A 72,089-nucleotide genomic window follows, 5' to 3' on the forward strand; every position below is an offset into this window, starting at 1 on the left:
ATTATCTGAAAGTAAGATTGTTGGGATGTATCATAGGCATACGTCTAACTTTATTAAAAACTGCCAAACTATTCTCCAAGGATGCTGTAACATTTTGCATTTCTACCAGCAATGTGTGAGATTTCCAGTTGCTCTATATCCTTCTAAGCAACATGATGTTGCTAATTTTTAAATTTTCTTTTTAGCTATTTAAAAAATGCCTGGCAGCAGCCCTATGTGGCCCCTGCCCTGGGAGCAGCCCAGTGGAGAGGGGGCGGCTGTGTGCTGAGGAGCCGATCAGGTCTGCCACGGGTGAGGGGCCTGGCCAGAGCTATGGCAGTGGAGCTGTGGGTCATTCATAATGCGAGATTTTGGGGCACTCTGTCTCCTCTGTGTAGTTGGTAGTTTGGGTGGTGCAGAGATGCCTGACAGTTTTAAAACCTTTCTCCAGGACCTTGGCAGGGGAATCAAAGATTCCATCTGGGGGTATTTTTACAGTCTCCAAGCTGCATGCTTGAATCCAGCAAAAGGGAGAGGAGCAGCATTGAAGAAAGGCAAGTAGTGTCCTGGCACAGAGGAGCCAAGAATATAGAGTAAGAGTGAGAGAGTGGGCCATGTATTGTTAGTAGAATTTTCAGTGTTGCACTTGGAATGGTGGAGTGTTCTGGTCCAGTCTCCCCTGTTTTACTGAGTGTTTATTCTTCTGCTTTGGTCAGTGATACCCTGAATTATTGGTGATCTATCACGACATGGAGATGCTCAGTCATGGCTAGATTTCTTCCTTATGTCAATCTCCAGTGCTCATTGTGTGCTCCCCTTGTTTGTGCCTAGCAAAGTTGTGAATGCCATTTGGTTTCAAGATATAGCTGACCTGGCATTTGAGAAACCAGTGAGGAAGCCTCACCCATTCCCTGGTGTCTGCAAAATAATTGCTGACATGCTCTCCAACCTTTTGCTGCAGGCTCTTTTCCTCAATCAAGGAGTGTTTGTGAGTCTCTTTCCCATCCATCTTGTTCAGCTGGTTAGTCTCCTGCATATGTCTCTTCTCTACTCACTGTGCTGCTTCAAATATTGTTGGTTCAATAAAGAAATGAAGTGTACCAGCAGTTGTCTAACATAGAAAGGAATTGGTCGTACTACTTTGGGTTTGGTTTGCCCTTGGCTTTTCTCATGGCAATGCAGTCTTCATTACCAGTGCAGCCATATTATCAGTGGCTGCCTCTTCTCTATCCTTGTTCCTTTATTCCTCTATCCTTGTTCTTTATCAGCGCCGACGAAGCAAAGACCCCTGGCACAGCATACCTCTTCCAGTTGTGCCTCTTGCCCTTGGTGGTCTTCCTAAGCACTAGACTCTTACAGGACGGTCTACCTGCAGTCTGCCCTGAGCAGCTTAACCTCTTTAGGGAAGTTCCCTTCACTGCATCCATCTCCTGCCAAACTGAAGGCTACTGCCATGCAAAGGGCATGGGTGAGGTAGGAGGGAGGCTGTGTTCACTTCCCCCTGCCAGGGAAGGCAGAACCCACTCTGTCAAGTTTCTTCTGTGTATTCCCTTCTTTCTGAGGAATCAGAATTTTTTTCTCTGGTGCACATAAGGCAGAATCTTCCTGACGTCAGTGTGTGGATTTTTAACACCATCACGAGTCTGAAAGGAACACAGGTTTTTCTGCAGCTATTTTCTAGCATTTGCCAGTCCCTGTGCCTGGACTGATTTGAATACTTTGTTTTTTTCACTGTGCCATTTACTCCCCACCCCCCACCTTTCCTTCATGCCATCTACCACCCTTGGATGAATGAATTTTATAATTCTAGCTGTTGTACTTTGTAGATTTGTTTTGTGTGTGTGTGTGTGTGTGTGTGTGTGTGTGTGTCTGTGTTTCTGTGAAGCACATACATTTGATGTGGGAGGTAAAGGAGTGTTCCAGTTGCTCCTGGTCACTCCCTTTATGGCCATCACCATCTTGTTTTTTGTAACTCAGGTTAGCTATCGGTCTCTCTTGCTCTACTGCAAAAAACAATAAAAATAAAAAATAAAAAAGCCTGAAGAGATGGGACAGAAGGAAAGACCTCACAGACAGATCTGCTGGGCTTTGAAGTGATTTTCTTTCTTTCCCTTGAAGAGGAAAATGTTATTTTCACTGGTACATTTGGAGTCCCCCAAGTATGGGAAGGTACCACTTTTGGACAAGTGCCACTGCAACATAACACTCAGAGAACCTGAACTTTTCAACTCTGTTGGTGTTGGGGGCAGAAATTCACTGTTGGCCACTGCCAGGTCTGTTTCATATTTCAAAGGAATATTGGGTGCTGTAAATAGGAACTGAGGGTTAAACTCATTAAACCCATCAATCCTGAGATTGGTGGGTATTTTGCCGTCATTTTAAGACACTAAACGTGGGAGGCAGATGTCAAAATACTTGTACAATTTTAAAATGTCACAAGTTTAAAATGATACAATTAAAGCTGGTTTCTAACAAAATAAATTTAAAAAATGTCTGGTTGTGTCTAATTGTAGTTTTAATTTGCATTAATGACATTAAGCATCTTTTTATATGCTTATTTGCCATCTGTATATCTCCTTTGGTGAAGGTTCAACTCTTTACTCATTTTTATCAGGTTTGTTGCTTTCTTATTGTTGAGTTTTGAGAGTTTTTAAACATCCTTTTAAAGAAATGTGATTTCTATTGATTTATCTTCAGGTTACCAATTTTATTCTCAGCTGTGTCATGTGTACAAAATCTTCATTTTAATTACTGTTTCATTTCCAGCATTTCTACTACCCCTCCCTCCCTCCCTTCCTTCTTTCCTTCCTTATTTCCATTTTTTTTTTTTTTTTGAGACAGATTCTAGCTCTGCATCCTAGGCTGGAGTGCAGTGGCATGATCTTGGCTTATTGCAACCTCCACCTCCTGGGTTCAAGTGATTCTCCTGCCTCAGCCTCCCGAGTAGCTGGGATTACAGGTGCCTGCCACCATGCCCAGCTAATTTTTTTTCTTTTTTGTATTTTTAGTAGAGATGGGGGTTCACTGTGTTGGCCAGGCTGGTCTCGAACTCCTGACCTCGTGATCTGCCCGCCTCAGCCTCCCAAAGTGCTGGGATTGCAAGCATGAGCCACTGCCCCAGCCCCTTCTATTTCATTCTCTGGGATTTCCCATCTGATCTTGAATTCAAAAAAACATTTTGTAGCCATGAACAAATTAGTCATAATTATTTAAAATTTCTGTCAGATAACTTCAACATCCATGTCATATCTGAGTGTGGTTCTGTTGATTGCTTTGTCTTTGGCAATGTGTTGTTCCATATTGCCTTTTTATGGGCCTCATTTTTTTTGTGGTTGGAAGCTGGACATTTTATGTAAGACATAGAACTGAGCTAAATAAGTTTTAAGGCTAGTAATAGAAATTACTTTCTTTCTACTCTTCATAGATTCAAAACTGTGAATTTGCAGTGGGAGCCATGTTCTTGCCAGTTCACATCCTGATCAGAAGTCCAGAAGTACCCTTGGAAAGTTTAAGCAGGGACATTATATGTTCTGATTGATTTGTACTCTAAATGTTATGCTGAGTCCTGGGTGTTAACTGGATGGCAGGAAAGCAAAAGAAAAAATAGGAATACCAGTTAAATTAAGAGACTATTGCAGTAGTTAAGTAGTTAAATTATCTTAGTTTGGGTTCAGCAATATATTGTTTGCAAAAATGTTGGCCTACTTAACAGATTGGGTTAAAATACTGTACAAGGTGATTACATACAAGCCAGTTGAATGTTGAAGGACATCTGCCAAAAAGCTGTTGACTCCATTTTTACAAAAGTTGATCCGTAGCCCCTATATATGGCAATGATCATGCATAGGAACATGCATAGGATCATAATAGACCCACATAGGAATGAGGGGTCTATTCAAGCCACTTCTAATTAATAAAAATAAAGTCACCTGCCCCAAACCAGATTATATTAGTCCTTCCTCTGTATTTCCGCATGGGCTACCCATTGCAGTTCTCTGAGTACCCAACACTTTTCTGGGATTTTAGTCCCTGTCTACCTCTCTTCACTCACCTTCCTTCACTCACCTTCCTTCACTCTTTGTTTATTCACTAAGCTCCAGTATTCTTTCTAGGTCTTCAATACCACAGGCTGACTATAGCTTTAGGATTCTTGCTGCATCTGACCTATTTGCCTAGGCCATTCACACCTGTGACTAAAGATGCCGTGAATTGCAATTTATTATGAAGAAAATGGATATAAAATTTCAATGAAGCATTTTATTAGCTAATCTACAATCTGGAAGCAGCTATGTACTGCCCTTTAGGCAACATTCTTTATCCATAGATGACCATGAACACTCATTGACGAAAGTGAACAATCTGGCAAAAATCCTAGGTCCTTCAGTGACAGTAGTTCCTGGACCATTCTGGATCTTCTCCAAATGTTTTATTTAGTTGGGCCTTTTGAAAATATAAAGTGTACAATACAAGGACCTGTTACTGGGGCTTTCTCAGGATGTATGCTGTAGACTAGTTTCACGCAGTTGACCTGGGCTTGAATACTTGAGAAAATGTTAGTTCCTGTTATCTACCATGATCTCAGTTTTCATCGTTTCATTCTTTATTCTTATCTTAATTTTGTTTCAGAATGTTTTCATTTCTGGCCCTCATGGATCAAATCAGGATTTCATAAAATACGTATTATGACAATAAAAAGTTGAACATACTTTTGTTTGGTAAAAGCCAAGGTTGCTTCTTCCAATGAGTGTTAAATCTACCCACCACCTTCATCCCATGCATACTGGGACATAACTATTTAATATGAATGGTGAATGTTTGGAGTAGGTATGAGGTCCTAAATGGCACAAGCGTGATTGTCAGATAAACTGCACAACACCCATCCTGATTTGAATTTCAGACAATGAATGCTTTTGTAGTAAAATTATGTGCCAGATATTGAATGGGAAATATTTATGGTAAAAAAGCATTCATTGTTCAACCAACATTCAAATTTATCTGGGAGTTCTGTGTTTTTATTAGTTAAATCTGGCAACCCTAGCCACACACACTGTCTTATTGAACTTGGAGAAACCTACCAAGCAAGAACCTTTAAGTTTAGCTATTATTTCATTAAAAAATTTATCATTGCACAATGTATAACGAAGACACACAGTCTTCGGGCTGAGCCGAGGTGGACGTTTTGAGCGCAGTTGCCCTACAGCCAGTGAGCCCTGCATCACCTTCGTGGAAGCCTGGGTCCACTGAGCAGCTTTCTTCCTTTGTCTCATAACCATGTTCACCAACAAGAATGCTAATTCACCAGCTGCCCAACTGAACAGATTCATTCAAGAACAAGGGTAAAGACAGTACAGAAATGAAGCATTGCAGTTGACCCACTATTGGCTCTTCTTGCAGTTCCTGATACGTCATCTTTAGCATGTGGTTACTTACGTAATCTCACCCAGACACTTACAAACCTTTGTTGCAACAAGAATCCTGCAGCCCCATAGGTGCTGTTGAGAAAATTCTTCCTACTTTAGTTTGGCTCCTTCATCACAATAATCCAGAAGTATTAGTAGATACACGCTGGGCTGTTTCCTACCTTACTGATGGTCTGAATGAATGGATTGACATGGTCGTGAAAACAGAAGTGGTGACCCAACTCGTGAAGCTTCTAGGAGTTTCTGAATTGCCAACTGTGACTCCTGCACTAAGAGCCGTAGGGAATATTGTCACTGGTACAGATGGACAGACTCAGTTTGTTATTGATGCAGGAGCACTCACCATCTTTCCCAGCCTGAAACTAACAATCAGAAGGAAGCTACATAGACTATGTCAACCATCATAGCTGGCCTTCAGGACCAGATACAGCAAGCCGTGAATCATAGATTCGTCAGTGTTCTCTCTAAGGCAGATTTTAAGATACAAAAGGAAGCCGTATTGGCTGTGATCAACTCAACAAGTGGTGGAATAATTGAACAGATTGTATACCTTGTTCATTGTGGCATAATAGAACCATTGATGAACCCCTTAACTGTGAAAGATACCAAGATTATTCTGGTTACTCTGGATGCCATTTCAAATATCTTTCAGGCTGTTGAGAAACTAGGTGAAACTGAGAAACTTAGTATAATGATTGAAGAATGTGGAGGCTTAGACAAAATTGAAGCTCTACAAAACCATGCAAATCAGTTTGTATATAAGGCTTCATTAAGCTGAATTGGGAAGTATTTCTCTGTAGAGGAAGAGGAAGATCAAAATGTGCCAGACACTACCTCTGAAAGCTATACCTCCCATGTTCAGAATGAGACTCTTGGGACCTTTAACATTTAGATCATGTAAGCTGAGGTATACAGTTGTTGTGTCCTATGTTTGGTATAAGTTTGTGTTGCTGTTTCTCTGCTAAGAACTATTTTTAAATGTGGTTTGTTATTGTAGCATTTTTTACACTGAAACTATACTTGAGCAGTTCCAACCTGCATATACTGTATAAAGCTTGTCCTCTGAATGGGTTTCGTATTTCTATGTGGAATTTCATATCTCTTGGCATCCTGTAAATAAAGATTAAAGTCCATCCTTTTCTTTACTTTGAAAAAAACAAAATAACCAAGAATGTAAACCCATGCGTCAATTAAAAGAATTAACTTATGGTTATGCTTTTCTAATAAATGTTTAGATTCCCCATATTTTTATCTAGGTCTTATCTGTGGTCACACGTAATTTCAATATAGACATAATCATACTGTATAACTTGTCGTATCTTTTTTTTCAGTTATATACATTTTTCACTTTGCTAAGTAATTTTTATACTTGTAACTTTAATAGCTTCATGTTTTATGATTTTTATTAAGGAAAAATCTATTGTTAGTCTGGCTCTTTGTATTATACACTACTGCATATAATAGTATACAATACTATTACTGCATATTATCCACATATTGTAGTATCATTAAATGTTTCTGTGCATGTGGCTTGTTTTTACTTTTGGATGGTATATTTAGGATATCAATAAATGTAAATATTAGATGGCTATTGATTGAATGTTTGTTTCTCCCCAAAATTTATATGTTGAAACACTAATTCCTAGTGTGATGATATTTGGAGATAGGGCTTTTGGGAAGTGGTCATGAGGATAAAGCCCTCATGATGGAATTAGTGACCTTCTAAGAGACACAAGAGACTCTGCCTGCCTGCCCTCCCCTCCGCCCCTGCTCTCTCTCTGCTGTGTGAAAACATAACCAGGAAGAGGACCCTCACCAGAAACCACAATGGCTGTCACCTTGACTTTGGACTTTCCAGTCTCCAGAACTGTGAGAAATAAATTTCTGTTGTTTAAGCCACCCAGTTTATGTCATTTTTGTTATAGCAGTCCTAATTGACAAAGACATTGATGAGAAGTTGTAGCCATTTTCATAACATGTTGTAGATTACTTTCTAAATTTTTATGCCATTTTCACTCCTAACTTTGTTACGAGTTTTGTTTTAAATATATATTATAATTTTATTTTACTTAAATTGACAGATAAAATTATATGTACTTATGTGTTCAACATAATGCTATAACATATATATACATTGTGGAATGACTAAATCCAGCTAATTATCATATGTATTACCACTAATAGTTATTTTTGTGGTGAGGAAACTTAACTCTCCTATAATTTTTCTAGAATACAGTATATTATTAACTGTAGTTTGCATGTTGTACAGTAGAAAGACAAATACTGCATGATCTCACTCATATGTGAACTAAAAAAGCTGATGTCATAGAACTAGAGAGTACAAGGTGGTTGGTTACTTGGGTCCAGGGTGATTTGGCTGATGTTGATCAAAGTATAAAAAATTTCAGTTAGGTAGGAGAAATAAGTTCAAATATATATATTTTTATACATAGACTCACTGATGTTATGTTTTCTTTCAGTAATTACTGCTTTAAGATTTTTTTAATCAAATCAACTTTTGGGATTTAAATGTTTTTGCTTACATTTTAATTTAGTATGCACTAAATAGCTGTGTGATGTATTACCTAGAAAGAAATTTTCTCAATAAATAATTTTGTCTTTATGTCTAAGTGTTACACATTTTTATATTATTTCTTTCAATAATTTTTTTCAAAGCTAAGAAAGTTATTTTAAAAATTAGATAAATATTTATCTTCTAGCAATTTAGAATTCTTATTTTCTTTAATTTTTCTGGAATTTAGAGTAAACTCCTTTCTCAGTTCCATTTTCTAAGGCAAAAATACAATTCTGTAGCATTTAGAAAAATAATTTTGAAAGAGGGTTTTTTTTAATGACATGAATTAAAGGAGATATGGCTTGAATGATCAACAGAGAGAAGTAGGAAAATATTTACAAATGGCAATTTATTATAATTGGTGATAGATTTATTAAATGGGAATAAGTAAAAGCAAGAATATTCAAGGGGTTTTTGTTTGCAGTAAGATCATTAAAAACATCCATGTCTAAAAATTAGTCCCAGGAAAATCTTTACAGAAGCAAACCATTTTACACTAAGATTTTAACAGTTTCTTGATTAGATTAACATCATTCCCTAAATGTCAGCAAGAATTCACCTAAATGATAGTCATTGTTAGAAAAGTTAATTTTTAGAGCTATGTAAGGATAAAAAGAAATGAAGAAATTATGATGGAATTTAGAAAAGGTGCTTTTGTCGAGTATGAATTTTTTACTTACTTGTCAAACTAATACACCAATTTTCATATTAAACCTATGGAGTATTATTATCATTTTTATTTTATAGACAAAATTGAGGTTTAGTATTTAAGCAACTATGCTCACATTATATAAAGTGTCAGAGTCCCTATTTAAATTCTAGTTTGCTTGAATGCAAAGCCTATTTTAAAAATCACTTTGCTATACTATTTAAGAGCTTAAAACATGGACAAAGATGCTTTCATATGAACACTACTGTATATAATTTTGCCTCATCTACAAATACTTCAAATAAGGTTATAATTTGGACCTAAGTTTCTTAAACTTTGATAAAATGACAGTCCATCTGCACGTTGATGAACGTTTCATTCAAAAGAGATAAACAACATCGGGCCCTTATGTGGCACAGCTTGAGCATTATATAGTGAAAAGGTAATGATCTGGTATGGTACCTTCTCTCGGAATTTCCCTTCTATGTGGGTTAGTTAGGTAAATAAGTTCAAGATGATATTACAGATTGTAGTAAACAATTTTGGGGTGCTTAAGTTGTTGTCTGTGTTTCTGACAACTTTCCGTATCCAAAGGGTTTGGGCCCTCATGCTGTGTGTCTTCTCTATTAGCTACTACTGGTTCATCCTGTGGCCCACTAATTCTAGCGGGTTCAGCCATTCTCTATCAGTATGAGTTGAGCTCTGAATGCTAATGAATCCTTGCATATTGCTAGACCGTATAAGTAAACACAAGAGCTATGTGGCAGTCATAAGACAGTATGTGGCTGGAGAAAATAATAAAACTGGTTTGCAAAGATAGAAAATCAAACAGAAATGAATAAGGAGCCAAGATGAGAGACTGAGAAAGAAAATCCAATATATTTTTTCATATCCAGTCTTTTTTTCTGAGGGTGATTACATTCATTTTCTATTTCTATAATTACCCCTTAACATTTGGCAGAGTTGTTGCTACTGAAATAAAAGTCTCAAATAATACATACCATAATAAGAGAATGTCCTGGATACAGAAGGCAGCAAAAAGAATATTGTCAGTTTATTGTGGGTGAGGACTGGGGAACAGGAAGGACTTCATTGTTAGCTGAATTTTGAATGATTAGCTGTGTCTATCAGTTGAACAGACTAGTAAGTTGGGAAGAGAACTCTAAAGACAGTTTGATAAAAAAGCAAAGACCATAAGGCTTGATGTGGTGACATGGTGACTGTGAACTCTTCCATCTAATAATCCTTGATATCCTTAACCTGAATTGTTATGTTCCTGGCATGTGTAGACAGGGCATTGAAAGAAATGTTTTCAGAGAAAAAAGCTTGGTTCATTAATTACATGGAAGTGCCGGCTCTGAAACTGAATGTTGGGTTCTAGTCAAGCACAATATACAGAAATAGGTCAAATGACTCTAGTGAGTTGAAGGGTACATGCATTTTTATATCTACAGAGGTGAAAAAAAAAAAAAAAACCACACAGGTTTTCCATCATTCATGGTCTCTGCAGACTTAATCTTCAAGCTTTGAAATATCTTGTTCTCCTTCAGTATCTGTGTAAAAGCGCCCGTTTAAAAAATGAAATAGCTTTTCAATTTACTCCACTATTATCTTAATTGTTGGAACTTGGAGTTTTTCCTTGGAGGTCAGCTTTGGTGAACTTGGTCCTATGCTGTGTCCTGGCCTGACTTTGCATCTTTACCAGCTATTGAAGTGCTATTCCCAGATGGGAAGGAATCGTGGCAACTCCTCAGCAGTCCGCAGTAATCCAGCTCCCAGAGCAGCCAAGTCATTGCTCTACGAGCCGTGAGAATAGCATTCCAGGATCACCTTTATTCCCAGCTTTTCCAAGGCTGACACCTGGCTCAGTTACTAATAGGAAGAATCTAACTGAACATTCCAGGGCCCAGGTGAATTTTTTTTTTTTTAATTAAGAGCAGAAGAAGCTGAAATACATCAAAACAGCCAAATTACAGTAAGATCCTGGTCTCTAATATATTTTACTCCATTCCACAGAGTATGATGTAGCAAGATAAGCTTTAATTTCGCTTCTCCTTTCAGACCCTGTATTCATTCCTTCCTTATGCAAGGAGTACACCTTTGGAATAAGTATGCAAACTTTTTTTTTTTTTGAGACAGAGTCTCGATCTGTCACCCAGGCTGGAGTGCAGTGGCGCGATCTCGGCTTACTGCAAGCTCCGCCTCCTGGGTTCACGCCATTCTCCTGCCTCAGCCTCCCGAGTAGCTGGGACTACAGGCGCCCGCCACCACGCCCAGCTAATTTTATGTATTTTTAGTAGAGACGGGCTTTTACCGTGGTCTCGATCTTCTGACCTCGTGATCCGCTCGCCTCGGCCTCGCAAGGTGCTGGGATTACAGGCGTGAGCAAACTTTTTAATAGAATAATGCAGCTGACTTATGCTGTGAAAGGCAGCCAAGAGAAAGATTTTATATTTTACAACGGCTCTACTCTTAAGTATCTATCCTATCCCATCTAGTGATTCATTGAATTTCCATTGAACAGCAGCAGAGCCTCTTATGTAACTCCTTTAAGATAGAGCCTGGAGCCCTAGGGTCGAGGAGGAGCAGTAGAGGAGGCTCAAGGGGCATGAAAGAAAGCGAGGAGAGTATTCAGAGTGAAGTAGCTATTTTTTTAGGCATAAAGGGTGCATTTGTAAGGAGTGAAGGAAATATCTGTGCATTCTTGTTACTTTGTGTGCTTCAGTGACTATCTAGTACAAATGTATTTGTTCTGATAATGCACTGCACTACAGGTCCTCCCAGACATTTTGGAACTGAAAAAGGAATATACTGCTCTTCTTCCATTACACAATCTCATTCTTGTCTTTGTTTTCAATCTGTGTTTTGCCTCTGCTCTATAGGAATGTTTATGCTCTAAGCAGATTTATTGGTAGTTCTTAGATACATCAGGTTTCTAGTTAATTATTCTTTATGCAAAAGATTCTGTTTTGGAAATTTATAATGTATATTTACTTATTGGCAGGTACATGAATTTAACATTTTTATAAATATTGGTAAATTTCTCTCCAAATAGGTAGTACCTATTGAACATAAATGTAATTTAAATTGAATTTACCATTAAGAGTGCTGATGAGAATACTTCAGTCTTATTGCCATTTAAAAGCTATATGATATCAAACTAAAATGTTTGCTAATCTAGCGTTAATTTTTGTTAATCTGATTCGAGTTTTAATTTGCATTTCTTTAATGTCATGAGTTTTAGTGTTGTTTGAAATGTTTATAAGCTATTTCTGTTTTTCTTTGTGTTTGCCTTTTGTGGTTACATTTTTATGCTCTTTATAGGATTTCTGATTACATTTTTGTTTTTTCTTATTGGTTTGTAAGAGTTTTCTGTATGTTAAAGAAATATATCTTTTATCTGTCATATTGTTACAAATATTTTTTCTTTGGTTGTTTTATCTTTGACTTATTATGGATATATACCCTAGTAAAAATCTACTAAGATTAATAAGAGAAGATGATAAGCTAGCTGGATAAAGAATAACCTTACAAAACTCATATGTCTTATCTATACTGAAAACAATTTGTTTGAATTGAAAATGAAAAACAATAAAATGCTGACAAAACTATAAAATACTTTGGAATAAATTTTAAAAGACTGATCAGTATCTCCAAAGAGAAATCTATACATTGTATTAAGGGAAAAAGAGCTGAATAAAGTTTCAAGTCACACCATGTTTCAGGATGCAGAACATTTGTTTTCTATTTTCAAATAAATATAAACATTTAGCAAAGTGCTACTTCACTTTAAAAAAAAAAAAATAGAATATCACGTTTAAAACTAAAATGCGTAAATATTAGAAAATGGCTTCCCAAATTATGAAACAATCAAATAGTGATAGGGTTCTTGGCTTGTTTGATACTAAAGCTGACTACAAAGTCACTAGAATAAAAAAATGATAATAGCAAAGGAATAGGTAAACAGATTAGTAGAAGAGAACCAGAAATATATCTACTATATGCAGAAATGTGATATGTGACAACTGTTGCATTTCAGTTCATTTGTTGAAGCAGATGGTTTCTTTAATAAGCAGTGCTAGCAAAAATGGCTATTCAATTGAAAAAATACAAGTATATTGTCCCGCCTCACATTATGTAGAAATTGAAATGTAACATAGATAATAGTTTAAATATTAAAAAGTAAAAAGTTTGGAAGAAAACATAGAAAAACATTTTTAAATATCTTAAAGAATATTTAAGCAAGAAAACAAACCCACAAACCTTAAAAACTCCCTAAAGATTAAAAGGTATATAAGCCCAGAAAAAATATATCAGCAAAATTAAGCTAAAAGCAATAGTCTCAGGGAAATACAGTATTTCTGTCAGATAAAGGGTTAATATATAGAGTTTACCAAAAGCATTGATAAGAAAAAGAGAACAGTCAACAGATATGAGGAAAAGTATAAATATATAAACAGGAAACTCAGTTAAGAAGGAAACCCAAATGCCAGTAAATCAGTAGATGATATTAAGCCTCCATTGTAGCAGAAAAATGTGAATTAAAAAAAATGAGCTTCTACTTTTTGCTCATTACATTATCAAAAAATAAGCGATAAAGCTCAATGCTGTCAAAAAGGTAGGCAAAGGGCACGCGTATATTGGAAGCTGGAGATTGTCAGGTAATAATGAAAATTAGTAACTAAAAATACAGCCTTTTATCCAGCAATCCCATTTCTGGGAATCTTATATAAATCAAAACACTAATATATAAAGATTTTACTTTACAAAATTTAATGTATTATTTCTTGGTGAAAAAAAATCCTGGAAAAACCATTAACATCCATTCATGTAGGAATGGTTAGAAAACAGAGGCATTATTCTCTGCAGATCTGAGAATCAACTGAAATAAATCAGTTTTTTCTTTTTTAGAGTAGAAAATTAATTAAACAATGTCTAGTCCATAACCACCATTAAGTATTTTGAATGTCATTGGTAATTCAATGGGATTTTATGTGGCTATCATAAAATGAGTTTGATCTACATTTATTGACTTGAAGGGATGCCCATAACCTGTTTAAGGATGGGAGAAGTAAGTAACAGAGAAACGAGTATCATATGATCTTATTGTTAAAACAAAAAATAAAAAGAAAACTAAATGTAGTTGGAGATGGGGCCCAGGAAAAGACAGGTTAGGATTAAGAAAGGAAAAATACTTTTGCCAAATAGAAAGGTCCAATACTAAGGGAAAATTCTACCTTTCTCAATCTTATTTCACGATAGCACATAAAAAGATCAAGTAACATTTAACATCCTGATGAAGAGCATGCTGCTAAAAACACTGCTCTGGAAAGTGGTGACTCTTTGATGCTTCCCCATATGCCCAAATTCCAAGGAGAAATCTCCCACCTAAAAGGTACTCTTTAATGTTTCCTAACTCACAAACTCGTGTATACCTTTCAGCCTCAGAGTGGCTCCCAATCCTAAACAAGCCACATAACAGTTGTTTCCAGCAATGGCAATGTAGTCTTGGGGTTAAAAGCAAAACTTCATCTATCAACAGATGACTGGATAAAGAAAATGTGGTGGAGGCCGAGGTGGGCAGATCACGAGGTCAGGAGTTCAAGACCAGCCTAAGCCAACATGGTGAAACCCCGTCTTTACTAAAAATACAAAAATTAGCCAGGCGTGGTGGGTGCCTGTAATCCCAGCCACTCGGGAGGCTAAGGCAGGAGAATTGCTTGAATCTGAGAGACGGAGGTTGCAGTGAGCCGAGATCACGCCACTGTACTCTAGCCTGGGTGACAGAGAGAGACTCCATCTCAAAAAAAAAAAAAAGAAAATGTGATATATAGATATATCTATATTGATATATCTATATATCTATATCTATATCTATATATGAAACTCAGGTAAGAAGGAAACCCAAATGTCAGTAAATCAGTAGGTGATTTTAAACCTCCATTGTAGTGGAAAAATGTAAATTAAAAGAGCTTCTACTTTATATATATATACATCTCAAGTAATATATATATCTCACGTAATATCTATATATATTACTTGAACATAAAAAAGAATAAAATCATGTCTTTTGCAGCAACATGGATGAAACTGGAGGGCATTAAGTGAAATAACTCAGAAACAGGAATTCAAACCAGCTGTTCTCATATGCTGGAGCTAAACACAGGGTATACATGGACATGCAGAATGGAGTAATAGACATTGGAGACTCCAAAAGACGGGACAGTAGGAGAGAGGAAAAAAATTGCTTGTTGGGTACAATGTTCACTATTCAGGTGATGGATACACTAAAAGCCCAAGCTCTACCACTATGCAACATATGCATGTTAAGGAGTCTGTATTTGTACCTCCTAAATCTATAAAAATAAAAAAAAATTTAAAGCACAACTTTAGTTATTTAATCCCTCTAAATTTTAGTTTCTTTTTCTGTAAAATGGGGATGGTAATGTCTGGGTTTTATTGTATTTCATAAAGTAGCGTATACAATTTATGAGTCAATAGGAAGCTATCAGTAAATAATGGCAATTATTATTGGGACATATGTGTATTGTCTTCCTAGTTGTATTTTCAGCAATTTCTTGAAGAAGCATTCACGGAAAGTGATCACAAGTTGTCCCTTGGCTCCTGTCTCCAAGGCACAAGTTTTGATGGTCAAGCATTACATGAAAGAGAGAGACACTAAGCTGAATAGCTGGGCCGGGAGTCCCACTGGAATGAGATCATTAACACTTCTTTATAGATAACTACCAGAGGTGGAGACTATATTTGTTCCCCAATATGTGTCACCCCCTTTTCCACTATAAAACAATCCCAATGTTATGCTGGATGGTAATGTGCCGTCTAAATGACCACATTGTTTAACTCTACTTGTAGCACGGTTGCCTCGTAACTGTGCAGAATTGTTAAGAGGGACTTTTTTTTTTTTGATGGATTTTTATTTATTTATATATATATTTTTTATTATACTTTAAGTTCTAGAGTACATGTGCACAACGTGCAGGTTTGTTACATATGTATACATGTGCTGTGTTGGTGTGTTGCACCCATTAACTTGTCATTTACATTAGGTATATCTCCTAATGCTATCCCTCCCCTGTCCCCCCACCCCATGACAGGCCCCAGTGTGTGATGTTCCCCTTCCTGTGTCCAAGTGTTCTCATTGTTCAATTCCCACCTATGAGTGAGAACATGCGGTGTTTCTTTAGCATTACCTGAAGAGAATTGGCTCATCTGAGGGGAGCATTTCTTTTGTTTCCTCTTCCTTCTCTTTCCAGGTAACAGAAATGTTTATGCAATTGCTGGGATTTCATTAAAGATCGTATGCTATGAGGTAATCTTACAAATAAAAACCACCTGCTAAAATGATATAACAGAAAGGTTCAAGGACCCTAGACTCTTTATTACAGTGGGGAATCATAACAGTTCTGAGATTCATCTCTCTGGATGTCTTTTAAGAGAATCTGTATTATTTAGGCTGCTCTTATCTTGAGGTTCTCACTATATGCAACCGTACTTGATCTAACTAATATGTTAAGTCCTTAAGTCTTCCTTAAGGCCTACAGTTTAAAAGGTTATCAGGAACAGGAGAGATTTAAAGAAATGATATTTAAATTTGTTAGATTTTTCTGAAAAGTATAAAGTAAAATTTTAAAATTATAATATCAAAACCAATAACACATGGCGCAACGTTGATAAGATTGTCTGATATGCCAAGATTGTCAGCAGAGCAGAGCCTGGGTCCGTTGTCACAAAATTGCCTAGACATTCTTAATTTCAGGTCAAGGCTTTCAAACTAACTACAGAGATAAAGCAGTATAGATGAGCAATAGGGCCAATTCTCATAAACTTCAATGAGGACATTATAAAACAGTTTTTCATTTCCTTTTATGAGGTTTAATGCCAAAGTGTGTCAGTTATTTTTACCAGAGAGAGCTGTTCCTGCACCTAAGTCACTCATAAAACTTTTCATGATCCGAGAAGGACTAAAAATCTACTCAATTGCCCAAAAGTCTCAATTTATATTGAGTTGTATTTTACCTATTTTCATAAAATGTCTTTAGTAATCTATCGACACCTAAGTACTTTGATCTCCATGAAGAAAAGCTGTGAGTGAAACTTCTGTGATATTCCTGAGGGCCTGGAATGACCTTCATTATTCAATGTTAGCCAAAGTACGAAAATTCACTCTTTTCAAATGTAAATCATTCAGTTTACAAAATCAAATATTAAATTAAAGATATACTTGCACGTGACATTTTTAAAAATCATCATTGACCATTAAGCAGTCCTTAGGGCTTTATGGACTATAAGAAAACACAACGTATGGAGATGATAGTTCCTACAGAGTGAAATTGATATATGCAAAATTCATCTGTGTAATGCCCAAAATAATGGCAGCTAGTGGGAGGATGCAGAACTGTGAATTGATATAAATTCAAGAAACAAAACACATTATTGTAAAATATTCTTAGTTAGCAAACCAAACTAGAAATCACTAAAATGAGATCTATAACACATTTTTGTGACAGTATATATTTTTTCATAATACAATTAATATCTTCTTTTGTTTCTAGACATTTGAATGTCTATTTACTCCTACAGTTTTACAGAAACTTGCTTCTTGCATTTTAATCAAATATAGGTCTTTTCTTTGATTATGACTTGAATTATTACTTTTCACTCATAGTGCCAATTTCTTCTATCTATTTCATGCAATATTCTTCAAGTCAGAATCTTCAAAGAAATCTTTATATGAGTCATTAAAATGCATTTTCTAATTTGTTTGGCCAGATTAAAATATATAAAATGATTTACATATAAAATTAGATGAGATTTTCTTATGCAGTTTTAAGAGGGGCTGTATGGATATTTGAAAATTTTATTTGGCAACTATCAGAAGTCACTGAACATTTTAATTGCAATGAAGATTGGTTGAGTTAGTCTTGATCTACTTATTCTTCAATATTTGTAATTAAGAATTCTCATTGTACTGAAATAAATTATGAAATTATTAACAGTGATTATTTGTAAGTAATAGAATTACAGGTGCTTTTGATTATCTTATAGAATCTTCCTTGGATTTTTCAAAATTTCTGTAATAAGCATTCTCCAGACTCTGAGCTAGAGGTTTGTGTGTAAGAGGGTTATTGGGAACTGGTCTTGAGAAGAGCTGTAATACAGTGAAGGAATCAGGGCTGGGCAGAGCAAGAAGTTGAACTGTGATGTGGATGATATAGAGGCCTCTGCCAATTCCTTTTTTGCTCAGGACCTGGGATGGCCCTTCAAAGAAACCTAATAGGCTTTACTTCCCACCTTCTGGTAGAGCATGTGTCTCACCAGGACATCCAGGGTGATCGTAATCTCTTGCTCATTAATACCTGTTGATATGATGTTATCACATCCTTCTGTAGAATGTCCAGAGAAGGGGTCAACAAATTTCAGTCCATGGACCAAATGTGGCCCACCACCTGCTTTTGCAAGTGAAATTTCACTGGAAAACAACCATGCCTATTTGTTTAAGATTTGTCTGTGGCTTTTTTTGGTATTTTCATGTTTGCAAAGTACTGTATGGCTTGCAATGCCTAAAATGTTAGTATTTGCTATGTAGCCCTTTACAGAGAAAGCTTGCTGATCTGTGTGGTGCAGGCCATCTTCAGATTATATTGTGAAAGAAAACAATTGAGTCAGTAGAGCTCATTAATTTACTGCTATATCATGCAAAATCATAAAAATAAAATCTTAGATAAGCTCCTCTCTGGCTATTACTAATTACTAATTATCCTTCCAGTTCTCTAATTTTTTTACTTCTACTCAGCCTAATCTTTGATCTTAAATAAGAACGCCACTTCTTTGAAGTAGACACAGTGATTCTATCCATCTCGTTTTATGGTCTTTTCTATTTATAGGTGCCATAGTCTATTGGATTCCACAATTTCCATCACACTGTAACTAGTACTGTAAATGTTTTTAATTCCCATTCTTACAGCTATATCACCTCCCCTATTAAGCTATTATAGATCCATGCCAATCAAAATTTATAGCCTCCAATCTTAGCTGGACTTTCAATGAAAAAGTTTATATCAGTTTCTGGTCATCTCCTCCGAATTTACAAGTAAACTATTTTAAACGTTAATACTCTCTTCAAAAGTTTCCTAAGTAGTCTTCATAGTGGATGATCTTGTATCCTCCTACGTAGAGAAATAGCATAATCTCAGTGTCTCCTTAGTTGGGTGTTTGTACCTTATGCTTTGTCTCTTTTTAAAAGTTTTATCCTGAGATGGGAAAAGCGAAGCCTTTCTTTCCTGATTGCTCTGACCTCTTAATCTATCATTCTGTTCTCTCTTGGCTGTTAAGTCATTTTCCATGCCTCACATTCAGGGATTGGAAAGGCCTTATTTTTTTCATCTTGTGGAATAAAACTTACATTATATCATGGATTCTTTACTTAGCTATTATTTGGTCTATGGTTAATTCCCTCAGCTATGATTCTTTGTATATAAAAACCCAGAAATATTTTAAAATACATTATTTGCATGTAAAAACCCAGAAAAATCTTTTCTTTCCATAAAGTCTGGGGTTCTAGACTATTGTCTTTCTCTGAAATGAAAAGATTCTAGTTAAAACTTTGTGCTATGATTTAATGCATCTAGCACAAATGTCCTTCCCTTTTCTTTCCTACCCAAAATGTCCTTCCCTTTCCTCACATCATTCTCATATCTTAGTTTTAATAGTCAAGTAGACATGTGGGGTAGCAAAAAGTTCCGGTAATGGAGAAGAAAAAACTTATTCCATAATCCAAAACATTATTATTAAAACCTGTGTTAGCTGTATCCATTTATATGTTTTTGAATGAAAGCAATGTATTTTTTAATCCATTTGACTATTTAAAAATACCTCCTTAATAATGTGATTCATTTCCAAAATATGTATCATGGAAAAAGTCCAAGCTAATAAATATATATCAATTTTATTTATGGCATAGAATTCCATGATAAAGTGGATATATGATTATTTCATTTATCTCCTATTCACAGTTCTTGGGTTGCATTTTAACTTTTCATTATAATTTTTGTATTATAAACAATAATGGAATTATTTGTTTACTTTTTCTCCACTTGAAAGCTTTAGCACTGTGTTCTTGGTGTATTCACTTTTATGCTCTTAAAAGTTAAACTCTACCTGCTACCTATTAAGACATCAACTTATATATGTTTAATTAATAAATGAATCAGTTAATTCCTTACTTTCATGTATCTGATAAACTCTATCAATAATATTTGACTGCTTAGAGACAGCGAGTGGGAGAGAAACTCATTAATAAGAGAGATAGGGAAATATAGTGTATCATATGATATATGACATTGATTTGAATATGAAGAGTATATTAACCACAAAAATCTGGTTGTGGTATCATTAAGTATGACAATTTTAAAATTATATGTGTACATAAAACCTCAAGAAAGGGGAAGATTAGAAATTCTTGAGCAATTTAGTGAAAATATGTGATTTGGCTGTGTACATCTGTATTAAAAGTAGAAGTAAGAAATAAGGGACATTTTCTCTATTTGTTAACAATATGATCTTATATATAAAAAATTCCAAAAACTCTATTAAAAAAATGTTAGAACTGATAAATGAATTCAGTAAAGTTGCAGATACAAAAATCAATAGTGTTTCTATACACTGGTAATAAACTATCCAAAAAAATTAAGAAAAAATCCCATTTGCAATAGCAAAAAAGAAAAAAACTTAAGCATAAATTTAACCAAGGAGGTGAAAGACCTACGTATTAAAAACTATAAAACACTGATGAAAGAAATCGAAGAAAACACAAATAAATGGAAAGATATTCCATGTTCATGGATTGTAAGTATAAATATTGTTAAAATGTCTATGATAGAGAAACCTACAGATTCAATGAAATCTCATCAAAATTCCAATGTCATTTTTTAATAGAAATAGGAAAAAATTCTAAAATTTGTATGGGACCACAAAAGACCCTGAAGAGCCAAAATAATTTTGATCCCAAAGAACAAAGCTTGAGGCATCATACTACCTGACTTCAAAATATACTGCAAGCCATAGTTATCAAAACAGCATGGTATTGACATAAAGACAGACACCTAGATCAATGGAACAGAATAGAAAGCCAGAAATAAACTTGCACATTTATGATCAATTCATTTTTGACAATGATGTCAAGAACCCACAATGGGGAAAGGATAGTCTTCAATAAATGGTATGGTGAAAACTGGTTATCTACATGCAGAAGAACAAAATTAGATCCTTATCTCACACCATGTACAAAAATTAACTCAAAATTGATTATAGACTTAAATATAAGAACTGAAACTATAGGACTACTAGAAGAAAACATAGAGTATAAAAGCTCCACAATATTGGTCTGGTCTGGCAATGATTTTTTGCATATGACCCAGAAAACATAGGCAAAAAAATCAAAAATGGACAAGTGAGACAATGTCAAACTAAAAAGATTCTGCACAGCTCAGGAAACAACAGAATGAAAAAAACAATCTACAGAATGGAAGAAAATATTTGCAAATTATACATCTGATAAGGTATTAATATTTAAACTTTATAAGGAGCTCAATTCAACAGCAAAAAAAAAAAATCTGAATAAAAATGGAAAGGAACCCATAAATATTTCTCAAAATAATGCATACGAGTGCCCAAAAGCTTCATGAAAAAATGCTCAGCATCATTAATCTTTAGGTAAATGCCAATCAAAACCACAATGAATTATTACCTGTTAGAATAGCTACTGTCGAAAAGATGAAAGATAAATGCCAGGAAGGATGTGAAGAAAAGGAAACCCTCCCTTGTACACTGTTGGTGAAAATGTAAATAATACAGCCATTATGGAAAATGGTATGGAGTTTCCTTAAAAAAACTAAAAATAGAACTACTGTATGATCTAGCGGTCCCACTTCTGTATATACATCCAAAGAAACTGCAATCAGTATGTTGAGGGGATATCTGTACTCTCACATTCATGGCAGCAAATTATTCCCAATAGCCAAGATATGAAATCAACGTAAGTGTCCATCAACAGATGAATGAATAAGAAAATGTGGAATAATACATATAAATATGTATGTGTGTAAATATATATACAAATATGTATATATAATTCAGCCTTAAAAAAGAAGGAAACTTTGTTATTTCAGACAAATACTGCAACTTCAACTCATAGAAGTTGAGAGTAGAATTATGGTTACCAGAGGCTGGGGTGGGGTGGGGAAGAGAAGGAATGGAAAGTTGTTGATCAAGGTGTTCAAAGTTGCAAAGAAAAGGAATAAGTTTTGAGATCCATTGCAGAGCAGGGTGACTATAGTCCATAATAATGTTGTATACATTTCAAAATTAGAGTAAATTTCAAATTTTTCACCACAGAAACTTAGAGGTGCTGGATATGTTAATTAGCTTGATTTATTTATTCCACATTGTATACGTATATTAAAACATTACATTATACCCCATAAATGTATATGACTATGATTTGTCAATTAAAAGTATTAAGAAATGTAGAAGTAAGTAGGAGAGCACAGGTTAATCTCAAGAACAGAATTACTTTCTACAGCTTGCAAATGCCAAATCAAGGATGGTTTTCATTGCCACAGTTGATGTTCACCAGGGTGATATAATTTTAAGGCTTGGTAATACGCCCCTGACAGAAACATCTCTCCAAGGACTTATCACTGATGCTCGACAATCCACCATTGTCAGTTAATCCCTTCAGGTTACTAAAACAATTATTCCTTTTTGAAATGCATATACTCTTGAGAAATCATTTTAATAACTGCAAGACATTTTAAATGAGAAACATAAGACTAATAGCCATGGAGAATACAGGACAGAGTAGAATAAAGGTCATTGGTATTAGAGAATTAAGAGTCAGTGGCAACAGTGTATGCTATCCAGACTCAGTGGCTCTAAGACGAGACCATAGGTTTATGAGTTACTTCACTAAATGTGACCTTTGATGCTCACCTCTAGCAGTGGCTGTTCACACATTTTAAAGTGTTTGGATTGCAAAAGAAACGAGGCTAAAGAGAAGTGCATGCTGGCCCCTCAAAAATCCATAGCTTCAGCTCCAACTTTCCTCCTCAATTCTGTACCTGCATCTTCATGGGTCTTCAGGATACCTCTATTGAGATGTTGTACATATATGCCAAACTGAAATTTTCTTCTATAGACTTTGCTTTTCAAATACCTGTTACAATTTTTTTATATAATAATTGCTTAATAAATATTTCTTCAATGACTACATGTAGAACCTTTGCTTGATCTATTTGTACCACAGATTATTACTTATTGCAATGTTGACCTGCTTAATCATAGATTGTGGAATCCAGAGAAGACTTTAGAGATTTTTCTAATTCAAACCACTCATTTTATTTTTGAAAAAATTTGTAGGGGAGGTAAATTTCACCAGGTGGCAGAAGTAGAAATAGAACTCAAGTCTCTTGACTTTAAATCACATGTACTTTTAGGTCTTATTTCTACCTAGCAATTTGGATAATTCATTGTCTAATTACTTTCTAGCTTAAGCATATTCTTCCTTCATACTCAAGAGTGTTATTCAGCTTCACAGCTGAACTATATCAATATCAGCTTAAGTTACTAATCCCTTTGCTGATTTTAGATTCAATTTATGGCATAACATTTTTTACACTTCCCTTTCTTTCAGAAAAAACACAACTGAAATTATTCAAAATGTCTCTGATTTAACATGATACACTGTTTGAATGCCGTGTAGTCTACAATCTCCCTAGGAAATATGCTCAATTTAAATGGTACTGATTTCATCTCAATGCACAGAAGTCCTTGTCACTTTGTAAAATATCTTGTGCAGTAGGAATCTGTTTTTAAAAAGGTCAAAAATCTTTAGGGTTTAGTGAATCAATACCATCTATTCAGGGATGAACTAGTGCTCTCCTATTCAGGACAGTAGATGGACACATTTATAAAAGCAGTAGAAGATGTCTCTAGGAGAGTGGTGTTTTAAATTTCATGCAGAATTGAATACAAACTTGCTAAACTTGAACAGACCAAAAGATAAAATGTCAGCCTGAGGACTGGGAGAACAGGAAGCTTCAGTCCCATAGCAACAGAGGGATAAGTGATACAAAAGGAAGTGGATTAAATAGTCACTTCTGAATCTGTGACCACATCTTCTGTCACAGCAATTGGAAGTTCTAAGGGTATGCAGTTGCTATACTTTGTAAACAGTTTGGTGGGTGAGTTATCAATAAACTCTGAAAAATATATTAATGACACAGGTTCAGAAGTCAATGGCATAACGCAGGGGCCATTATTCCTTGATGGTTTATAGTTTTGTTGTGCTGCTTTCTCAAATCACCTAATAATTTCTGAACATACACTCTGTGTGCAACTTTGGAGCAATTAGGCCTACCCTTATCAGAAAGAGAAATGAACCCATGTCGGTGCCACAGGAAAATGAAGTTGGAATTATAGACTAAAATAGAACTCAATTAACTTTGTTTTGATTCTTTTAAATTCCCCTGACTTTCAGAATCATGGAACCTGTGGGCTGATAAGACCTGTGTGGTTTGTATCCTTCCTATAATCCTCTGGATTATCTGTCTTCTCTGCTTGAACACCTTTAGCAATGGGAACTGAGGATTTCCTAAAGCAGATCATTCTTTTTTTTAAGATAATTTGCAATTTAGGGATTTTTTTATGGAGCTGGAATTACTTTTATTTTAAAATCATTGACCAATTAGTTGTTTGATTAGGATTTTGTATTGCCTCTGAGACGCATAAGAGATCTTTTTTCTTCTCTGGTACTAAAATGAGGTACAACAAAAAGAACATCTTGGGCTTCCCCTGAGGTTAGAATATATAATCAACATTATACAGTATAAATAATGCTAAATGAGGCCAACAGATTTGACCAAACAGCTTCCTTCCTTCAAAATATACAAGCAGTCTGAACACTAAAACAAAATTTATGAATAAATATATGTTTCAGTTCATTCAAGGACGTCCCCAAAAGTCCAGGGAGTCATCAATGCTGGGTGGAGGCCTTTCCATTTTCTGTCTTAAACAGAGGACTCCCCCACCTTTCCACCAGCTGCTGGAGGAGTTATTTTAATGTCTTCTGGGTAGCCGAGTTCTTCCTCTCATCTCAGCCCATGCAACTCTCCCTCTTTTAGTCTTCTATTCCTAGGTGGAGCAATTTGTTTTTGAGCAAAAGGAATGGAATAATGAATTTGCATGCATATCTGAGCATTAACACTTTTAGGATTAACTTCTTCAGGTTTACAGGCCCCTTTATTTTTTCCCTGTTTTATTTGTCTCCTTCTGTATCCTAGGAGTGCAGAAAAGTTCCCAGGTTTGTCCAAGCTGGAGCTGGTCTGCAGCAGCTGGGCTAGCAGAAAGCCACCTCCGCAGGGCAGGCGGAGAGCAGGCGATCAGAGCAGTGTGGGCTGCAGAGAAAGCAGAGGCTCAATAGGAAACCCCTGGGAGCACAGGCAGGACAGGTGAGGTGAAGGGGCTGAAGAGGGAATTCAGGTCTGAGGCTTCTGGGACACAGGTTTCGATGGAAAGCTTATGCCAGCCTGAGCTGCAAGGTCACGGAGGCACTGCTGTGGGCCTGTGCCTCATACAGAGCTCACAGATATTCTTGAACCTGTACTATCCATTCACACACTGCAGTTAGGGACTTCAGGACAGCCCCTTTTTGCTGCAGTCTCCCTCTCCACCCTTTTAATGCTGTACTCACTTTGAAGGGGAGAAGCTTAAAGGGATTCCATCATCTATCACAGAGCATATATTGAAGGGTGCATTTCAAGTTGAGAGCCTATAATTTCATAATTGGCACAGAGAGATCAAACTGAAACCATTCAAGTCAACCTTTCAGTCTTGCAGCGTGACCTTGCATAAAGGCAGGACGCAGGTGGAAGCCCTGACTCCCATTCAAGTTACAGGTCAGCCCGAGGCCGGAATTTAACAAAGTGTAAGACCAGAAGAAATTTGAGAGTGAACCAAAGATGAGAGAACATGAGAGACATGTTGTTTTGTTGTTTGAATACATCTTCGTGAAAGATTTTGAAACCAGACTTCAATCATAGCTGATAGGTCCGTGAGAGTACTGGTGGCAATACATTTTTATGGAAAACACAGAAGCGTGGAAGCTTAGATATGTAAAAAGAAAATCATAGTAAAGAATCAATATCATCTACTCAAAGACCTAGAAAGGGCCCGGAAGTCTTGGAAATTTCCCTGGGATTTTTTTAAACCTGCTCATTTGCTTCTAAATAAACCAGCATCTCTCTAAAATGCCAAAGGTGAGGTGAAACAAACAAGCAAGCAAACACGTGGTTTAAAAAAATTCTTTTCCTGATTATATCAGGGAAAATGTCTTCTTACAGACTTTAGGGGTTCAAACATTTTAAAAATGTATTTTAAAGACATGTAACATTACATTATTGTTTTCTAGTATTTCTAGCACTGCAAGTAGTTAAATTTCCTCTAGGTTTAAATCTGACTTTATGGATTAATCTGTGAATCAATTGTAAGTAACATGGTTACTATGAAAAATAAGTTTTAAATTTTAGAATCATTCATTTATAAAAAGAATATAGTTTTTACACTGGGGAATATCTTTAGTTATCAATTAAATACATGGTTGATAGAGTTCATGTTTAAAATTAAATGCTTTTAGAATACAATAAAATCTTAGTAAATGTCAAGTTGTTAGTCATTAAAATGTGATTTGGAAGAATAGCATGCATTGTTTTCCAGTGGTGCAGGTTCAAACAACAACATAATTGCAATAATTAATAGATTTTTCATTAAAACTTCAGAATTACTTTTCTTCATGGAATAAAGATTCTAAACTTCTCCATAAAATGTTGTTGTTATTCTGAACAACTACTGCCACCATTTTAAGTCTCCAATCCAAAATAATAACAAAGAAAAACCATCTTTCAAGAAGTAATAAAACCATATGACAAGTAATAAAGGGAAAAAAGCAAAACTCTAAGAAGCCATATTATTGAATACAGACATTCAAGTTTAATTGCATTAAAAAAAGCATGTTATTTCAGCGAGAAGAAATCTAAAAAGAGGCACAAATTTAGAAATTAGACCCAAACTAAATTTCAAATGCAAATTGAATAAGATAGTCCCCAACTTATAATAGTATGACCTGTGATTTTTTGATTTATGATGGTGTGAAAATAGCATTCATTTTGAGAAACTGTGTTTTGTATTTTGATTCAAAGTTTTTGTTTTGTTTTGTTTGTTTTTTTTTGTTTTGGATATGGAGTCTCGCTCTGTCACCCAGGCAGGAGTGCAGTGGCACGATCTCAGCTCACCGCAACCTCCCCCTTGTGGGTTCAAGCAATTTTCATGCCTCAGCCTCCCAGTAGCTGGGACTACAGGTGTGGGACACCACAACTGGCTAATTTTTGTATTTTTAGTAGAGAAGAGGTTTTAACATGTTGGCCAGACTAGTCTTGAACTCCTGACCTCGTGTGATTCACCTGCCTTGTCCTCCCAAAGTGCTGAGATTACAGGCATGAGCCACCATGCCCAGATAATTCAAATTTTTAAATAACTTTATTATAGAATAGTCTCTGTGTTAAGTGATTTTTTCCCAATTGTAGATTAGTGTAAGTGTTCTGGGCACGTGTAAGGTAAGTGAGGCTGAGTTAGGATGTTCACTTTGTTAGGCATATTAAATGCATTTTCAACTTATGTTTTTCACTTAAGATGAGTTTATTGGGCTGTAATCCTATCATAAGACAAGGAGCATCTGTATAGAGATTATGGCCATAGATTCTCAAATTGTATAAATGAATTGTACCATGGTAATGAGAACATGATGTGGTGAGAAAAAAATATTTATTTCCACCTAGAATCTTGGAGTTTTATTACAGGCTGTTACAAAGATACTACAGAGTGGTCCTTATATCTTTCATTCAGTTTCCCCTAATGGTTCCATCTTATATAATTATAGTACAGTATCAAAACTATAATAGGAAACGGATGTTGGTACAATGCGTATCAGTCTGTTTTGTGTTACTATAAAGAAATACCTGAGGCAGGGTATACTTATAAGGAAAATAGGTTTATTTGGCTTATGATTCTGCAGGCTATACAAGAAGCATGATGCCAGTACCTGCTTCTGGTGAGGGCCTCAGAAAGTTTACACTCATAGCAGAGGGTGAAGGGAACCTGGTGTGTCACATGGCAAAGAGAAGAAGAGAGAGAAAAGATGACAGACTCTTTTCAAAAAAGAATTTCAACTTTTATTTTAGATTCAAGGAGTACATGTGCAGGTTTTTTACATGGTATACTGTGTAATGCTGAGGTTTGGGGTACAACGGATCCCATCACCCAGGTACTGAGTACCCAATAAATAATTTTTCAACCCTTGTCTTCCGTTCCTCTCACCCTCCACTAGTAGTCCCTAGTATCTATTGTTGCCATCTTTATGTCCATGAGTAGTGCCCAACATTGAACTCCTACTTAAAAGTGATAACGTGTGGTATTTGGTTTTCTGTTCTGCATTAATGTGTTTAGGATAATGGCCTCCAGCTGCATCCATGTTGCTGCAAAGGACATGATGCCATTCTTTTTTATGGCTGTGTTATATTCCATGGTGTATATGTACCACATTTTTTAAAATCCAGTCCACCACTGATAGACACTAGGTTGATTCTATGTTGTTATTATTGTAAATCGTGCTGTGACAACATACAAATGCATGTGTCTTTTTGGTAAAACAATTTATTGTCTTTTGGATATTTACCCAGTAATGGTATTGCTGGGCCGAATGGTAGTTCTGTTGTATGTTCTTTGAGAAATCTCCAAACTGCTTTCCACAGTGCCTGAACTAATTTTCATTCCCACCAACAGTGTACCAGAGTTCCCTTTTCTCTGTAGCCTTGCCAGCATCTGTTTTTTGACTTTTCAATAATCACCATTCTGGCTGATATGAGATGGTGTCTCATTGTGATTTTATGTTTCTCTGATGATCAGTGATGTGGAACATTTTTTCATATGTTTGTTGGCTGCTTGTATATCTTCTTTTGAGAAGTATCTGTTTAAGTCTTTTGCCCACTTTTTAATGTTGTGTTATTGATGATTAGTTTTAGTTCCTTATAGATTCTGGATATTAGACCTTTGTCAGATGCATAATTTGCAAATATTTTCCATTCTGTAGGTTGTCTGTTAACTGTTGATAGTTTCTTTTGCTGTGCAAAAGGTCTTTAGTTTAATTAGGTTCCACTTGTCAATTTTTGTTTTTGTTGCTATTGCTTCTGAGGACTTAATCATAAATTCTTTCCGAAGGTCGACATCCAGAATGGTGTTTCCTGGGTTTTCTTTTCGGATTCTTAAAGTTTGAGGTCTTACATTTAAATCTTTTATCCATTTTGAGTCAATTTTGGTATATGGTAAAAGGTAGAGGTTCAGTTTCATTTTTCTGCAGATGGACAGCCAGCTCTCACAGCACCATGTATTGGATAGGGAGTCCTTTCCCTATTGCTTATTTTTGCAAAATTTAGTTGAAGATCAGATGACTGTAGGTGTGTGGCTTTATTTCTGGGTTCTCTAAACTGTTTCATTGGTCTATGTATCTGTTTTTGTACCAGTTCCATGCTGCTTTGGTTATTGTAGCCGTATGGTATAGTTTGAAGTCAGGTAATGTGATGCCTCTGGCTTTGTTCTTTTTGCTTAGAATTGCTTTGGCTATTCAGGCTCTTTTGGTTCCATATGAATTTCGGAATAGTTTTTTTTCCAGTTCTGTGAGAAATGACCTTGGTAGCTTGATAGGAATAGTGTTGAATCTGTAGTTTGCTTAGGAGAGTATGGCCAAATATTTTTAATTATATTGACTCTTCCAATCCATGAGCATGGAATGTTTTTCTATTTGTTTGTGTCATCTATGATTTCTTTCAGCAGTGTTTTGTAATTCTCCTTGTGGAGATCTTTCACTTCCTCAGTTATATGTATTTCTAGGTATGTTATTATTATTATTTTTTAGCTATTGTAAATGGGATTGCAACTGATTTGGCTCTCAGCTTGAATGTTACTGGTGTGTAGACATGCTGTTGACTTTTGTACGTTGATTTTGTGCCCTGAAACTTTACTGAAGTAATTTATTAGTTCCAGGAGCCTTTTGGAAGAGTCTTTAGGGTTTTCTAGGTAAAAAATCATATTGTCAGTTAAGTGAGATAGTTTGATTTCCTCTTTTCTTACTTGGATGCCTTTTATTTCTTTCTCTTGCCTGATTGCTGTAGCTAGGATTTCTCAGGCTGTTATAAACAATCAGATAGTTAATAGAGCAAAAACTCACTCATTACCGTGGGGATGGCAGCCACACCCATTCATGAGGAATCTACCTCCATGAGGCAAACACATCCCACTAGTATCTACCTCCAACAGTGGGGATCACGTTTCAGTGTGAGATATGGAGACTTATCCAAACTATACCAATGTGCATGTGTAGTTCTATGTCATTTCATCACGTGTGTATATTCATGGAACCTCCACCACAGTCAAAGTACAGAACTATTCCATCACCACAAAGATCTCCCTCTTGCTGTTCCTTTAGTCACACCTGCTTCTCTTCCCCCACCATCCCTAACCCCTGATGACTACTAATTGTTTTTCATCTCTATAATTTTGTCAGTTCAGGAATGTTATGTAATGGAATCACACAGTATATGATCACTTGGGAGAGGCTTTTCTTTTTTCCACACAGCATAAAGGATGTACAGTGCCTAAGTAGTGTGTATCAGTAGTTTGCTCATTTTTATTGAGCAGACTTATTTATTCTAATAATGGCTTTTGGCTCATCTAGATTTTGGCTCCTGGCATGGTCTCTTGCTTTAATGAGGTATAGGAAAAATCTTTTAGATATCACTAATACATTGGAGGAGCTCAGTAGACAGCATAAACTAAATACTAGGGGAAGTGGAGATATATTTCATAATCTTTGATGCTTGTGGAACATAAGTACTTGGAAAAATATGTAATATTTAAATATGTAAATATTTAAAACCAATCGATTTGAAATTTAAGATTGAAGAGATGTTAGAACAAGTGTTATATAAAATACTGCTAATAATGGAAGTAGAACAGGATTAGATTAAGTTGTTTTTAATAACAAAAACTAGTGAGAAGAATATGTTTCCGTTAGAAACTGTTTTTCAAAGAAAAACAATTGATGTGAATGTTTTTACTATGACATATTTAAATGTTTAGGCTCTTCATTGAAACATTTTCATAAATAGCACTAGTAGAAACATTAATTGGATAAACCTTGAATTTCCTTCAAAACATGCGATTTGGAGTTGAGACATTGGGAATGATACCAAGATCTACCACCTGGTGGCAGTATATCCTAACTGCGTACTTCAAAAGTAGGTAGGCGTTGCGAGGGGTAGGAGAGGGCGGCAGCTTTGTGAATGCTGAACCTGGTAACAAGTTTGGACTTACATCCAAAGACTTCACACCAAGTAGTTGAAGTTGGGTAGGTGTTTCTATCAGTGGCTAGACAAAGGATGCAGGAGACATGTTGTACTTTTATGAAGAAAAATCTTTGAAAACTATTCTGGCCCAAATTAGTTTTCCAAATTCCAAACTCTAACCCAAGAGCATGCCTGAAAATTTCCTAAACAGTGAAATATTAATAAATGAATGAAAGTGGAACTCACAATGGCCTTTTAATAGAGCTCTTTCATACAGCGTTTCTCAGCATATGTTTGTGGCACCATGCCAAAATGCAGCACAGTAAAAGAGCCTCTAAAGAGTGAAGAAATTATGCAGCTTCCCCCACCCCTGGCAGAATACTAGAGGTTTATTTTTTTCAGTGGGTAACATAGAGGGTTTCTGAAAAAGGGTCCTTCGGTTACAGTTGAAAATGGAGATTCTGTACTGGTAGCAGTTCGATTAAGTGCACACAGGCATATATGATGCTGATGCTCTCTTTTCCTCGTCTCTTACTAGGCTCCTAGCATCAAATAACCAGTCTGCTATCCTTAGAACAGGAGAATGGAAGAACTTTCTCTGGAATGTCTGATCAGTGGAAGAGCAAAGCTCTAAAAATATTAACATCACTGGTTTTCCAATGAAATGGCACAGTCAGCTCACCTTATGATAAAATGAATCCTTGAGAGGCTTAACTCATATACTCAATGAATCAACTCATTAGTTTCCCACTTACAAATAAGAACAGAAAACTGAGGGTTGCCAGATAGCTGAGGAAAGCCTCTTACATAAAAAATCAGAGACTAAGCAAATGAAGAGGGGAAAAAAAGAAGTTTGGAGGAAACAGAGACTATAAGGAGGAAAAGATTTTTAAAATATCACAAATATGCTCAGCTACAAGGAGATATTGTAATCCTGAAACAAGAACAGGTGCAGTCAAACATGGACATGCAGGACACAAATACCTTTTTGAAGTTAAAAATATAACTAAAATTCTACGGAAAGTATTAGAAAATAAAAAATTTGGAAAGCAGAACTAAGAAAAATAAATCGAAAAATGGGAGAAATAAATGAGAGGATCAGCAAGCACAGTTGGTGTCTTATCTGTTGAATAGCAAGTTTCAGAAACAGAGTAAATAGAAATGGAGAAAGAGGAGAGTTATCAAGGCAATAATTTAAAGAATTTTACTAGAACTGATACAAATGAGTTGTCGGGCAGATGGTCTCACTGAATGCCTAGAAAAATAGGCAAAATTCAGCCCTCATCAAGGCAAATTAGTAGAAGACTAGCAGCAAAGAAAATACCTATGTCTTTCTTGAGTATCACTGTCCAATAAAGTTGCCGCAAACCACATGTGACGATGGAGCTTTTGTTATGCATCTAGTCCAAACAAACATACTATAAGTGTGAAATACACATTATATACAAATTAAATACACCTTGTATTTTGAAGACCTAGATTTTAAAAGCTGGTAAAATACTTTCTTACAATGATTTATATTGATCACTTCTTAATGATAACATCCGGATATATTTGGTTAAATAAAATACTAAAATTAATTTCACCTGTTTCTTTTTAATATTTTAAAACGTGCTACTAAAATTTTAAAATTGCATATGTGGCTAACATTTGTAGATTACCTTATATTTCAATTGAACAGTGCTATTCCAGAGGAAATAAAAACCACAAAGAAAGAATCATGAATCATGTGGGTTCTCTATGATCCTAGAAGCTAGAACACAAAATTCTGAAGGAAAAATCATTTTCCATCTATAGTTCTATGATCAGGACAATTATCAACCAAGTATGCAAAAAATATAAAGATATTCTTAGGTATGTAGGTTCTCAAAAAATTTATCCTGAATACATCCAATCTTAGGGAAATACTGGCTAATATTCTCTGTTAAAATAAGTAACCTAAGAATGAGAAAGGTATGGGATTAAAAAGAATAGGAAAATCAATACTTTCCTGTTTTATTTCTGATAGAGGAGAGAAAAAAGGAATGTCCAGGAGGGATAAAGGCATAGCAAGCAACAGGTTCATGTGAGCACTCTTCATAGGGCTCCAGGAGCTATTTCTTCAAGAAGATGAAATTGAGATATCGCTTTATGTGTCTCTATTTCCTGAGGGAAGATACAGGATTGGGAGAAAGTTTGGGGTTAAATTGGTGCTAATTTAATAGAAAATTAAACAATTATACAATGATTAACTGCAGGACAGAGAGTTGTACGGCAAATGAAAGCAATCGGTTTACTGCATATCTCATTTGAGAATAGTGTTACTGTAGTCCTGTAAATATTGAATATCAATCAATTGAAATTATGGTATAACTCTATGGGAGGATAGGGAGATGAGAAAGAGGAAATGTAGAGGGGTAAGGGAAGAAATGAAGCTTCATTTTCATCTGCCATAATGGGTATTCTTTTCACAAAACTAAAACTGACTAATCAAGAATTATCAAACATGTTACTTAATAATATCAAAGAAATTTCTTAAAATATCAGCTTTAGTAGAATTGAATGTGGCTACTTGTAGAGAGGAGAAAATTGGACAAGAAGAAGTGGTCAGGAGAATTGCTATTTTATTTAACAACATTAATGGAATATTTAACCTTAAACTACAGTCATATGTAACTTAGACTTTTACAAAAACTGATACATAAAAAATGAGTACAACTTTGGTAATCTGAGGATTCATCATGTCCAAAGTCTGCAAGTCAATCTAATGACCCATAGGTCTAAGAAGGCCCAGTGTGCCAGAAAGGTATCAGGCAGAAACGTAGCTTACATTTTTGATTGTGTAATAAATTAACGAGTCTGCAAATCTGGGGGAAAGTAAGGAGTTGCCCTTTTAAAAACCGGGATAGACTGTCCTCTGTATCTAGGTAGCTGGGACCATGCTTATAGCATGGATAAGAGGACATGACTAGCCAAGAATCCAAGCCCACAATTCAGAGAAATCCTTGGTTCATTCTTGGGTTAGGGAACCTTCTCCAGGTGTATTTATTTTCAGGTTTTTTTTGTTGTCGTTGTTCAGTTTGAAAGCAGGTACAACCAGCTTAGAAAAATAATCATGGTAGACATTATTCTAATAAGCCTGTTGATCTGGTCCTCCCTCTTGCCAGCATCTCCTCTTTCTGCAAAATGGATGGCTGTTTTCTTTATTCTGCCTCATGGAAAAGATAATTTCAAGGGCCACAGGAAGTTATTTGCTTCTTTGAAGCATTTTCCAACAGTATAGATCTCATGAATCAGATCCTCCATGCAGATGATGCCATATTTACCAAGAGATGGAGCAATCAAAGCATGATCTGTCAAAGCAATTTTCTTATTGATTTTGCCATAACCACCCTTGTAGATTAGTTCATTTACTGACTTTAGATTTGGGTTCCCCCATGCAATCAATGGCTCTACAATCCTCAGCATGTTAATTGAAGCCTTGTTGATCTTCACACAGGTTCCATTGAAGATTTGACGAAGGCGAAGAATCTGCAACACCTTTTGGACCTTTGGGCTCACACCATTGATACCTCTGATCTTGATGACAAAGGCCAATGAATTTGGGTTCTGCAGGTACATAGAAGTTGCCAGCTTTTCTTGCCATCCTCACCATTCGAATTTCAGTTCTGTAAATCTGCCTATATTCCTTGTAATAGTGCTTCTCTTTTTCATAGATAAGCTTCTTCCTTGCCTTTCGAAACATCTTTTGGGCAAACTTCTTTCTCAGGTGCTTGATCTTCAGCTCTATGAAATTCCTTCGCTTTTTCTTAAGGATTTCTGTCACAGCAGAAACCTCCTTCTTCTCTTCTACACCCTCCATGGTTCCAGTCGGAAAAAGAGGAAGTTCTATTTTCCAGTTTTTAAAGAAATTTTTACATTAGGGAGCATTACAGGAACTCAGAAAGAAGCTTGCATCTACAAAATAGAAAGAACACACATTTGTCTCAGTTGAGGAGAGACTTGTGCGTGTGTTCCAAAATCTTTTCTCTTTGCAATATAACAATCTCTTGGTAAATAATAAATTGCCATTTACTTTAAAGTGAATTATTTAGGAAATATGGTTCTTCTCAATAATTTTGAAACTGTCTTAAAACAAATTAGTTGCTGTGTGTATAAACAACAGTTCTTTCAGATCATTAGGAAACATTTTAACCAGTTTTGTTGTTAGGGAGAACAATAACATAAGTTGGTTAGATGCATTAGACAAAAGGTTTTGGTTAAATCCAAGTCTGGGTCACTTCGCATCTCCTTCTAATTTAAATTAGATTTAAATTTCCAAAACACCCAATCAGTTACTTCAGGAGATTAGGTGGAAGAACATGAATGAATCGGCACAAATATATCAATATTCTTCACGAATTAGAATGTGTGTTTCTGTAGAGATGAGAATAACTCTGAGGCCATTGTCATGGTCTTGAATGACTGGGGTTCTAATAATTCAGCAACATTCTGTGCTTATGTATAAACTACTATTCATAGCAACTGGCCCATTGACATTTTTGCAAAGCCATTTTTATACTCTATTAAAGCTTACATTTGTTTATATATAGAGTGAATATTTTAGTATATTGAGGCCTGCTTTTTTTAAAAAAAAAAAGAGAAAGTAAGATTTATTTATTCTACGATCTGCTATTTTAAAAACAAAGGGATTACAATTAACACTTGAGCCTGGAAGTCTCCTCACATAGCAAATTGCCAAAGAATTCCTACTTAAGAAGCAACAGAGTTATTACAGATTCCTGTCCCCAGTCTGCTCCCTATCCATAAGCACCTGATCTATGGTATATTTCCTGAATTGTCAGTAAAGTTTCTGCAGAGAAAACTGCCCTCAGTGCTGCATAGTGGAAATAATGCTAGAAGTAGAATCAAGCTGGCTTGCTGCGTAATCTCAGCAAAAACACATAGATAGCCTCTCTGGGTTTTTAAGAAAATAAAAAGAAAGGCCAAAGATTAGAAAATATATTTTCAAAATATGTATTTAACAAATCACTTGTATTAAGAATATATTAAAAACCCTTATAGGTCAATAATAAGGGGAAAAAATCTCAATTAAAAATGGGCAAAAGATTTGGACACACTTCATCAAAGAACAAACACAAATGGCCAACAACCACATAGAGATGTTCAACGCCATTGCTAATTACCCAAATTCAGATTAACCTCATAATAAGATATTACCACATACTAGAGTTTAACAGGAGTGATATATAGTACAGAAAATCAGGAGCAATTTGATTCTTGTCTATACCCTGATGGGCTGTTTAAATTGTCTTTTAGAAATTCTGTTTTTTTACCAGAAGAATATCTAGTTTTCCTTTAGGAAGAGCATCTCCATCTAGTTGTCATCTCAGATTTTCTTAGAACAAAAAAGCATTGCCTAGAGTAAAATGTTTCTACCCTCTCTTTAGGTTCTGATATATTTTTGTAGCCTGAAATCCTTCAGTATAATTTCTGACCAAAATAGGACATCCCACCCCTGGAAGAATTTGGATAAAATTCTCATTGCAAGCTTTGTCTTAACTCTTTCAATGAGAGAAAGAAGTCAATGGATTATAACACTGAGGAGATTCTTGGATGACTCCTCTGAGAGGGGAATTAACACAACCCAGAAAATGTGTTGAGCATTCAAGTATAAGTAGAAGATGTCTCTGGTTCCTCTACCATATTATGAATTGTACGTAACCATCAGAAGGCCCATTGCCACCTGCTTACTTAGAATTTCTGACCCAGGACAGTGAATGGAGAACCTTGTCTTAGCTTTGAATTTCCAAAACACCCAGGCTCATGGTACAGTATAGTATATGGGGACAGAGATGATAAGTGTCAAAATTTGTATCTTTCCACATAAGGCTTGGATGGTAGGAGGTTTTTATGAAGAAAAGCATACCTGGAAAAACTTTATATTCTAAGGGTTAACCTGTAGATTAAGTGTCTTAAGTTTGTTTTTTCATATCTATCATTATGAAGTATTTAGGTCCAGGAGATCTGTTTGGAAAAACCAGTGAAGCAATCATAAGGACAATTCTAGGAGCAAAATATTTATCCGCCCCTATTTTTTGATGACTTAGACTCATTAAGGAATTTCAGCACAAATGGACAATGTTCTCAACAAATATTATAAAAAAGATACTGAAAAGGATGGGAGAAGAGAAACAATTGGGGAAATAAGCATTTGTAAGAACATAAAATGTTAAGAAAAGCTAAACACATGAGAGTATTTTATTAACGCTTTCGTTCCCATAAAGTAGGGGAGTTGAGGTCTAATAAGAATGTTAAACATTAAAGCTAAAATTTAAAATTTGAGATAAGAGAAATCAAATCGAAAATAAAGGCTAAAACCAAATTCTAAAAAACGTCTGTAAAGAAGCAGTAAAAATTTCAGGCAAAATGACAAAACCCAATGGGATGAGAGCCTGAAGCTGTTATTCTAGATGAGATTAAGGATAAGGAAGAATTAAGAGCTAAAAATATGGAAGTAAGAAAAAGCTTAAAGGGGAAAATTGTGAGAAAATTTGAAGTATCATAGAAAATAAGTCATTTTGACATATTACCAGAATTATTATTTAAAATGGAATAATCCTATGACGATTTGTAAAATGGCCATTCTTTAAAAAATTTTACATTGCAGTTACAGAAGGATGATTCACTTGTAGTGGGGTGGGCCATTGGATAGTGAAAGGCAAGTCAGGGGTGTCAAGGTGCCCCAACCCAGTCTGTGCAGATGGGATGATGGGATCTAGGTAGACCCATGATGAGAACAGAGGGGACAACATGGAGTCTTGTTGGAAAGGCAGACTTTGTGATAGCTCTTGCTTGATTTTATATCTTGGTGGGCCATCAGATTCTGATTTTAATGCAAATACATTCCATTCCTTTAAATATATACACTCTCTTACATATGTATTATAAATAAAAAAGAACTTATTTAGAATAGGTCTGGGCTCACTCATGTTTTTGTATATTACTGTATCCTTTTGGAGCTGTTCTCCAAACTCTAGAGGCATTATTCAGACAGAAGAAATCAATTTCAGACATTACGGGATAGCAATTTTCAACTCACTGGGCTGAGAGTTTGCAGGTGAGTCACACAGCCTAAAAGAGACACAGACAAACAGACAGAGACACAGGCGGGCTTACTGAGACGTGGGAAGAGAGAGAAGCAGAGAGAGGATGAAGAGTTAGCAGGCAAAAGAAACAATAACATCCTTGATTTGGGCCAAGATTTTGCAACCAACTTCCTGAAGTGCATCTGACGTCTGCAACTGAGATGTCTATTGCAGCAAAAAAACCCAGAGGCTCCACAGCAATTTTATGTACTATTCTTATTCTGTGTTTTGTTCTCAGTGGCTTCTGGCCCTTAGCAGTGAATATATATAATAACAGGGACAGTGATTTGTTGGGAAAAATGGGCAGAAGGGAGAGAAGTAATCCTAGTTTCTCAATGCAAACAAGGAAAAAAAAGGATGGATTTTCTGGTGGCAGTACCAGGGAATTAGGGTTTTTCAGTTCATCTACAGAACATACTGGAGAAAAGTGACCAACATCTATCTAAATATTCCATTTGCTTATAGAAATAAAAAAGTGTCAGTTGTTAAAATATATTTTTCTGAAAACTGAACATGAGAAGAAATTATGTAACTATCATACTAGGACAGTTCTATTTAATTAGCAATTAGTACAAGGCAAACATACTTCAAGAAAATTATTTTAAAAGGCAGGATTGTATAGTGCTGTCCATTTCATGAAATTTCTGTTTTCCAAAATAGACAAAATTGTGAAATTTGTGCTGCTGGTGTTCAACAGCTCTGATCTTTCCTTTATTATTATTATTATTTTATTTTATTTATTTACATTTTTTGAGATAGAGTTTTGCTCTTGTTGCTCATGCTGTATTGCAATGGCATGATCTCGGCTCACTGCAACCTCCGCCTCCTGGGTTCAAGTGATTCTCCTGCCTCAGCCTCCTGAGTAGCTGGGATGACAGGCACACGCCACCACACTCTGCTAATTTTTGTATTTTTATTAGAGATGGGGTTTCGCCATGTTCGCCAGGCTGGTTACGAACTCCTGACCTCAAGTGATCTGCCTGCCTGGGCCTTCCAAAGTGCTGGGATTACAGGCATGAGCCACGGCACCTGGCCTGATCTTTTCTTTCTTTAGAGCTCGTTTGTGCCCTTTGTGCCATTTCGTCCTCCTCCACAATGTGGGATGGCGCCCAGTGCCCTGGAGAGCCCAGTCCTCCCCGAAATGAGCAATTTGTTATAGGAACCATTTACACTTTCGTATCAAGGAGTGTACAAGTCACTGCCTCAATTCTATATTTTAAGACATATATTTTTCTAAATAAATGCTTTGGCTAAAGAGCTTTCACTCACCTATGAGCAGCTGAGCAGAGGGAATTTCAGAAGGCAGAGGGTACTTCCATTGCACCTAAAACTCTACCTCTAAAAGAATTGATTTTGTCAGTGAGGAAGGCCTAAAATGGTAGTTTATTTTCCAAAAGTGAAGCAAACAAAAAAAATCAGAGGATATTATATATTTGTATATAATACGTATCTCCAGTGAAAAGCTGATCTTTTTGTCCTTTGTCTAGATGGCTTGTACAGAGGCTAAATGGAATGCTATTTGGTTTCTTCAGGTCATAGAAACCTAGCATGGGGGAGCTTCAGAGGCAAGAGGCTTAGATGAACTGTCTGACTTTCATTTGGCACCAAATTTTGAGCAGTGTGTTTAATGCCATCACACAGTCTTCTAAATTAAACTGCTGAATGTATCTCAAGTTTCAAATGAGTCTTAGATATCACAGCAGCAAAATGGTGCTTTGAGAGAGGCTCCTGAAGCACTTCATGCTTAGGGAATAGATTTCAAGTCCTCATAGTAGAACCAGATAGGCATTAGACTTGTGCACGTGTTCCTTCTCCGCAGTCCTTCCAGCAGCTTCTGAACTCTCTGCCTTTGCCTGCAGTGCAGGAGGGAAGCTGAGAGCCCCTTCCTGCCTGCACTTCCCTGGAGCTCAGGTGGGTTGCAAGGCCCCAGTGAGGTTGAGCAGAGAATGCACAGCTAGAGCATGGTTTACAGAACAGGACAAACTGTATGACGGACCTATTATGATACATATTCTTAAAGAGAATAATATTCAACCTGTAAATAAAAAACATTGAGAGAATGGAGTTAAAATAATGTTATCATTAGTGAGCATCTTAGTTTGTGGGAGTTCACATAAAATATCTCTGCCTGCAGCATTCTTGCTCAGTTACGATTGCCTCCATCACTCCATGCACACATTAATTTGGCTTCTTATTATATCACATCAGTGAATCAAGTATTTATCTAAGGCTTGTTACAGGACCAGCACTGTGCTGGGGACTATGGGAGCACTTTAGGAAGTCAGATGATACATTTCCTTGCTAAGGGAATCACAAGGCTGTTGGGGAAGACACCCCTTAGTAGAACCATGCTAGGTTTTATTGTGCATATCAGTGTTTGGGAACTTTGTGACATTTCAGTTGTTCTTGAAAGTCTATTTATACAATTGCATATTGCCCTGAAGGGCATGGGAAAATATTTGGGAGGAGAAGGTATATGTGATTTTCCCAGGGCCTCTGATTATCTGAGTTAAAGATTACCTGAAAAAATAGCTGCGATGGCTTCCTCTCAAGGCACCTTTCCCCCCTCTGTCAACCAGGCTTTGTGGCTGTTATCCATTCTGCATGGAAAGAAACCCTGGGAACTAGTTCTTCTTTGCTTGCCTACTTGGGATTCTTGAAAAGTGTCTATGCAACCTCTGATCATTATTTGGTGTGGAACTTTCATAAAGATCATATTTTGGGTCTTGCCAATTTTTCATATCTACCCACTGCCTTAGGTTTCACTGCCTTTAAGGCAGTGACTTTCAGAGTGCTGTTTGTAGATCCCTGGGGGGTCTTCAAGACCCTTCTGCATGGTCCACAAGGCCCATACTATGAGATGTTATTTGATCCTTTCACTCTTGATAGTTGCACCAGTGGTGCAAAAGTCAATGGTAGGCAAAGCGGCTGGTGCCTTTGCACAAATCAAAACAGTGGTACCAACCTATAGTTGGGGTCATTATGTTATCAACACCAGGTACTCAGAGTTAAAAAAGTTTTACTTAAGAATGTCCTGATGAAATAGCAAATGTATTCGTTTAAAAATTTTTATATTTAATTTTCATGAGTACATAGTAGGTATATGTATTTATGGGGCACATGAGATATTTTGATACAGGCATACAACACATAATAATCACATCAGGGAAAATGGGGGTATCCATCACCTCAAACATCCATTATTTGTTTGTGTTTTGAATATTACAATTGTACTTCCTCAGTTATTCTAAAATGGACAAAAAATTATTGCTGACTGTAGTCACCCTGCCATGCTATCAAATACTAGATCTTATTCATTTTATCTAACTATATTTTTAAAGCCATTAACCATCTAAATTTTCTATCCCCCCAGCCCCAGCTACCCTTCCCATTCCCTGGCAACCATCATTCTTCTCTCTGTATCCATGAGTTCAATTGTTTTCATTTTTAGCTCCCACAAATAAGTGAAAACATGAGAAGTTTGACTTTCTGTGCCTGGATTATTTCACTTAGCATAATGTCCTCAGTTCCATGTTTTGCACATAACAGGGTCTTATTCTGTTTTCCGTTGCTAACTTGTGTATATGTACCACATTTTCTTTATCCATTCATCTGTTGATGGACACTAAGGGTGACTCCAAATCTTGGTTATTGTGAATCATGCTGCAATAAACATAGGAGTGCAGATATCTTGTCAATATACTGATTTCTTTTGGGTATCTGTCTAGCAGTGGGATTGCTGAATCATCTTGCAGTTTTACTTTTAATTTTTGAGGAACCCTCTATACTGTTCTCCATAGTGGTGGTACTAATTCGCATTCCTGCCAACAGTGTATGAGGGTTCCCTTTTCTCCACATCCTCGCCAGTATTCATTTTTGCCTATCTTTTGGATAAAAGCCATTTTAACTGGGGCGAGGGGAAATCTCATTGTAGTTTTGAATTGCATTTCTCTGATGATCAGTGATGTTGAGTACCTTTTCATGTATCTGTTTGCCATTTGTGTGTCTTCTTTTGAGAAATGTCTATTCAAATTTTTTACCCATTTTCAAATCAGATTATTAGATTTTTTCCTATAAAGATGTTTGAGCTCCTTATCTATTCTGCTTATTAATACCTTGTCTGATGGGTAGTTTGCAAATATTTTTCCCCATTCTGTATATTGTCTTTTCACTTTGTTGTTTCCTTTGCTGTGCAGAAGCTTTTTAACTTGATATCCCATTTGTCCATATTTGCTTTGGTTGCTTGTGCTTATGTGGTATTAGTCAAGAAATTTTTGCCCAGACCAACGGCATAGAGAACTTCCCCATTATTATTATTATTATTATTATTATTGTTATTATTACTATTTGAGATGGAGTCTCACTTTGTCACCCAGACTGGAGTGCAGTGGCATGATCTCGGCTTAATGCAACCTCTGCCTCCTGGGTTCAAGCAGTCCTTCTGCCTCAGCCTCCAGAGTAGCTGAGACTACAGGTGCATGCTACCACACCTGGCTAATTGATTTTGTATTTTTAGTAGAGGTGGGGTTTCATCATGTTGGCCAGGCTGGTCTCAAACTCCTGACTTTGGGTGATCCACCTACCTCAGCCTCCCAAAGTGTTGGGATTACAGGTATGAGCCATCACGCCTGGCCGATATTTTTTTTTAGTAGTTTCATAGTTTGAGGTCTTAGAGTCTTTAATCCATTTGGATTTGACTTTTGTATATGGTGAGAGATAGGGGTCCAGTTTCATTCTTCTGCATATGGATATCCAGTTTTCCCAGCACCATTTAGTGAAGAGACTATCCTTTTCCCAATATATGTTCTTGGCATTCTTTTCAAATATGAGTGCATGGTAGAAGTATGGATTTATTTCTGGATTCTGCATTCTGTTCCATTGTTCTATTTTTATGCCAGTGCCATGTTGTTTTGGTTACTATAGCTCTGTGGTATAATTTGAAGTTAGGCAATGTTATTCCTCCAGTTTTGTTCTTTTTGCTCAGGATAGCTTTGGCTATTCTCATTCTTTTGTGGTTCCATATACATTTGAGGATTATTTCTTTCTCTGTGAAAAATGTAATTGGTATTTTGATATGGATTATACTGAATCTGTAGGTTGCTTTGGGTAGTATGGATATTTTAACAATGTTTATTCTTCCAATCAATGAACAAGGAATATCTTTCTATATTTTTGTGTCCTCTTCAATTTCTTGCATCAATGTTTCATAGTTTTCATTGTAGAGTTTTATTTTTTTTAACTCTCTTTGGTTAAGATAATTTCTAGACAGTTTATTTGTAGCTGTTGTAAATGGGATTACTTTCTTGATTTCTTTTTCAGTTTGTTTACTTTGGGCATATAAAAATGCTACTGATTTTTGTATGTTGATTTTGTATCCTGCTTTACTGAATTTCTTTATCAGTTTGAGCAGGTTTTTTTTTTTTTTTTTTTTTTTTTGGAGTCTTTAGGTTTTTCCAAATATAAGATCATCACCCGCAAATAATGGTAATTTGACTCCTTCTTCTCCAATTTGGATGTCCCTTATTTTTTACTCTTCTCTAATTGCTCTAGTTAGGACTTCCAGTATTATGTTGAATAACAGTAGTGAAAGTGGGCACCCTTGTCATGTTTCAGATTTTAGAGTGAAGTCTTTCTGTTTTTCCCCCTTCAGTATGATATTAGCTGTACATGTGTCATATGTGGCTTTTATTGTGCTGAGATATGTTCCTTCTATATCCAATTCTGCTATTGAGAGGCTCTGATATATTCTTCAATCTGTCAATTGAATTTTTAGGTCCAAAATTTCTGTTTGATTCTTTGTAATTATTTCAATCTCTTTGGTAAATTTATTTGATAGGATTCTGATTTCCTTCTTCATGTTATCTTGGGTTTCTCTGAGCTCAAGACAGCTACTTTGAATTCTGTGCCTGAAAGGTTACAGATTTCTGTCACTCTGGAATTAGTCACTGGTGCCTTATTTAGTTGATTTGATGAGGTCAGGTTTTCCTGGATGATGCTGATACTTGAGGATGTTTGTTGATATCTGGGCATTGAAGAGTTGGGTATTTATTCTAGTCTTTGCAGTCTGGGCATGTTTGTACCTATCCTTCTTGAAAAGGCTTTCCAAGTATTCAAAGGAAATTGAGTGTTGTGATCTAAGTCTTTGCTCACTACAGGCATATCTGCATTATGAGGGAACCCCAAGCCCAGAAACACTGTGACTCTTGTAGACTCATAGAGGCGTCACCTTAGTGGTCTTGGGTAAGATCTGGGAGAATTCCCTAGATCACCCAGCAGAGTCTCTTGTGCTTCTCCCTTACTTCCTCCCAAGCAAATAGAGTCTCTCTCTTTCTGTGCTGAGCTACCTGGACTTGGGGAAGGGGTGACATGAGCACTCCCAGGGACACCACCACTGGGACTATGCTGGGTCACATCTGAAGCCAACACAATACTGGGTCTTGCTCAAGGCCTGTGTCAACTGTTTCCTGGCTACCTCTGATATTTATTCAAGGCTCAAGGGCTCTTTAGTTGGTAGGTGATGAATCCTGCCAGTATTTGGTCTCCATCCCTTGGGGCAGTGGATTTCCTTCTGGCTCAGGGGGTTGGTCTAGAAAAGCCCTCCAGGAGCTAAGGCTTGGAATCAGGGAATTTAGAAGTCTGTTCAGTGCTTTATTTCACTATGGCTTATCTGGTACCCAAGTTGCAAGACAGAGTCCATTTTATCCTCTCTCCTTTCCTCAAGCAGAAGGACTCTCTCCCCATGGCCATCACAGCTGGGAATTTTCTGGGTGAAACCTGAAGCCAGACAGTATGGGGTCTTGCCCAAGGCCTATGCAACTGCTGCCTGACTACCACTGATATTTACTCAAGGGCCAAGGACCCTTTAGTAAGCAGGTGGTGCATTCTGCTAGGACAGGGCAGTGAGTTCTCTTTTGACCCAGGGTGAATCTGGAAATCTCTTCCAGGAGCTACGGCCTGGATGGGGCTTCAGGACTCTGCTTGGTATTTTATTTTGTGGTGGCTGAACTGGTATCCAAGTTGCAAGACAAAGATCTCTGTACTCTTCCCTCTCCTCCTGGAGATGTGAGCTGCACAGTCTGGAGTTGACAGAGGCAGGACACAAGCACTCCCTTGGCTGCCCTTGGTGTCTCACTAGGTTGTCGCATGTACTCCAAGTCCACTGGCCCTGAGCCTAGTTCAGTACCAGGATTTGCCCAGGAATTGCAGTTCTGTGGCCTAGACTGCATTTCAAGTTTATTTAGAACCCCAGAGCACTTTAACCTATGGCGGTGGGGCCAGTCGGAACTTAAGTTCAGACAGTTGGGATTGATGTTCTCCCTCTGGCTGGAGCTGCTTTAAATGCCCCCTCCATGGTTGCTGGCTGAATTCTGCCCCATGTTGCTTTCCGCTGTGACAGGGAAGCACTGAGTTCCGATGTGAAGTCCCACAATCACCGTGCTTTCTTTCCTGCAGGTGCACAGATTCTCTCTCCACGCCATACAGCCACCAGGGGATGGAGGAAGGGAAGTGCTGGCAATTCAAGATTGTCTTTCCTAGCCCCTTCAGTGCCTTTTCCTTGATACGATTTTAAAACCAGGTACTGTGATTGGTCACCTGATTTTAGGTTCTATGAAGGTGCTTTCTTGTGTGGATATTTATCCAATTTGGTGTTCCTGTTAGGGTGGAGGGAAGGGTGATCGCTGGAGGCTTCTGTTTGGCTGTCTTGTTCATTCCACTCCTTTGGTATTAATTTTTGACTCCAGTAAAAGTGTCCCAGTTTTCATTATTTAAAAAAATAGTGATTTTTCATGAAGTGTTATTTATGCTAATATTTAATGGATATTTTTAGTGTTGCTTGTGATGAAATGGGAAGTATGCATGAGGTACTTCCACTACATACCAAACTATTAAGATCATCTGAAGGAAAAAGTCATGTGAGACTGAGTTAACCTAGTCATTTTTCATGGAATATAATTTTTACTCAAATAAATATAGCTGGTTGACAAACTACAGTTATTCCACCTTTGGTATTTGGCAGACATTTTGTTGAAAAGGAGTGAAGTGAGCGTGTCACCTTAAGGAAATAACTGATGAACTTTGTAACCAATGACAAAATTCAAGCTGTTAAGCAACAATTACAATTCTGGAAACTGTTTAACTGCCTCTTTGAGCTCGACAGCTTCTCAATACTTAAAGACCTTTCTGAGGAGATTGGTGGTGATATTAATTAATGAAAGTGATTTTTTTGATATTGTATAATGAAGTGTGTCAGTATTTGGAAGATGTTATAAAATCAAGCATGGGTAAAAATCTATTCAAAGTACATGCTAGGCAAACGGATTTTTAATAAGTTTTGCAAAGTTCATTGATATAGTTTCAGATTTCACTTTTGCAACTAATGCTTAAAAAGCCACTATTTGTTGAATGTTGGTATAGTATCAAAGAACAACAGTCACGATGCTCAGAAACATTATAAAATACTGCCTTTTCCAATTACATATCTATGTGAAGCATTATTTCCTTTAACCGCTTTAACTAAAACAACACCTTGTAAGAGATGGAACACAGAAGACAAAATGGTACATGTTAGGGACCTTCAGTTGGTCCTTTTTCTCTCAATGGTTATTTACTGTACAGTTCAGGGTTTGGCCAAATCCTGTCTAGCCATTCCAGCTATACATTGGAAGACTGGGGCAAAGACCACAGAACGGGTCTGCAGACCACTTGACCCACTATGACACCTTCTTGGATCGTCATTTCATTTATCCTTTGGCATCTATAAGTCCCTAGTCCTACTGGGCAATGTGATGGCCTTTTGTATTTCTGGGGATCAGTGTCAGATGAGACATTGTATCCAGTAGTTCTCAAAATGTTTGGGTATTTCCCTTTTCCAGGTGCAGATGCTCTCTGGGAGATGGCTAAAAGGCCTTTTGGAGGAAGAATTGGGGCAATAGTGATGTTATATACTTGTGGTGATATTACAGGGTCCTTCCTTAAAGAAACATTGCCTTCACATCAATTGATGGGCTTACAATTCTGGAAACATCTTAGACTTAGACCAAGTCTAAGATGTTGCTTAGACTTGGAAATGGAATGAGAAGTCACAGCTTTCTAAAGTGGTAGCTGACATTAACATTCTTCTAAGAAATTCTTGACTTTTTCCTAAGCAAGCCAAATAACTGGTTTCTCGTCTTTTTAATCCCTAAACATATCACAGTCTATTAGGCTTGATAGATAGGTCTTTGTGGGTGAAGGTACTACTTGAGGCTTGATGCCCACTATAGTAATTACAGGCATCTTATTTCTGTCAGTTAAAGATTTCCACCAAGTCTCTGCTATAGATATGATTCCCACTGATACTAGTGATCTTAGTCCTCGACATGTTACAGAGGACAGTCATCATCAACCTTCTCAAAATGGACAAGCTGTCTTTACCTGTGCATTCTTTATTGTGTTAGTGAAGGGCTTATTCTTCGGGCACTCCTAGAAAAGATGGTCAGATGGCAGGTTCTCCAATCTTGTGTACTGTATCGATTCTAACATTCTCATACTCCTGAGTTGTTCCTTAGTACTCTGTTAAGGCAATTCTCACATGTCTGCAACATTTGTCGTAGACCAATGCTGTGTCCAAGCTTTAGGGAACCATCACAGAAACATTGGGGCTGGCCCTAAGTGTCCTTGCCAAGGCAAACTCTGAGTCATGGAAGAGTTTTCCCATGTTAATACATTGTTGCCTATTCATATTTCAGTAGTTCCTTGTTTGACATCATCAAGATTCATTGTCACCCTCTTTCTCTGTCTGCTATATGTACATATTTAGCCACGTCTTTTAATTTATATCTGTTATTTTCTCTTAGAGCAAGCATTATATTTCCCTGTGCAGACTGTACTGTGATTCAACCCCAGTTGCTTGTCTGCAGGCAATGGAGTGGCTCTAGAGAAGGACACACATCTTGTAGCAATGCATCTGACTCAGGTAATATGTTTTCAGGGTGTCTAGACAAGTGGCACTTCCTCTTCTATCAGTGGGAAGGAAGTTGCTTCCACTGACCTGAAGGGTTCAGGGACTTCTGGGAGTTCAAGAATCTCAGGTTTGTTGGAGGTCACCAACAACGTCATCTCATCAGTGGGAAGGAAGTTGCTTCCACTGACCTGAAGGGTTCAGGGACTTCTGGGAGTTCAAGAATCTCAGGTTTGTTGGAGGTCACCAACAATTTCATCTCAGCAGCCCAGTACTTTCCCATTAGCTATTGAGCTTTTGCATTCAGTCTCCTTTGCAGCTCTGCTTCCTTGACCATCATTCTTGGGCATGATTTGAAACCTACTTTCCCCCCATTATCCTAAAATATAAAGGTTTCTTTTAATACTTCCATGGATGTTTTCTGACTTTCACAGCTTGTCTTGAGGTAGGAGTCTAACTTTAGGAGCCTTAACAAAAGTAGCCAACTCCACGATCCTTAAAATTACCTTTGCCCCACACCATTTATGCCATGGCTGCTGCATTCACTTTCTGCCTGGACTTCATCCTGATTCACCACCTGTAAGTATCTTAGTGCTAGGCCGAGGCGGGCGGATCATGAGGTCAGGAGATCGAGACCATCCTGGCTAACACAGTGAAATCCCGTCTCTACTAAAAATACAAAAAATTAGCCAGGCGCGGTGGCAGGCACCTGTAGTCCCAGCTACTCTGGAGGCTGAGGCATGAGAATGGCATGAACCCGGGAGGCGGAGCTTGCAGTGAGCCGAGATCATGCCACTGCACTCCAGCCTGGGCAACAGAGCGAGACTGTCTCAAAAAAAAAAAAAAGAAGAAAAAACAAAAAAAAGAATCTTAGTGCTTAGTATTGGCTACTGTGTGCAAGGAGTTGCTACCACCCAACTTACTACCATGTGACCAGTTCCAATTTCATCTCAGGGGTCTGCTTTCCAGGGCCAGTTTTGATCCCAGTTTTCTTAGTCAGGGTTTCTGCCAGAAGCATACACTGAGACAGGGGCTTGTACATAGGTAGTTTATTTTCGAGGAAGTATTTTCAGGGAAGAAGAGGAGACGGTGTGGGAAGCATGAAACAGAAGTAGGGAAAGCTGATACAGGGTGCATCTTTGCCTGTGCTCCCACTGAGGGCAAGTGCAGCTAGACCCTTGCAGGGTTTTCTAAGTAGCTGTGTATAATGAGCCTTGAGAGTTTCCACTTGAGGAATGGCATGTAGACTCAGTTATCCACAGCCTCCCCTCCACGGAATTCCACCCCTGATTCCCTCATACTGTCAGGTTGTACATGCTGAGGAACTTCCTGCAGGCTTCCCAAGCAGCCAGGTCGTACAAGCTCTGGAGCACAGCGAGAGTGAGAGTGCAGTGCAGATGAGACAAGATGCTGTCCAATTACCTATCAGAAGAACAGGTGCAGCATTGGGGGCTAAAGCACATGGTGGATTTGAGAAAATGCGAGGTGGGCACATTCAGTGTCTATGACATTCTCTCACTGACCTTTAACTTTTCTCTATTTTGGATTCCTGCAACCATGGCTATTATCTGGGCAATATTCTAATTTATAACTGCCTTACTTGGAAATATTTGGCTCCAATTTCTTACTCTCTGATTGCTGCATAGTATTTTTAATCAATATTGCACAATATAATACCTCTTTATAATAAAAAACTAACATATAGAAATTGGTCTCAGAAGTTCTTTAGAAAACATTTTTAGAGCTAACTGTTACTATTTCAAAAAAAAATTTAGTGAGCTCAACTTCATTCATTCATCAGATTTTTATTTTGAACCTAATATAGTCCCGGCACATATTAGATTTGTGGTGCTGACAATATAGTAAAGGCTGTGGGCATGCAAATAAGTCATTTCAGAACATTGTGAGAAATTCTGCCATATACAAATGCTCAATACTGAAGGATTAGAGAGGAAGGAGGAGCCAATCTTGGTGATAAAGGTAACAAAGAAGATTTCACAGGGGAGTTACACTTTGAAGTCGATTTTGAAGGATGTGTTGAGCCTGGATAGATGGAGAAGTAACAACATTTGCAAAAGCACAGAAACATAAAGGAGTGTGTCATCTTCATAATAAGGGGTTGAGGCAGCATATTTCAGGTGGTGTGTGGTGGGAGTGGAAAAAAGATTTAAAATAAATATGGACAGCAAAGTTAGAAACAGACTATGCCAGATCTTGTATAGTATCCTAGAGTATTTTCATATTAGAAAACAACAGATTTGAATTTTAGCTTTGTGATCGAGGGGAAACTAAATTGGAGAAGAGGGCCAGAGTGAGAGAGATTGGTTAGAAGATTATTACAATAAGCTGTGCAAGAGAAAATATAGTCATGAACGGGGGGCAGAGGCAGTAGGAATAGAGAATGATGGATGGAATTCTGAGGTATATGTGAAATAGAATCAACAGTATTTGCTTAATTCAACTTTGAAGTAGAGAAAGGGAAGAATCAATATTCTATTTTGGTGATTGGTTGATGATGCCATTACCTAAGATAAAGATGTCAGGGGAAACCCATATTTGGATGTCAGGGAAAAATGGGTTCATTTTGAGAAATGTTGAGATATTTGTGGCACAATCATATGATGATGCCCATTAAGGGAAAACACTCTGTTTCCAGAAGAGCTCATCCACTTCCGTGATCTCAGTTACCAACTATGTGAAGATGGCTGTATTTATATATCCAGGACAAATTGCCCTTTTGAGTGCAAAGCGGTGTCTCACAAGTATCTCAGAGTTGTCATATACAAAACTAAACTTATTTTCCTTCAATTTCTCTCTTTATCCAGTGTCTTTATATTAGAAAATGGTATTACCATTTAAACAGTTCATTCATTTTATGAATATATTCAAGAAATATTCACTACCAGACATGGTTTTAGGGTGCTGGGATGCAGTAGTGAACAAAACAAGTCTCTGCTCTCATTTCCACAGTAAAACAAACATGAATAAAAAAATAGGTTAGATGGTGATAACCCCTATTTTAAAAAATAAAACAACCTTAAGGTACTGGAGAGTGAGAGGATTGTTTTCAATAGGGTAGTCAGGGAAAGTGTCTCCTATGAGGTAACATCTGAGCAGAGTTCTGGAGAAAGTGAAGGGGTGAGATTGTGGGACACATGGTGTGTTCTTTTCCTATTGCTATGGTAATTAACACTATGAATTTAATGGCTTAAAACAACATAAATTTATGATCTTACCATTCTGAAGGTCAAAAGTCCAAAATGGCTCTTTCAGGGCTAAGAATGAAAGCATAGGCCGAGCTGCATCCCTTCTGGAGGCTCTGGGGGAGGATGGGTTCCATGCTGTTGCCAGATTCTAGAGGCTGCCCACATTCCCTGGTCTTGATCACCACTTTCATCTTCGAGGCCAGCAGCATAGTTCCTTGAAATAGCCATCCTCCTGTCTCTCTCCCTTTCTTCATGTCCCTCTGCTTCTTTTGTTACATCTGCTTCTCTGCCTCTCTCTCATAAGAACCCTGGTGATTATATTGAGCCCAACTGAGTGATCTATGAACATCTCCTCATTTCAAGACTCTTCACTTAGGCCAGCGTGGTAGCTCACACCTGTAATCCCAGCACTTTGGGAGGCCAAGTCGGGTGGATCACTTGAGGCCAGTAGTTTGAGACTGGCCTGGTCAACATGGTGAAACCACGTCTCTACAAAAAATACAAAAATTAGCTGGGTGTGTTGGCACATGCCTGTAATCCCAGTTACTCAGGAGGCTGAGGCACGAGAATTGCTTGAATCCAGGAGGTGGAGGTTGCAGTGGGTGGAGATCACACCTCTGCATGCCAGCCTGGGTGACAGAGACTCTGTCTCAAACAAAACAAAACAAAACAAAACAACAACAACAACAAAAGATTATTAACTTAATTACATCTGCAAAGTTCGTTTGCCATGTTAGGTAAAATATTCACAGGTTTTGGGGATAAGAATATGGACATCTTTGGGTGGCCATTATTCTGCCTACAGCACACGGTTGTATACGCACTCCATGTAGGAGAAAACACATCTAAAAGCTTTGATTTGTGAAGTGGGGGTTGTGTTTTAAAAAAGGAAGAAAAGAAGAAAGAAAGAAATAAAACAAAGCTTCCAGCTAAGAGCATGTACGTGGTGCTCATGCCAGAAACCTGGGGGTATTACATCTAGTTAGTCACTAAATATTTTCTATTAAGCTTCTAAACATTTCTTGATTCTGTGTATTTCTCCATTTTACTGCCAAAATCTCTGATCAAAACACAACAATCTTTTATGTGGACTCTTATCTCTGAAACCATTTCCTCAATCCACTCTTGACTCTTACAATCTATTCTCTTCAGTGAAGTAAAGATCTTTTTAAAATGCAAATTGCATCAAGTCAATTCTCTACTTAAAGTTCTTATGTGAATTTCTGGTCGGTCCTAGGTTAATTGGCCTTCTATATCCATCTTTCTTTGCACATTCTCCTAAAAAACACTTAGATTCACAAGGGGCACACTGCATAAATAAACAACAGAACTCTCGCCAGAGCGGCTGATAGTACTGTTAGTTTGTACACACAGACAGCTTGGGAGAATAAGCTGAACAATTGCAAATGGAATAGCGGATTGGGGTGCAGAGGACACAGACTAAGCACAGTCAAAATCAGCCCCTGAGAAAGCCCAACATCATGTGTTAAAATACTGGGCTCAGCAGTGGGGACAGGAAAGCGTTTTGAAAGTGTGTGGACTTGAGTGGCTCTCTCAACGAAGCAGTGCTTCTAGAGAAGATGGTAAATAGAAAGGGGGAGGCATCTTTATAAATGTGTGGTGGAAGGAGAGAAAGAAGTACCTGGAGAAAATCAAGGATGCTGCAGAAACAATAGAGAATCACAGGACAAACCAACTCATTCCTGCCACTAACCATATTATCCAAGAAGGAAGCTGCACTTTCCTCTACAAATAAATAACCATACTTTTGAACAAGCAATTTTGTTCAGGAAATGAATTGGAGCAAGAAAAATCCATACACAGTTACTGTAAGAAGCAAAGAAAAAATGAAAATCAAACACTTTAGCTGAATTGAAAATTCCCCACCAAAATAACCACAAAGTAGAAGAAAACTTTCTTCTTTTTTAGAGTAATGCAATACTCTAAACTGAATTGAATAGCCTTAAACCAAACATTTCACGATTTCTACTCTAACCAAATGTAACTAACTAAATAATCAACCAGGGAGGAACAGCTCTTCCTTTCAGTAGAATGCCAAATAGTGAATATGTATTGAATGATGAAGTTAGAAAATGCAGTTTGCAACCGTCATAGATATTATTCAGGGAAGAATTTTTAACAGGTGTTAAAACCAGTGGGTGGTATTTTGAAGAAGATATTTGGATGAAATTCAGTTATTGCTACATAATGGTATTTATTTATTATAAAAGGAAAAATAGTAACATCATGGTGGAGAGACCTAGTAGGTACTACTTTAACCTAAAGATCAAAGTTAATGTTTCTAATAATGGTTATATTGATATCACATGTACCCTAATGTGATTTGATGAGAACACATTATTTATTCAGTATTCTAGCCCCAAGTAACTACCTGACTGTAATCATAAGGAAACATGAGATGAACTCAAATTGAAGGGACTATCCTTTAAAAATGTCAAGATGTGACCAGGCGCGGTGGCTCACACCTGTAATCCCAGCATTTTGGGAGGCCGAGGCAGGCGGATCACGAGGTCAGGAAATCAAGGCCATTCTGGCTAACACAGTGAAACCCCGTCTCCACTAAAAAATACAAAAAATTTAGCCGGGTGTGGTGGCGGGTGCCTGTAGTCCCAGCTACTTTGGAGGCTGAGGCAGGAGAATGGTGTGAACCCGGGAGGCCGAGCTTGCAGTGAGCCGAGATCGCGCCACTGCACTCCAGCCTGGGTGACAGAGTGAAACTCCGTCTCAAATAATAACAATAATAATAATAAATATCAAGATGTGAAAGGAAAAGTGAAGGAATTATTTCAGATTAAATGATATTAAAGAGATATGAAAAATAAGTACAAGGTATGAAGTTGGATTGGATCCTGGACAAGAAAGAAGATGCTACATAGGACATGATTGGATGTCAAGTGGTCAGTAGCTCGGTGACTACCAAGACCAAAAGGACCACTGCTGCAGCTGCTGAGTTGACTTGCCACATGCCTAAGGATTTGGCCGGGAAGGAGGCAACAAGCCCAGTTGATTTTAGGCAGTTATGATTGACACAGCATAAGCTAGATCAGCATGGTGTCAACTCATGTTCCTCATGTAACAAAGTGACACCAACTTCAGGGGCCAGATGGCAGCTAGCATGCCTGATGGGTTACTTGGGCAGTGAGGTGACCACTCTAGAATACAGCCAATGAGTTGTATAGATTTACTCAGAAGCCTGCAGCTGTATCCTGAAAGGGGGTAGGGGTACCATTGGAAAGTCCTGTGCTCTGCTAAAACTAGGGAGATAGATGAGAAACAGCTTCGTGGCAGTTCCTGCCAAGGTTGCCTACCTCCCCTGGGTCTAGGAAGAATCACAGGGTATTTTACCAGGACTCAGGTCAAAGTGTGGCCTAGCCTTGCCTACATGGACAATGTGGAGGCACGCAAGGTTGTTAGCGTGCTACGTAGTAGAACTATCTATGTTGCAGGCAGAATAATCCCCACCCCTCCAAATGATACCTACTCCTTAACCCTGGAGCCTCTGAGTATATTCCCTTACATGCCTAAAGACCTTTTGGACATGACGAGGGTTACAGATCTTGAGTGGGGAGAGGATTCTCGATTATCAGGGTGGACTTAACCTAATCACATGAGTTCTTAAAAGGGAACAGTCTTTCCCGGCCATAGTCAGAAAGAGAGAGAAAAAGATGGACGAATGAGAGGGATGTGATTATGAGAAGTTCTCAATCACCATTGTTGATCTTGAAATGGAGAAGGGGGCTAAAGTCAAGAGAGGCATTGCTCTCTAGAATTTGGTAAATACTGTCATTTTACAGCCAGCTACAGGGTCTGCGTCCTACAACATCAAATATCTGAATTTTGCCAGCCATCTGAACGAGCAGCTACAGATTTTCTCCTTGAGCCCTTAGAGAGGAATTCAGTCAGCTTGATTGAAGTTCTGTGAGATTTCTACCAGATTTTCAACCTATAAGACTTTAGGAATATATTTGTATAGTTTTAAGCCACTAAGTTTGTGGTAATTTGTTACAGTAGCAATAGAAAAAGAGTCCATCCCACATCAGGATATTTGACTAAGTTGAAATATGGGTAATGGTATTGTACCCTTTACTATTCACAGAATTTCATAGTTGTATTGTGGTTATCCAAGAAAATTTTCATTCTTAGAAAATATCCTGAGGTATTCAGGGGTAATGAGAATGACTTAGGCAATTTTTACTCAAATGGTTGAGGGAAAAAAGATTAATGGGTCAAAATGTTAATAATTGCTGAAATCTGAATAAAGGGTATATGGATATTCCTTCTGCCATTCTTGTAGCTTTTAAGTTGAAGTTGTTTCCAAATAAAAAGTGTTTTAAAAAGCATTGACTTCCCTCTTATTCTCCCAACATGGGCCTTAGCATGGCCTGCTATCTCTGGTGGGGTGGGCTCTGGCTGACCTTTGCAGCTGTGTGTGCCATTCCTCTTCCCTTTGTTCATCCTCCTCCTCTCTATCTGGTATAATTTTTGCTTCTTTTTTTGTTTGACAGTTATGATACCAAAGAAAGATAAAACAGAAAAGAATACAACAGAACCCTTTTAACCATTAATGCATTATACAAGACAAAAAAATTAATAATGCATTAAAAGACTAAATAAAAATTGAAGTGCCTTTAAAAAATTTAAATTCCTGACTTAGGAATAAATAACGAATACAGGGAACAGATGTTACTTCAATTAAAGATATGCATTTTTCTATATAAGATGCTTGCTGTAAAAGCTAACTTTAATGATAAGAAAAGAGAGCTGCTTTTAGGAGAATGTTGAGGGTCTTTTCTGTAGCACTGTACTCTACTCCGGATAATACCAAGTCTGCACTCAAGTCCAATGGAGTGGCTTCTGTTTCACACAGCATTCTCAGTGACGTTCCAGCTATATCTTTATCTGGAAGAACAGGGTCACACAAAATTATATTACAGTACATGCCGCATTATATTACACTCATTACAACCTTATTTTGTTACATTACTTACATACATTACCTTACACAGAGTCCATTACATGCAGCGTAACATTACACTATATGCAACATTACATTATCCAAGGTCATACAACATTTCACAAGGTTCAAGGTCTAGCCTTAACATACTTTTGAGCTCCTCAACCACATCCCAATTTGGGATAATAATATTTAAAATATTTAATAATATTTAATAGTGGCTCATTTCCTGTTTTCCCTTACTCACTGAACAAATCTTTACTGACTAATAGCATTCTGCCTGGGACAGACATTTTGTGAAAGTATGTCCAATGCACTATGTACTGTGAAGAGATAAAATGATGAGGAAACAAATAAATGATGTCTACAAATAATCACCAGGTCAGACAATAGTCGAACATTACCAAAAAATGTGAAAAAGTTGTCTTAATATTTTTAGTATTTGTCTTTGTTTTATCCTGAATTTGCTCATGAGGTGTTCTGAGTCAGATTTCCTAATAATTACCTCAAATAATGTGTCCCCATGTTCAAGGCTTACCCTTTGGCCATGCAATAAGAACCAATGAGAATTCTTCAACCATGAGGGGTCTGATATTCCAAGGGTGAGGAACAAAGAACAATGGATTAACAAGGGACCATTAGATAGCCATCTCCCTTCTCTCCCCAAGAAAACTTTTACTCCTTTGAGAAAAGGTGAAAAGAATCCTGGGTTCTCACCTTTTGTAATGTTAGTATGTCTTTCCAAGGACCTGATAAACCCTGGGTATCTCTGGCATGGTTTTTTTTTGTTGTTGTTGTTTTTTTTTTTTTTTTTTTTTAAGACGGAGTCTCTATCTGTCTCCCAGGCTGGAGTGCAGTGGCGTGATTTCAGCTCACTGCAACCTCCGCCTCCTGTGTTCAAGCAATTCTCCTGCCTCAGCCTCCTGAGTAGCTGGGATTACAGGTGCATGCCGCTACACCTGGCTAATTTTTGTATTTTTAGTAGAGATGGGGTTTCACCAGCCTGTTGTTCAGGCTGGCCTTGAACTCCTGACCTTGTGATCTGCCTGCCTCCGCCTCCCAAAGTGCTGGGATCTGCCTGCCTCCGCCTCCAAAGTGCCAGGCTTCTCTGGCTTTTATGACCTAAAGATGTCTTCAAGGCCTGGGCTTCCTACCTTTTGAAATATAAATAGCTAGCAAGGTAGAACCTGGGTCTTTTTGACATTTGTAGCTTAACCTAGGGATTTACACCATTCTGTAAGAAAAGTTTCATTTTCCTTTCCTATATCCCTATATTGAAAGATCTCAGAACAATTAAGTAAACAATGGATACAAACCTAATTCTCATGGTATGTAAAGAGTCTCAGGAGGTCATAGCTTTTGTAGGAGTGCTGATGAATTTAGGGAAGGTTTTTTTTTTTTTTTTTTTTCCCCTCAGAAGCAATAAAAACAAATTCAAAGGAAGACATAATGAAGGAGCTGGGAGATGTGTATATTCTTCATGGAAAAAAATGTATTTTAGCTGAGGATTGAATGGTAAATATAATTTCAATAAGTGCAAATGGGAGATGCTAGTGATGTCATAATTTATGAACAATAAAGATTAGTATGTATAAATTATAAGGGTTATTGTTAATAATTTATAAGGGTTTGAAAAAATGCAAATTTGCAAGTGGTCGATTTATTTTTGTTATTGTATACCAGAATAACTTTGCAAAAAGAACTTCAGAAGTAGCACATAATCAACCTTGTTTATATATTAAAAATAATTGAAATAAAATGCAATTTAATTAAAATGTATTTGATAAAAAAAGATGAAAAATGTTAACTTTATTCATATATATATATTTGGTTAGTTCACCAAAGTGAAATCTTATATTTTATTTATTTTCTATCTGAGGTCTCACTGAAGCTTCGTAGATAATTTTTTATTTTCCTAAATTAAGTAGCTGAAGTGAAGTGTCTTCTAGCTAATTGTTTTTTTCTTCTCACTTCCCCGTTCTTCTGGATTAAACATGGGATGAGAATATTGCTCTGGGTTTACTATTGCAAAATACTCGGGAGGTAATGCATACATTGTTAGAAAAGATTTATGAGAGGCTAGTTAATACAAAGTAAAGATCTATTTCTCCCTTGAAATAGATAAAAGTATACCATCACATAATATTTAAAAACTTTCTTATGACTGATTATTCAATGCAAAAGATAGGTATAACAGGAAGCAGGTTATAATATAGCATATATTGCTAATTCTGCAAATGAAGGTTGAATGCAATTTGAAATTGAGCATATCTTGAAAAATGAAAAAATATTCTTAAAGGTGACGTCTACTATGAAGGACATTTAAAATACAGAAACTTGAAGTATGCAGTTAGAAATTCAAAATAAAAATTGAGAAAAAAACTTCTCCATTTTGTTTCTTAAAATTAAAATGTGATATTTGGATATTTGGATAAATTTAAAAATAAAATTAATAGATGTTGATTAAATAACCTGATTTTTTGAGTTATTTAAAAAATAACCTGTTTTTTTGAGTTATTGTTTAAAAACAATAAAATCAATAAAAAATAACCTGTTTTTTTGAGTTATTTAAAAAATAACCTGATTTTTTGAGTTATTGTTTAGAGTAGAATACATTTTTGGACCCATCAACACTCAACCATATTGTTGAAAAGATTACTTAACATTCTTTAAAAAAATGGAATTTACTTTTGTAAATAACATATTTACAAAATGTTGCCATATTTTTCTTTTTTTTTTTAAAAAAAAAAAAACAAAACAAGCCATCATTTGCCTATGAGCTGAAAGACAAATTTGAATGTGAACTTAAATTTTTCTCCTATTATAAGGTGCTTTGTAAAAAGGGAAATAATTGATATGTAGGAGTTTTAAAGAACACTCCAAATTCATAGGGAAATAAACAGTCAACACAAACAAGTACTACAGTATTTTGAATATCTGTCTTATGCTCAGTATAAACCTTTGTTGACCTTATATAAATGACTTATTACACAATATGTTGATAAAATATCCTTCCTCTGTAGGTTGTTGTTAAAAACTGAATGGTGATACAGGGCGATGACTATGTGTCCTCATTGCTATGCATGGTTTAAAAACACCCACTAACAGGGAGATCTGCTAAACTGCCTGCTAAAATCTTTCCCAAAGATTGTTTGGTTTTAAACTGCATTTAATGCTGAAATGAAACGTATTCCACGTCCAGGGAAGTCATTCTGATGATGAAGCCTTTCAAAGCTTAAAAGAGTGTCGAAAAAGAAACCTGCCCGCCTTCTAGAATTAGACTGTATGAAGGTAATTGAGCCAAATGGCAGTTTTATCCCCAAGTGAAATTACTTCCATTGCACAGGGCATAAGGCATCTGAAGATTTATCTGACATTCCTGATACCTCAGCAGTGACACTGATATTGGATGACATATTTGGCATAAGGGAAAGATCATTTCTCTTTAGAATACTCTATATTTGTTAGTTAAATGATCATTGCTAGATGCATCCTCTTCATGAATATAAATTACTAGCCCAGCAAAGGACTTACATTTGTATGCTGTCTTTTACTATGAAGGATTTTTAAGGGTGCAATGAACCCATTTTACATTGTCACTAGACATATTTGGGGATTGCTTTATCCAGCACTGCAACATTGTCCTTAGGTAACAGTATATTATAGTCAGGATGTAGCTCAGTAAATACAACAGCTTTTATCCTCACTGTGGAGGTCATTTTTTCTTCTTAACTAGGCATGTTGTCAGCAGAATTCTGCATACCCAAACTCTTTACTAATGGGCTACGGTAATTATCCATATTTTTATCAATGCCCTATTTAGAATCGCTTGACATATATGCTTATGCTTGATTTTGTATTTCCTGTTTGGCATTATTATTCAAACTCAGTGTGATTTCTAAATAACAGAGTACACCCCAATGGCTACATTTCTCACTGGAATATAAGCTCCATGAGGGCAAATATTTTGTCTATTTTATTCACTGTGTATCCCAGTGTCTCAATCAAACAGTGCCTGGCACATAACAGGTGCCCCATAAATGTTTTTTGACTGACTGAATTAATGGTACGGATGAGCAAGGAAATAGATATTTACAATAATATCTATTAAAATAATATACAATAATGGACTAATTTCAAACTACATGAGTAATGTGACAAATATGAAAGAAATTTCACAGAACCAACAACTAAGTGGGAAAAATCTAATAGCTTCTCCACTCTAATGGACATTTGTTTTGCCTTTTGCCACTCAGTTTCTTCTGAAAACCCCTCTTATGTTCAGAACATTCTCAAGTGAGAGTCTCATTTCTGATTTTCTACAATTTCAATCCTATATCCTCCTATAAAATGAATAAATAATATGAATAATATGAATATGAATAATATACTGTTCTGTAGGATAATAGTATAAATAATATGAATATTATTTTTACTATTATCCTACAGAATAGTATATTACTATTAATATACTACTATATAATAGTATGTAACAAATTACAGTTAATACAGTTAATTGTCACTGCATATTATAGTAATATACTATTATATAATATGCAATGACAATTTACTATAGTTAATATACTATATAATAGTACATGTCTATATACTATGTCTATATACTATATAATAGTATATACTATATACTATATACATGTCTATATACTATATCATCATATACGTGTACTATTATATAATATGCAATGTGTATATAATATATATTACCTAATATGCAATAATATAGTATAAATATATTGTTATATAATATGCAATGAAAATTAACTGTATTAACTGTAATTTATTAACTATAAATTATCAATATTTTATATTTTCTAATGATCAGTCTATATTTTATAGTTTTCTAGGAATTTGCCCATTTTGTCTAAGTTTTTAGAGGTATAGGCATTAAGGTGGTAAAAACTTCCTTGTGTCTTTATATAATAATTATATACTATACTATTATATATACACTAGTATATATACTATACTATAACATATAAAATATGTATAATATAATATAGTATGTACTATATATAATATGTAATATAACAGTATATACTATTATATACAGATGAGTATATATAATACTATTATATATGGTAATACTAATTATATAATATACTTTATATTATAAAATATATAATATATAATATAAGATATATAATAAAACATATATGTAATATATAATATAATTAATAGCAAATATATAATATCGTATAATATGTAATATACTATAATATATAATATATTAATATACACATATATAAACATTACATATATAACCTATATTAATATACACTAGTATATATAATAGTATAATATCTTTTCTATAAATGTTGAAAGAATAATCTTTTCTCAGTTATATTTTTGGATTTTAAACAATCCTAGCATTCTTAGAACACATTTTATTTTGGCATTATATATTTTCTTTTCACATGCTGGATATATTTTGGTAATATTTTGTTTAGGAACTTTGCACCATATTCAATATTGAGATTGGCTTTGAATTTTCCTGTTTCCTATTGTCTGTGTCTGGTTTTCTGTTTTGGTTATATGAGCCTTGTAGATTGAGTTGGGGAGTGGTTCCTGTTTCACTAGTCTTTTAAGAAGGCAAGAAGGAAAAAAGATAAAAGAAGCAAGAGATAAGGATGATAAAAACACAAAACAAAAATATCAAAATAAGTCCAAATATCTCACTTTGTGTATACAGATTAAAATTTCAATAAAACATCAGAGAATATCAGAAAAAAAAAAAAAAAAGAGTTTGAGGAAAACTTTGATCTTTTCCTTTAAGGTTTGATCAAACTCACCTGCAACAGCATCTGACCTTTGGTATTTTCTTTGGGACAAGATTTTTTTAAAACAAATTAATTTATTAACTGTAAATTATCAAGATTTTATATTTTTTCATGATCAGTCTTTATATTTTGTAGTTTTCTAGGAATTTGCCCATTTTTTCTAAGCTTTTAGATGTATAGGCATTAAGGTGATAAAAATTTCCTCATGTCTATATATTTTTTGCTTTTATAAGGTATTGAGATATAATTGGCTTTCACTACACTTCACATATTTCAAATGTACAGTTGATGAATTTTGACATATGTATGCACCTATGAAACAATCATCAAAATCAAGGTAATAAACCTTTCCCTTGCTCCTTAAAGCTTCATTGTGACCCCAGATGATCAGCTCATCAATTTCCACAAAAAAAGAAGCCTATTGGAATTTTGATTGACCTTGCATTAAATTTATATTTGAGGAGAATTACCATCTTAATAAACTTGAGTTTTCCAGTTCATGAATATGATATAAGTTGCCATGTATCTAGGTCTTTTTTTCTGCAAGGTTTTATAGTTTTCAGTATAAAAGTCTTGAAAATATTTTGTCGGATTTATTTCTACTGGGGCTCAGAAAATCATACAGCAAAGTATGGCCCTTTGGTATGCTGAGTACTTTGAACTGAAGGACATTGGAAGGGCCTGAGAAGCAAAGTCCCTTTCTGGCCTTTTCCTGTTTTTCTTTCTTTTGCTTCCCTTCCCCCAACCCCAAGGCAGATCATAAAAACTAGAATTCCTCTTCTCCAAGGTGGGTTATAGAAACCAGAACCCCTCTTCCCTAAAGTCAGCCATAAAACCTAGATATATTCTTTTAACCTTCCCCCACCTTGCTGTGTAGGAGCTGGCCATGAAGAAATTCTCTGACCTCCGTTCTCTAGTAGTAGATCATAAGACTCTCATTTCAGAAGGGATCCTGCCCTATACCTCGGAGAAAGAAATGATACACAGGCCAAGAGTAATCTAAAAAGGCCTTCCTGTGTTATCCCACTCAGTCTATTACAATTAGGTCATTTGTTCAATTACATTTCTACATGGCTGTCCATTCTTCTTTCTTCATCAAACCTAAGCATAAAAACAGACAGTTTTCCCTAGATCTTTGGATTTTTATTACTGAAGGCTGCCATGTGATATAGAAGTTGATTAAATACATTTGTTATGCTTTCCTCCTGTTAACCTATCTTTTATTATAGGAGTGTCAGCTGTGACCCTTATGATGAGGAAGAAAGGTATCAAATCTTCTCTGCCTTACATTCTTTTTTTTTTTTTAAATCAGGAAAATCTAATTTTTTTAAATTATACTTTAAGTTCTAGGGTACATGTGTACAACGTGCAGGTTTGTTACATATGTATACATGTGCCATGTTGGTGTGCTGCACGCATTAACTCGTCATTTACATTAGGTATATCTCCTAATGCTATCCCTTCTCCCTCCCCCCACCCCACGACAGGTCCCAGTGTGTGATGTTCCCCTTCCTCTGTCCAAGTGTTCGCGTTGTTCAATTCCCACCTATGAGTGAGAACATACAGTGTTCGGTTTTTTGCCCTTGCGATAGTTTGCTGAGAATGATGGTTTCCAGCTTCATCCATGTCCCTACAAAGGACATGAACTCATCCTTCTTTATGGCTGCATAGTATTCCATGGTGTATATGTGCCACATTTTCTTAATCCAGTCTATCATTGATGGACATTTGGGTTGGTTCCAAGTCTTTGCTATTGTGAATAGTGCCACAATAAACATAGCTTTGATAAACCTGAGAAAAACAAGCAATGGGGAAAGGATTCCCTATTTAATAAATGGTGCTGGGAAAACTGGCTAGCCATATGTAGAAAGCTGAAATTGGATCCCTGTCTTACACCTTATACAAAAATTAATTCAAGATGGATTCAAGACTTAAATGTCAGACCTAAAACCGTAAAAACCCTAGAAGAAAACCTAGGCAATACCATTCAGGACCTAGGCATGGGCAAGGACTTCATGTCTAAAACACCAAAAGCAATGGCAACAAAAGCCAAAATTGACAAATGGGATCTAATTAAACTAAAGAGCTTCTGCACAGCAAAAGAAACTACGATCAGAGTGAACAGGCAACCTACAGAATGGGAGAAAATTTTTGCAATCTACTCATGTGACAAAGGGCTAATATCCAGAATCTACAATGAACTCCAACAAATTTACAAGAAAAAAACAAACAACCCCATCAAAAAGTGGGTGTAGGATATGAACAGACCCTTCTCAAAAGAAGACATTTATGCAGCCAAAAGACACATGAAAAAATGCTCATCATCACTGGCCATCAGAGAAATGCAAATCAAAACCACAATGAGATACTATCTCATACCAGTTAGAATGGCGATCATTAAAAAGTCAGGAAACAACAGGTGCTGGAGAGGATGTGGAGAAATAGGAACACTTTTACACTGTTGGTGGGACTGTAAACTACCTCAACCATTGTGGAAGACAGTGTGACAATTCCTCAAGGATCTAGAACTAGAAATACCATTTGACCCAGCCATCCCATTACTGGGTATATACCCAAAGGACTATAAATCATGCTGCTATAAAGACATGCTCACATTCTTAAATATTTAATGTTTTGTGGTGTCATTGTAATGGAATTACTTTCTAAATTTTATTTTCAAATTGTTTGTTACTAGGATGTAAGAAAACAATTGATTTTTGCTAAATTTATTTTCTAATGCTAATAATAGTTTTGTAGATCCTCTGGCATCTTTTTATACGACTATATAATGTGCTAATAGCAATAGTTTACTTTGTTTTTATGTTTTGTCATTTTTTTTATTGCCATATAACATTCGTTAGGACCTTTGGTACTGATATGGTTTGTCTGTGTCCCCACCCAAAACTCATCTTGAATTGTAAGCCCCATAATCCCCACATGCTGAAGAAGGAACCCAGTGGGAGGTGATTGGATCATGGGGGCAGTTTCCCCCTTGCTGTTCTCATGATAGTAAGTGAGTTCTCATCTGATGGTTTTATAAGTGTTTGACAGTTCCTCCTTCACATGCTCACTCCCTCCTACCACCTTGTTAAGAAAGTGTCTGCTTCCCCTTCCCCTTCCCCTTCTGCCATGATTGTAAGTTTCCTGAGGCCTCCTAGCCATGCTTCCAGTTAAGCCTGAAGAACTATGAATCAATTAAACCTCTTTCCTTTATAATTAACTAGTCTCAGGTAGTTTTTTTTTATAGCAGTGTGAGAATGAACTAATACAGATACTATGTTAACTAGAAGTTATAAAAGGGTAAATCTTTGCCTTTTCCCAATTTTTGGAGGGAAACAATTTATTACCATTACATATGATATTAGCTGCAGGTGTGTCAGTTTGAGGTATGTTCCTACTATTCCTAATTTGCTAAGGGTTTTTTTCCCTATCATAAATGAATGTGAAATCTTGTTCAATGCTTTTTCTGACAAAATATTTATATGCATTTTCTCCTTTATGTTAATATGGTGACTTATATTGATAGCTTTTCGAATGCCTCACCAACTTTGCATTCTCTAATAAATTCAACCTGGTCATAATTTGCTATCTACTATATTGAATTTGATTTGTATCATTTTAAAAGCGTTTTGGAATCTATATTTATGAGGAATATTTGTCTTCTTTTTTTTTTTGGAGACAAATGATATTAAGATTATGTTACTTTCTCCTTTTTTAAACTTTTCTGAAAAAATTTATGTTAAACGTTTCCTTGAATGTTTGATAGAATTAACCACCAGAAGAATATGGGCCTGAAGTTTTATTTTTGAGAGTTTTCTTTCTGATCTGTCTTGGTGAATCTCCTATGAGTGTTTGGAAAGAATGAATGTTCTGCTGTTGTTGGATGCAGTGTTCAATAAATGTTAGTTAGATCAAGGTGGTTGATGAGTTTGTTCAGACCTAAGCTTTACTGCTGTTTCATTTACTTTTCCTATAAATTGCTGGGAGAATGGTGTTAACACTCTCTTTTTATAGTTGTGGAATTATCTATTTATATCTTTAGTACTTTCATTTTTATCTTTTTTATAATTTGGGGCTTTTAAAATTAGGTATACATATGTATAATTGCTAGACTTTCATCATGAATTATACCCTTTATGATTAGTAAATGTTTCTCTTTGTCTCTGGTGTTACTCTTTGTATTGAGTTCTATTTCATTTAATATTAGTACAGCTACTCTAGAGGGAGGAATATACAGCCTTCTTGTGTTTTCAGTTGTGCACTGTAAACATCTTTTTTTTTTGGTATCTACTCGCAACCATCTTTTTCTACTCTTATATTAAAATATGTCTCTTGTGAGCAGCATGTAATTAAGATTTGTGTTTTTTTCTATCCTTTCTGTCAATCTCTGCTTTGTTTTTTTTCTCATCAAGTCTTGGCATAAATCTCTGCTGTTTAGGTGAATTGTTGAGACCAATAACATTTATTGTAACTTTTGATATGGTTGGATTTAGGTATGCCATTTTATTTTTGTTTCTTTATTTGTCACCTGTATTTTTTTGTTTCTATTTTCTTGCTTTCTTTTGTATTATTTAAACATTGATTGAATTCTGTACTAATGCTTATATTAGATTTTGTTGCTAATTTTTATTGTATTATAATAAAATCTACATAACTAACTTTGTAATATAATTTGAAATCAGAAAATGTGATGCCTTGAGCTTTGTTCTTTTTTCGCAGGATTGCTTTGGCTATTTATGGCCTTTTGTAATTCTATATAAATTTTAGAATTGTTTTTTTCTATTTCTGTGAAAAATGCTATATTAGTCTATTCTCACACTGCTAATGAAGACAAACCTGAAATTGGGTAATTTATAAAGGAAAGAGCTTTAATTGACTTACAGTTCCACATGCCTGGGGAGGCCTCACAATCACAACTGAAGGCAAATGAAGAGCAAAATCATGACTTACATAGCAGAAGGCAAGAGAGTTTGTGCAGGGAACTCCCATTTATAAAACCATCAGATCTCATGAGACTTATTCCCTATCAGGAGAACAGTATGGGTAAAACCACACTCATGATTCAGTTATCTCCACCTGACCCTGCCCTTGACACATGGGGATTATTAGAATTCAAGGTGAGATTGGGGTGGGGACACAGAGCCAAACCATATCAAATGCCATTGGAATTTTGATAGGGATTGTATTTTGATAGGGATATTTTACTTATTTCTGTTTACTTATTTCTGTGATTGTTTTGAGCAGTGTGGACATACATGCACTAAGTTTTTAATTTCAGATTTTATCTTTATGTTCTAAAATTTCCATTTAGTTCTTTATATTTTCTATTTTTCTACTATGTCTTATCTACTTTTTTCATCAAAATAGCAGGGTGTTGTTTCTAAAAACCAAGTTTGGACTTATTTATTTCTCAATTGAATCTTTGTTTTCTGTTTCTTTAGTAAGGTTTCTTCCTCTATCCCATAGTACATATTTATAATAGCTGCTTTAAAGGTTTTACCTGATTATTCTAACATTTGGAATATCTTGGAATTGGCTTGTGTAGATTTTTTTTCTTGAGAACAGGCTACAATTTTGGATTTTATGTTGCGTATTTTTAATATTTTGCTGTATAGACTACAGATTAAGTTATGATCCTCAGGATAATGTTGGTATTTTTATTCTAGTAGGCAATCAACACATTTAGGTTTCTGCAGTGAGGTTTGTCTCTCATTCTGTGTTTTGTGTTCAAACCTCAGTAAGTTTTCATATTATTCTGGTTAAGTCTTTCAAAGGCATGCACAGTTTAGGAGTTGGGTGGATATTTTTGTGAGTTTATATATAACACTAGGGGATATTCTTCTTTGGCTCTGTATTAGTCTATTTTCACACTACTATAAAGACATACCTGAGACTGAGTAATTTATAAAGAAAAAAGTTCTAATTGACTCATGGTTATGCATGACTGGGGAGGCCTCAGGAAACTTATAATCATGGCAGAAGGGGAAGCAGGCACATCTTACATGCCAGCAGGTGAGAGAGCATGCTTGAGAGCACAGAAAAATCTACTATTTATAAACCATCAGATCTCGTGAGAATTTACTCACTATCCTGAGAACAGCATGGGGGAAACTGTCCCCCTAATCCAATCACTTCCCACCAGGTTCCTCCCTCAAAACCTGGGGATTACAATTCAAGATGAGATTTGGGTGGGGATACAAAGCCTAACCATTTCAGGCTCTATCTCCTAAGATGTTTCCCCTCATTTCTCCTGTTCACAAGGGCTTTCCCTGCTTCCATTAGCAATAATTATAGTGGGCTTTTTGTATTTGTATTAGCTGTATTAGCTGTTTGGGTAGCACTTATCTATGATTGTGACAAAACCTTCCAGGAAAGTCTTGTAAAGAAAAATCCTGAGAAAACTTATCCTCATGCAGGTTGCTTCCTCATATTTAGATGCCCTTGAACAATATTCATGTTTTTGTTTACTTTTCAGAGACTGTAGTTTATTTTGGATATTTTCTACAATTTTTAGTTAAAATCAGAGGAAGGAATGGGCCATAGGAGGCTTCCATCACTGTAGCAAAAGCAGAATTTGTTTAGTTTTGTCTCTTACTTCTGCCATATCTATAATTTTGTCTCCTTTGTGGCTGGATATTTTACTTATTTCTGTTTGTTTTTAAATGAAACTTGCAAGGTATTTGGTATCTTAGTAGTTGCTTTAAAAAACCAAGTTTGACCTCATTTATTTCTCAACTGAATCTTTGTTTTCTGTTTTTCTAATTTCTGGTTTTATATTAATTATTATTTCCTTCTACCATATTTAAGTGTTTCTTTTCATACATTTAAGAATTTTCTAAAATGAGGAATTTAGCTAATTAATTTCAACTTCTTTATATTAAAACATAAACATTTAAACTTCTAAAGTTCTCCTTAAGCACTGTTTTTATTATACCCTATGAAATATAAAATGCAGCATCAAAAATATTATTTAGTCGTACTTTTACATTTGTATGAATTTTTTGTTGCATAAGTTATTTAGAAGTGTGTTTTGAAAATTTCGAATACAGGTCTTAGATACTTTATCTTTTCATTATTATTATTTCTAGTTGAATTGCCTTGGAGTAAAGAAACTTCCTTCTCTGAAGTTTGCTTTATGATCAAATGTGTGGTAAATTATTATAAATTTGATACAAGTGAAGGAAAACTTACATAATGTTAGATATTCAGGTACTGGAATACCCAGTTGTTCTTGATGGTTATCAATTTAAAGTGAAAAATGGGGGTTAAACTGTTTAATTTCTCAATCAATTTTCAGATTTCTATTTAGAAGTCCAAAGAAAAATACAATGATGTTCATTCTGTTTTTAAACAAATAACAAAAAGGAAGAGAAATATAGACAAAATTTGGATAGTGTTTGCAAGACATATGAGGATGTGGATGGACTGCTGGGACATGGATCTAGGCTACGTTAGGAGGGAAGTGTTGCAGTGTGCAGGAGGATGGCTGCAGAGAGATGAGAGTGGAGAAAATGAATTGGAATACAGGACGTATCAATCAAAGAGTATGATGTTTACATTGAAGTTTCAGAGATGGTGGAGTTACTGCAATTGCAGTTTGTGGGTTGGAGAACAGATGGGTTGGAAAAAAACATTATTGGAGGTGATATAGGTAATAAACTAACAGAAAGGAGAGTGGAGAGGTCACCAGAAGGCATATTTAAGACACCAAGAATGATTCCAACAACTGGGGAGAAATTTAAGGAAAGAAAAGATGAAAATGTTTTTAAATGATATATGCCTACTAAAATACAGTATGTAGCAAAAAATGAGGTGTGTCTTATTCATAAAATAAATGGGGTGACTGTCTAGAGATGAGAAATATGCAGTGGAGTGTGTTAATCTCAAATGGGGAGCTCCAACATGCACAATGAAAGGGATCCTTGCCTCTGTCGACCCATCTTCCTTCTCCTCTTATATCTGCAATTCTTACACCAATCTCTGAACATTCATAATAATTTCCTTTCCCAACTGATATGGTTTGGCTGTGTCCCCACCCAAATCTCCACTTGAATTGTATCTCCCAGAATTCCCACGTGTTGTGGGAGGGACCAAGGGGGAGGTAACTGAATCATGGGGGCCGGTCTTTTCTGTGCTGTTCTTTGATAGTAAGTCTCACGATATCCAATGGGTTTATCAGGGGTTTCTGCTTTTGCTTCTTCCTCATTTTTCTTTTGCTGCTGCTATGTAAGAAGTGCCTTTTGCCTCCCACCATGATTCTGAGGCCTCCCAAGCCATGTGGAACTGTAAGTCCAATTAAACTTCTTTTTCTTCTCAGTCTCAGGTATGTCTTTATCAGCAGCATGAAAACTGACTAATACACCAACTTGCAATGATTGTTACTTGCAAAGTTTTCTATACACTGTTGGAACCATGTTTCCCATATTTTACCAAGTAATGCTAACTAATATCTATTGATCTCATAGCATTTTTCTTTTAATTTTTAAATATTTAATATTTATTCATTTTGAATGTGTGTCAACTTATGTTACCAGTTAAGATCTAAGAACACTGAAGGCAAAGGCCATACTATCATTTTGCTTTTATTTTGATAGCCCTTTGGGTATTTTTAGGTATATATAGGTACTACATGGATACTAAACAGTTCTTCAAATTTTTAAAACACTTTTCCTTTTTTAAAATGTTATTTTTTTCTCTCTTTTAAAAAAATATCAGTAGGTTTTGGAGGAACAGGTGGTATTTGATTACATGGATAAGTTCTTTAGTGGTGATTTCTGAGATTTTGATGCACTCATCACCCAAGCAGTGTACACTGTACCCACTGTGTAGTCTTTTATTCCTCACCTCCTCCCTTTCTTCCCCCTCCAGTCCCCAAAGTCCACTGTATTATTCTTATGGTTTTGCAACCTCATAGCTTAGATCCCACTTATAAGTGAGAACATACAATGTTTGTTTTTTCATTCTGGAGTTACTTCACTTAGAATAATGGTCTCCAGCTCCATCCAGGTTGCTGTAAATGCCATTCATTTTTATGACCAAGAAGTATTTCATCATGGTGTGTGTGTGTGTGTGTGTGTGTGTGTGTGTGTGGTAGCAACAGCTTGAAATGTTTATTCTCAATAATGCTCTGGTAAGTCTTCTCAGCTTCATGTGGTTGCTATGCCCCCAGTAATTTGGGATCCCTGCCAACTTTAGGTTGGTTTAAATGGACAGGTTAGCATTGGCACTGGGGGACAGAATATCATTGAACATTTGTACAGTCAGCAAGGGTGCTACTTAGTAAACAAGTAGTACCTAAAGATGGAAAGCTTATGGTACCACAGAATGAAACAATACATAGAAAATTATCAGGAATTGCTGAAGTATATAAATGTATATATTTATATATATGTCTGTCTACCTTCATCAGTATTGATATGGCTCCGGTTAGTGGAGAAACATAAGGGCTCTTGTCTCATGCTGAATTAGATAAAACGACACGGACACATGTGGAGTGGTTTTAAGGAGTAGAGCGTTTAATAGGCAGGAAAGAAGGGAGAAAAAAGAAGGAAGAAGCTCCCCCATGCAGAGACAGAGAGAGGGGGGCCCCAAAGCCAAGAGAGGAGACCCTGAGTCTGGCTGATACCAGCCAGTTATATGAAGAGGCTGGGTGAGGCGGTGTCTGATTTGCACAGGGCTCAGGGGATTGGCTGGACCAGGCATGTCATCCAGGTAGCCGGCAAAAAAACTGGCCCTTCCACTCTAACCTTTCAATATGTGAATGCAGGGCACCATAATGCTCTACACACATGGGGATATGTGGGGGCGGTTATGTTGCCAGGCACATGTGGGGGCAAGGGCAGGAAGAAGAGGGCAGGAATTGCCATGTTTGGGTGGACCCAGTTTCTAATGGCCTGCATTTGCATGTCAAAGGTTGCCTGCTGGGCTGTAAGAGCTGGGGCTTTTCTGCTA

The 72,089-nt window shown here is 36.3% G+C and overlaps 3 pseudogenes; 2 read left to right on the forward strand and 1 right to left on the reverse strand.

Moving 5' to 3' along the window:
* The first annotated feature begins 400 nt into the window (after positions 1 to 400).
* On the forward strand, positions 401 to 1,321 carry LOC129041270 (etoposide-induced protein 2.4 homolog; annotated as a pseudogene).
* A 122-nt stretch (positions 1,322 to 1,443) lies between these two features.
* Positions 1,444 to 6,291, forward strand: LOC129041653 (importin subunit alpha-1-like; annotated as a pseudogene).
* Positions 6,292 to 34,146: 27,855 nt separating this feature from the next.
* Positions 34,147 to 34,933, reverse strand: LOC129041654 (large ribosomal subunit protein uL30-like; annotated as a pseudogene).
* Between the last annotated feature and the right edge of the window lie 37,156 nt (positions 34,934 to 72,089).

The sequence above is a fragment of the Pongo pygmaeus genome, chromosome 6 (genome assembly GCF_028885625.2).
Source record: "Pongo pygmaeus isolate AG05252 chromosome 6, NHGRI_mPonPyg2-v2.0_pri, whole genome shotgun sequence".
Lineage (NCBI taxonomy): Eukaryota > Metazoa > Chordata > Mammalia > Primates > Hominidae > Pongo > Pongo pygmaeus.